The sequence below is a fragment of the Dermacentor variabilis genome, chromosome 8 (assembly GCF_050947875.1).
Source record: "Dermacentor variabilis isolate Ectoservices chromosome 8, ASM5094787v1, whole genome shotgun sequence".
Lineage (NCBI taxonomy): Eukaryota > Metazoa > Arthropoda > Arachnida > Ixodida > Ixodidae > Dermacentor > Dermacentor variabilis.
In genome coordinates, this window is record NC_134575.1 from 62,864,893 (window position 1) to 62,936,981 (window position 72,089).

General features: G+C 41.5%; 1 long non-coding RNA gene across 1 annotated transcript; it reads left to right on the forward strand.

Annotated features, from left to right (window-relative positions):
• Window positions 1-31,340: 31,340 nt before the first annotated feature.
• LOC142589512 (uncharacterized) lies at window positions 31,341-50,330 on the forward strand. The gene is made up of 5 exons (XR_012829862.1): window positions 31,341-31,372; window positions 35,797-35,829; window positions 39,199-39,222; window positions 42,055-42,084; window positions 50,309-50,330. It is a non-coding gene; the product is annotated as an uncharacterized LOC142589512 (long non-coding RNA).
• Window positions 50,331-72,089: the final 21,759 nt, after the last annotated feature.

Here is a 72,089-nt window from a genome sequence, read left to right on the forward strand (position 1 = left end):
TGTTTCATCTACATTAAATTCCAATTATTTATCGTTTCTTCATTTCATTTATTAAGCATAAGTAATTTCCCCTATGTTGTCCTTGGTGTCAGTGTTTGTTGGCTTCTATCCAAATATTGAAGTGTCTTACGTCCTTGAGTGTGCAGGATTCTCGGAAATATAAAAATTATCTTGTGCGAAAAAGCACAACCTGCAGATATGTACTTTATTAGGATTATATGCGTGGTTCTATGCATATTTGCAATGAATGGGCCAGCTTTGATAAAGATGATAGTCACCAAATTTTCTTTTAAGTGCGATTACCATTTTAAGACAATTTTTCCACTAAGCCTATTATGAAAACCCAAAATTCGCTTTCGCTCGCGAAAAGAAAAGGATCACATATGCACAAAGTCATACAATACAAAATAGAACTGCTGAACCTTGCTGCCGCTTTGACGTCCATCACGACTCTGTGAAAGCGGCTACGGAGCTTCCTATAAGGTTAAGATAGCCCCATAAAATGACCGTACCAGCTGCATAAGCACAAACTAAATCGACGTCCCGTTGAAGCGATTCGGCATTGCTATGTTGCCCAAGAAGAAGAATATATGCAACGGCACTTACAACAAATGTGAGACGCCGCATGAGAAAGGGTCGCAGACGATGCTATCATCGCGCAGCAAAGCGCTGAAGTAGAATGTCGTCAATACTACACCAAGCAAGGCAACGCCCGACCAAACCAAATAGAGCCGAAGTAACTGGTACTAGAAAAACGCATTGCCGCACAGGGCGTATTCATCTTCCAAACCATTGACGCCAATCGTCATACGGTGCCGGAGCACGGCTTGTCTGAAAAAAGGGGCTCGGTGGAAAAACTTCCTGAGTGATAAAGCATGTCTCGCTTCATTGCTTGAAGACCAATCGTATTCGCTTCAGCAGTCATTGTGAGGCAGGTTCTGCTGGAAGTTTTCAAAGACAAAAGCTTTCTGAGCGAGTCTATTTTGGAACTGCTAGAACTTGCAACGTTGTTTCAGAGTTCTCATGGCGAAAAGCAAATGATTCCGATAAATTTTGTGACATGCAACGGCTTGCAGAATTTGCAATACTAAAAAAAAAGACCAGCAAGCATAATGAATTTTCGTGCAGCCATGAGGCCGTTAAGATATAGTTCGATTTTGATGTACCTTTTATTACGGCAATGCTTTTATCGGTACCTCGTAAACCGGTACGTACATAAGCTCTGTTATTGACTCTTGTAGTGCCGAAAGAATACCCACCAATAAATAAAAATAATGGCAGATTCAACAAAATAGTCCGATGCAAGTAAGCGAAACTTTTTTAACAATTAAAGATAACTTTTCTGCCGGAAGGCATACGATTCCTGATTTTACATTTCATTTTAAAGTTATGGTATGATTTACACGTCCTCTTTCAATAACGAAATATGGCACTGATATATGCCTAAAATTTTCATTTCTTTTCTTAAAACAGAGCCGGCGCAGCCAGTCGACGGTAAGCACAAAAACTGTAATTCTCATAAATAATTGAGGCACAATTTCTACCATTTGAAAACCATAATGCTATTTGCATCCCGAGCATCTTGTTCATTAATAAACACTAGTAGCATGCCATTGTTGAAGAATCAGAGTCGCTTTGAGTGTCGTGTAAGGGTATGGGTAACTTAGCCAGAGATACAGCGAAAACAATAGGTGCTTTAAACGTTTGATAGGTATGGAATTGCTGAAATAGAACAAGGTTTTCAGAGAAAGCTTTGTTGTATAGAGTGAAAACAGGATGAAGCAATACAGAAAAGAAGGCCTATTGCGAGCCAGATTACACGGCCGGGACAAAATACTACTTTGTGTATAAATTGTGCAGTTTACAATTGTCGATGAATATTCGTAGTCTTAAGCAGGATCGGGTTTCTGTGTTCACGTTTCTTTCACACATGTTGATCGCCGTTTTCATGTAGGTTGGGGAGCATGTTGAATGTCCTTGTCCTCTGTACTACATATATGACATTCTGTGCCCATATTTCGTTGCTCCGATTAGTTTTCTCCTAAAAGTTTCATGGAATTGCTTTTAGACTTTTTACCTTTCCAAAGCAGTTTCGGTTCACGCGTGGGCTATAGGAAGAAAATAATGGTAGCATTACTCGATCTGCCAGTCTGCAATGCAAGCTGCACCCTCAGGGATCACTGTAAAGCGGAAAAGGGTACATTGCATGTGCAGGCTAAAAGAATTAAACAACGGTAGCATTCGAACCGTAGATTGGGTGATTTCGTGGTATTCCATAATGTTTAAAACAACGCTAAAAACGTACACAGGACAACAGAATGGAGGATGGACCGCCTGTCAGCGCTTTGTGCGTCTCATCCTGTATTCTGTTCACTTGTGTACACATTTAGTTCTGTTTTAAACACGATGGAAACATTCGCATGATCATTTGGTCTGAAATATAAACCATGCTCTGAAAGACCACTGTGAAACGCAAAATGGTATAGTAGGTTCAATAGAACGATAGCGTTGGTGAATCGACACACGCTACCGATCGAGTGTTCTGCCATACCGAACAGCGCATTTATTAGTTTGTATATGTAGTGCACTAGTTAAATCATTCAACTTGTTTATGCGGTATACATTAGTGAAGACTATATCGAAGCCCGTTGCCGAGTTAAAAATATACTTCTCTCATGGAAAGTAATAATGCACATGGATGGATGAACAAACTTTATTGTTGTCCAGTCGGTGACGCTAGTTTCCTAGCACATAATCGTTTTTTTATATGAACGCAAAGTACAGTGATGGTTGTCATGATCGACACAGAATTGGGATACTGTATCGCGCGCGGAAGAGATATCAAGCTGAGAGCTTATTGCGAGGATATGTGCGTCCCAGAAGATCACACTGGTATTTAAAAACCTATACAAATTACATGCAGGCTTGTTATGAGTAATGTATGCTATAATCTATATGGTATGCAGCGTCTTTGCATAATGCAAATTACCTGTCGAGGTATTTGAATGGAGCTCAAGTTGCTCATATGAGGTCTTGTATTCTGGACCGAAATATTGCTGAATTTTTTAATTGCGCAGCGCACGCGAAAGTAATGAAACATTCATTTCACAGCGCATGTTATTTATTTTAAATGGCCACAGACTCTAAAAATATCAGAACAGTACTAGTGCTCGCCAATGGAAGTGATGTAATTTCACTAACTGTTTCTTACGGGAAGCGCCGTGGAGCCTGCGCAATGTCGTTACAAGCCCTACACATTTTCGCAAATCTTTTATGGGGCCAGAAATTTTCGCACGCCCATTTCGTGGCTTTGCGGTTGTGGCATTGGGGTGCTAAGGACGTGTTGGTGGGATGAAAGCCGGGCCATGGCGGCCGCATTCGGTCTAGGAGCTAAATGCAAAAGCGTCCTTGAGCCGTTCATTGGGTGCACGGTAACAATCCCTATATGGTCAAAATAACTCGGAGACTCCGACCATCCCGTGCCTCACCATCAGATCGCGGTTCGCGCATGTAAAACGTACGAGTCTAGTGGAAAAATAATTTACCGTAGTTGAAAATGTCGCAGCGGCGCATAGTGGCACCCACGTATAGTTAGAACCCAGTCCCATGAGCTCAGGAGTGAGGCTAAACATTGCTATTGCAGTAAATGCTTCCCACGTCGCTCTCCGAATGAAAGTGCTAATTTATTCTCTTTGAAAGAGGGAATGACGTGCTAAAAATTATTTGGAATTATAGTGTTTCCCGTTTGTGCCCTTGTAGTTGCAAAAGAAAAATCGGTAGTTAGCGTACCTCCACCACAACGCTGTCAGGAGTCCATAAATATTGCTTGATAACATATATCGCATTTAGCTAAATCACAGCAACTATATGAACTTTCAGATGGAGCTGGTGCTAAAGATGAAACAAGTGGAGGTAAATTCAGTCGTGTGTACCTGTGCAGAAGTGTCAATTAGGAGAGTGTGACGGTGTGCGCGCAGTGGACATATATGGAGATATATATCACTGTTGTTGAAAGGTACAAGCGAACAAAGTCGATGACATGACTAGAACAACCCTTCTGTTGATATCGGAGCAAGTCCCACGTTGTACCACAATTCATTTTCGTACCATGCCCAGCTGGCACGGTTTTTAGTAACAGTTATGGTGTTGTTTGAGTATTGTGAAAAGCTACGGTATTTTTTTTATATTCTCTTTATTTATTTATACTCGCATGAACTTTTTCATTATTTGCAGTGTGTCGGTATTTTTATTTGCCTTCATTCAAAAGCAATTTAAGCACGAAGCGCATATCATTCTGACGGCGTAAAACGAATTGCACTGCTCAAGTTTCTCCCTGGTCAGGTAATTTGTTCTTCAATGTAGTGCCGTAAATTTCAAGGGAAAATGGGTGCCATTAAGAAGTCTTTATTACACAATAAACGGAGTCGTCGCCGATTAAAGCCACACTTCAGTATTCTTGAAGATTGCATTAATAAAGGAATGCATACAGACATAAAAACGAGTTTGGAATGCATAGCAGGCGCATCAAAGTTTAAGAACTGAAACATAAAGTAACAGACATAACGTCCCAGAAGATCATACTAACATATTTGGCATTTCACTAAATCATCGCAACTATATGTACTTTCAGGCGCAGCAGGCACAGGAGATGTAAATAAAGGTGAGTTCAGTCGTCTGTACCTGTGCAGAAGTTTAAACTAAGGGAGTGTGATGGTGTGCGCCGAGTGGACACCTTTTCCATACGAAGCATCTGTTAACTAAATTACGCATTTGCGCAACTGAAGCTTCCTGTTCGCACTTCACTTTCTTTACGCTCTCTTTTCGAAAGCATCACCAGCGCAAAAGCCAGCCAAAGTTGTTGAGGTCAGGGTTCTTTACTTAAACAATACTGGATCATTACCAACCAAAATTGCTGGTTTGTTTTCGTCGTAAGAAAAAAGAACGATGACAATACTCACTCTTTGATTTTGTAGCAAGTGAAGCATCAAACAGGAAAACAGCTTCTGACATGGAAAGAGCAACGATGCAACCATCGTCTTTTGACTAAGCAGGATCAAGCAAATAAAACTGCGTTTGTTTCCCTAGTATGAAGCATCCACTTAGGGTATTTGTAACTCCTTATGAGCTTTCGTGTCAGTAAAGAACACCAGATACTCTGTCACTATGCAGGTTTCCTTTGTTTCTTTTTTCGGTTAAAAACGCGAACAATGAACTAAAATTAGCACATTCTAAACGCACATCGATTGTGAAAAGCTAATGACACTGGAGATCATTATAATGTTTTTCTTACCAACAGGACCAGAAGAACCTTCAGCGTCAGGTATGAATAAACTTTCTATTTGTATAACAGATTCTGCGAGGTTCAAAGGCAATAAAAGACAAATAATATTCTCATTCGTAGCTATGTTGTACGTCAACACCAAATAAAAGTACTCTGATCAAATGAGGTCCTTTCTTTTGTACGAGAAACACAGGAATTAGAAGTGGAGCCTAACAATTACAATCTATTTCGTCAACACTACATAGTTTAACCTTACTCCATCCTAACTTGTATAATATTTTTGTGACCTGCAAACACTAGCAAAGTAGTTTGAGAGGCTTCATGACGAAAAGAGTTCCCTAAATAATGTGAAAAATGATGTGCCATGCAATTATAGTCTTGCAGAATTTGCAATATCAAAAAAAAGTCGAGCAACCAGAATGAACCATTGTGCACCCATCTGGCTGTTAAATTCTATCTTGATGTGTCTTATATTAAGGCAATTCTTTCATCCGTGTATCTTACACTGACAGTTTACTTGATATGTGACGCCACCTGCTGTAGTGCTGAGCATATTAACACCAGTAAATAGAAATAATGGCAGCTACAACAAAATTTTTCGTGCGAAGTAAAGTCAAACTTTTTTGAACAGTTGAAAATAACATTTTCTGCCATAAGCAACATGATGCATGAAATTACCTTTCATTCTTAAGTTATGTAATGATTGTCATCTTATCTTTAATTAAAACCACATGACACTGTCATATGCCTAAAATGCTAGATTTTTTTCTGAAGCAGAAGTGGTAGAATGGCAAAGAACAAACTTTCATTCTCACAGATTGATCAGAAAGAATTTATTACCAGGCTGCATCTTAAGACTATTTTCATCCTGAGCTCGTTTATCAGCAAAGACTAGCAATGCGCAATTGTTGAGAAATGTGAGTCGCTTTGAGTGTTGCTTAAGGTTATGGGTAATGAAGCAAGAGGTATAGTATAAACAGTGAGTATTTTAAATGCCCGATAGGTGTCAATTCGCTGAAACGCAAGAAGGTTTCCGGGGAAAAGTTTCGTGTATACAGCGAAAACAGGGCGGAGCAAAACAGATAAGAAAAATTGTTATGGGGAACAAATTACATGTCCGACACGAAATTTTTATCTTGCGTACATAGTCTGCAGTTCCCATAATTTGGCGAATATTAGCAGTTTTAAGGAAGATTGACTTCATGTGTTCACGTTCATTTTACACATTTCGATCCGGGTTTTTCTGTAGCTAGGAAAGCAATTTGAATGTTCTTGCTGAATATGCTGCATAGATGACATTCTCTGCACCTATTTTTTTCTTCAGTTTATATTTCCTGTCAAATCTTAATTCAGTTCAAGCGGAAGCAGAAGGGCAAAATAAAAATAGCGTTTACAATTTGTACCTTTCCAAGGCACTTTTGCAGCACACAGGGGTTATAATATTTAAAAAATTGTAACATTACTAGATTTACTGTTCTGACTTGTAAACCACACCCTAAATGATCACATTAACGCCCAAAAGGTTACAGTTATTGCAAGCCTAGGCTAAAAATTAAACGGTGGTAATATTGAGACGATCTCGATGATCATTGTAGATCGCAAAAGATTACAGTATATTCAGTACAACGTGCTGAAGATGATCACTATAGGACAATCGTTTAGGAGATGCCTAAAATTGTTGAGCTCCTTAAGAGGAACCTTTAGCTAGGGCCCAATTTCCATGCCACGTATTCAAATACATGTAAAACGCAGAACCACTTTCCTGAAATACCCACCCGGCCAATTTTCTTGAAGTTTGTTGCATGTGAGAGCTAATGTGAGATTCTTGTTGCTGTTGGAAGCTACATTTTTATTTACAGGCCAAAAAATCTTCAATAATTGATAACTGAAAGAAAGGGAGCACGAAATTTTCACATTCGTAGTTCTGAACTTAGAATAGATACGGCAGTTTAGTGATCTATATCCGCTAAAACATCCAAAGCGGACGAATTTGATTTATCAATTTACATTTTACGTAAAGTTGTTACATTGTTTGTTAAGGTTTCGCAAACATCGTACTCGAATATTAGTGGTCTAGTTCAGAGTCACATATAATACATCAATTTTGTCCACTTTAGATGAACTATTAGATAGAATTTACATAATTGCGATGTCGTTTTTTGTTGCAGAGTTACGAAGTTGGTACTTTATGGTTTCGTTTTCTGAAAGTTTGCACATTCACAAATTTTAACAAAAGAGTTGACCATGTAGATCGAAAATTTGCTAACAGTCACTAAATTTTAACATTTTCTTTCAAATGCAAAAAAACGTCGACAAATTTCGCACAGTGCTTGCCTAGAAAAAAAAGATTTATCTTTTCCCATGCATTTAGATAGGTGGTCCCCAGTTAATGCTTCCTCCTAGAGCTCTACCATGTTTACATTACTGTATAAATGTGGTGCGGTACTCATTCATTTGTTTTGGTTAGTCAGTATTCATTAGTAAAGTGTATTTCATAGCCCGTCACCAAGATTACACCTGTTTCTAGTATTATACGCGCACGTAGTCGCTTTTTTCATTAAGGTGTACGCAACGTACAGTTATGTTCTTTTATTACGAATGACAGGGAATGTAATTGCGTATGGCGTATGGTAGAGATAGCAAATTCAGAGACGGGCGGTTGTTGCAAAAAAAAAATTACATTCCAGAAGCACACATTCCTACTTATAGATTCATATTAATTGCATGCTGCGTGTTATACGTATTATATAGTATAAGCTATATGATATGCTGCGTTGTTACAAAACGTGAAATACATGTGGACGCATTTCTGTGGAGTCATAGTTGCTCAAGTCAGATTTTTCATTATTGGCTGAAATATTCCACGATTAGTTCTTTTTTAATTGCTCAGAGTAATCAAATGCAATGCAGTAATGAAGCATTTCATTCACAGTGCATGTCATTTATTTTAAGCCACCAGATACTTATAAAATACCAGAACAGCATTACCGCTCGCAAAAAAAGTGGTGTAATTTCAAATAGTCTGCTTCTTACGCGCAGCGCAGTGGCGGTTGCGCATTGCCATTACAGGCCCTACATGGTTTCGTAAATCTTTTAGGGTGCCAGAAATTGTGGCACGCGGCATCGGGGCTTTGTGACACTGGCTTCACGGTGCTAAGCACGTGATTGAGGGATTTCGACTGGGGCGAAATGTAGAAATGTCCGTGTGCCGGGCATCGGGTGCACTTTAAAGCTCCCCGTCTGGTCAGTATAGCCCAGTCTCCCACCGCGACGTGCCAGATAACCAGGTCGTGGTTTAGTTATGTGGAACCCAAGAATGTCCCACTTGTTCCATCGGCGTGTAGTTCATTCTGCTAATATATAGAACACAGTTCGACGATTTCAAGGACAACGCTAAGCTTTGCTATTACGGTGAACTCTTCGATCTTCGGGCAAAAGTACCAGTTTTATTATATGTGAAAGAGAACGCGGTCTGCAAAGCATGCATAAATGTTTTAGTGTTTCTACAACCTGCTCTTGCAGTTGCCATAAGGATGTCTGTAATTAGCGTGCATCCACCACAGTGCTGTCAGGAGTACAATAAATATTGCTCAGTAACATATTTCAGACTTCGCTAAATCATAGCAACTATGAACTTTCAGGCGGACCTGGCGCAGGAGATGCTGTAAATGAAGGTGGGTTTAGTCGTCTGTATCTGTGAAAAGTGTAAATTAAGGGAGTGTGATAGTGTGTGCCGAATAGACTCATGTGGAGATATATGTGGTTGCTGGTTAAGGAACAAAAGAACATAGGCGATGCCTCGGCAAATAGAACCTTTCTGCCGACATCTGTGCAAGTCCCACAATGTACCACAATATATTTTGTACCAGACCAGGCAGCACGTTTTTTTTCTTACCAGGTAGGGTGCTCCTTGAACATTTTTCGGACAGCTACGGTTGTTAGTTTTTTATTCTTTGTATTTATTTATAGTTGTGTAAACATGATTCTTCACTTTCGGTATTTCGCTATATTGAATTTTGTTCTTTAGCAAGCAGTTCAAGCGCGAACCGCATAAGCATCGCAACAGGGCGAAAAACAAATTGAACTGCTCAAGTTTCTGACAGGTCAATTATATTTTCTTTATCGTAGTGCCGTGGGCTCTATACAAAATTCGACGCTATTGCATATCATTCATTGTAGAATAAACGTAGTCCTGGCCAGTTAAAAGTCATGCTTCAGTAACGTAGATGTGTCGACTATATAAAGGACTGTCTGTAGACAAAAAAATTAACTTCAACTGCATAGCAGGCGCATGGAAGTTTACAAACCGTATGGCTGAAATATAACGTTCACAAGATCTGCGGAAAGTTTTCAAGCATAGGGATTGATGACTACTAGAGCCACCCTTCAGTTCAGACAATAACACTGGTGACCCTTATGACGAGACCATATTATTATTATTATTATTGTCTATATTATTCTTTTTGTCGGTTGAATGTTGGCACACTACAGCGTAATATGTATTCGAAAACCCGGAATTGGCCGCTATAAGAAACGAAGATTCACTTGTTCATATTGAACGAGAGATGCAGTGCCAAAAGAAGGTTAACACTTATCGACTTGGTAATGCATTTCTTACAAAAATTGAGAATGTAAATTTACAAAGAATGCAACAGTACGACATGAATCATTAGATCCGGTCTTCGAACAGCTAAAGCCCCCCCCCCCCTTAATCTGGTGTTCCTCCTTGTTCAACATATCATAGCAATCGTCAGAAACATCCGGACAGTATTCGTGCGACTCGAATTGCATTTATGTTTCCATCATGTTTTGAGCGTGCTTAGCATTGGTCAATGACCACCCATTTGTCGCAAGTTTATCCGTCGACTTCAGTGTCCTACAAGGAATTTTGTGTATCTGCTTTCAGTGTCCGTCAGTCTCGTAAATTAAGTAAAAAATACAAATGTGAAATATATGGTTTCGTTGGCAGACGTCTTTTGTACAAAGAAAACTGGCATCATTCTTATTGCTGCCTCAATCGGAATCAACAGAGAATACATAAACCGTTTTATTTACCGGAGACACTGAATAATGCAAAATCTCAGTGAGTTCTTGCGACCGAACATGAGTAGAGTGGGAAATCGCGCCTTGAAGGTGACTCGCGGAGTGGAATAGCGCCATGAAATTAAGATATTGTGCACACCAATGTTAACAACGGAAACACACAATTATCTGTTTTACAGAAACCACAATATTTTTATTTGCCTTCCTTAAATGCAAACAAGACTTGACACCCGGCTCACTTCTTGAAGTGTAGGTTTAGGGAAACATTATTTAATCGCTTCTCATAAATACTGTGCGAATGCGCTTATAATATATGCAAGTATAGCCTATATTATTCTTTTGTAAATACTTACGCTTTCTTCATCATAATGAGTCATTCGGTTTTAATATTGTGATTTTTTATTCCTGCTTTAACGTTTGAAAGTCTTGTTGCTGGCATGAATTTTCTCATTGTTAATTAAAGCTATGACATTGTACAAGGAATCTATGGCCTGCAAACCTGACATTGCTTTTGAGAAAAGGGGAAAGCTCAAGGATTAGCTTTTAGTTCGAAATATTTTTGTATGTGACACTTGACTTTATTTTGGTAGGCGAAGAAATGCTTCGTTGTTGCCTGCATTACCTCTTCATATTAAAAGATAATTGCACGACTTACCTCTGGGTAATAATGATTTAATTTTTTCCACAGAACCACCGCCGGAAGAAACTCCAACTGGAGGTAAAATGTTGCTTGCATTCGTTTACTCTTCTAAGGCCTAGTTAAGGTACGCAAGAAACCGTTCTTATCAGGAGAATTTTCAACACACTTTGAAACAACACCTCTGTGCATTAAGCACGTTAGTGGTTAATCCAGATTGCCAGCTTTAAAACAGCATTTATGAAATATCAGAGCTGTCAGCGTGTCCAATTTCGACATCGGCATAACTAAATGACGTCTAAAAATAAGAAATACGAATAATATGAAAGAAATAGATGAGAGACAGAGTACCTCTACAAGTGCAGAACCATGTACGCAGCCTACATGATTTATGTTTATGGCTAAAGCAGCGTTCCTGTCGTTCAAGACACTATACGCTAATACTGGGACCGGAAAGGTGCAGCAGCATTTTCGAGTCCGCATATTTAATGAGAACTGTACGAGATTCGCATAGAAAGTAAGACTGTCCTATTTGTCTTTATTAAGAATAGTTCCTGATAACCTTGAAAACCGAAAAAAATAATTGGAATGGTTGTGTTCAGTCATAGTCAGTGTCTTTCTTTTGAGTCACAAGATTTCTCTTTGTTTTTCACCGTTTAAAGCTAACAGCGGCAGGTAATGTTTTTTTGTCCTGTCGTGAATGAAGAATTTCTTCTAATGAAAAGCTTCACCCCCTCCCACTTGTTTCTCGCAGCTTTACTGTCCTTTAGTTGAGTCGACGCGTCATTTCTTAGAGTGCTAATAAACAATTCTCTTTTTGATATGGCCCATTCAGTGTCTGGACATGAGATGCTTTATGTCTACATGCCGGCATTTTTCGTTTCAGTATTTCGTATTACACATTTAAGTATCCTTTACCATTGAAACGTTGTTAAGGGAATCCAATTCCGCACATAAAACGAAGAAATTGTGTTTGTGTGCTCGGCTCATTATTTTCCCAAATCTGTTACTGTACGCACCATATATGGATAAAGTTACTGATATTTTTGAGAAGCAAGAAATTTTAAAATAGGCCCCGAGACTTATCAAAACCATGCCATTTCTGAGAGCTCCACATTGCTAGGCTTGCAAAATCATAATACTTTGTCAAGTGCATAACAAATATAGTACTTCATATCTATCCCGGTTGTGTAACACAGTGAAATGAGCAAAACTCAATATACTTACCAAATTGCGAAAATAGTTTTTCAATCACCGTTATTCCTAAAAACGTACAAGAAAATCATGGAGCAGTATTTTGCAGAACATTGGGCACAGAGGTTTGGGGACACAACTAATGAAATCGAAACTATAGAGTCCGGTTGACGAAGTGGCCTCCTGCAAACGTGCGCTGCGGAGCCTCAGGTTTTTTATTCGGATAGGTGTGCCGGTCTGTAGTACAAGAAAACATCACTGCCCTGCTCGTGGTGGAGCTTAATACCACCATATCTCCCTCACATCACTTTGAATTCATAGGTAGCTACACAAAGCATAGCTGTAACTTTTTATTGCGATAGCAATTGTATGGGCACTCCAGGCGCATTTTTCTGCCGTTGGCACCGGGTGTGCTGTGTAAAGTCGAAGGGCAATAAAAGTGTAGCCGCGTGCCGCATGCTACATGTGCGTATAGAAGCGTGCGACGTGTAGCGGGCGATCAAGGTTCAATCTAACGAACGAAAAATAGGAGTGCAAGGAGGAAGCACGCAAGGGTTGGACTGTCGGTAGGGAGGGGTGGCACATTCTGCTCCGGGCGGCCCGGCGCTGGCGCGCGTGCCCGGCTAGGCCGCTGTATCTTGAAAGCCACGTGCGACGGGCGCAGACTCAGCGCTGCGCCGTGTTTTCGTGGCTTATGTTGAATTCCAATGGCGGAGTCGGAGCAGCCGACGGACTCCGCGAACGAGCACTCGACTCTGGCGCAGAGCAACGCCTCCAGATCCGCGAGTGGAACACAACCTGCGCCGCCGGAGCAAAGCGGAAGCGGAAGTTCTATCACCGAGTTACCCAGGATACCTTGCGTGCTGTCATTTCATTCCGCTGTTTGCTCCCAGCACCGCTGCACCGGTCACTTGTCTCTTCAGCGCCGTTCACCTGTTGTTTATTTAAAAGCGCGGAATGCATATCTCGCCAAGCGTGCAGCAGCTTTTGCTTCCTCGCGAGTCGTGACCAGTGGCGCCTCCTAGCAGACAAACGTGGTAAAGGAAATACGTCACGCAGAGTTCCGGTCCACTCCGCCGATTTTGGCGGAGCATCTTTTTCTGCTCCACGGACTGACTCCCGCTCTGAATCCCCTCCGACTCTCTCATTGGAACACCTTACTCCCGCCCTCACTCTGCCATTGGAACAAACTTGCTCCAAAACGAGCACAAAAACTTGCTCCGACTCCGCCATTGGAATTCAACATTAGTTCGCATCGGGGGGGGGGGGGACGCGAGCGGCAGCACAAAGGCCAATTCGCTCGCTGCTGCTGCCCAGTTTCTGCTGTCAATGAGTAAGATATGTTGATGTTTGCTTGTGCGGGGGGGCGGGATACTGTGCTTGTTAATTTAGTTAGTATGCCTAATGCCTATGTTTACACGTTTGTACGGCCGATCATGGCAATATCATTACTTCGTATAGCTATCAAATAATTTGGTATCACCCGCCGTGGTTGCTCAGTGGCTATGGTTTTGGGCTGCTGAGCACGTGGTCGCGGGAGCGAATCCCGGCCATGGCGGCCGCATTTTGATGGGGGCGAAATGCGAAAACACCCGTGTGCTTAGATTTAGGTGCACATTAAAGAACCCCAGGTGGTCAAAATTTCCGGAGTCCTCCACTACCGCGTGCCTCATAATCAGAAAGTGGTTTTGGCACGTAAAACCCCAAATATTATATTATTATTAATTTGGTATCACAATCGATGCTTTACCTTTCGGGCGAAACTGCGACTTCTTTTAGCAAACGGACATTGCCGACTAGAAAGGCTGCTCGAATAATTTAATCTTGGTTCAGAATCTGTATTCTCTATATTGTGATTATTTTCGCTGAAGCGTGCACTGGTAGTGAACCATGCGGCATCGTTTCCTTAAGTGATTTCACTGCTCTACATACTACTTCAGCTTTATGCTAATTTACGTTTGTATACATGCGATGTAGTACAATTTCATCAAAGAAATTTAAATATAGACATTGCCAGAAGAGAATGAACTAACAGAAGAGACAGGTAGCAAAAATTTTATGGATCAAGATGACATTGAAGAAAAATCCATTGAGAAATTGAGGAATGAAGGATTCCGAACTTGGAAAAAAATCTATCTCGCTCGCGGACTTTTATGGGTGACTTTCGCCAGCGCAATAAATATTTTTACTATGCTTCTTAACGCTCCAATGTATCGCGAGAATCGCTTCGCTATACGCGAGTCTTCTTAAGTGCTTAACTCTGTCCTATCCATTTTCCTCTATCCTTACTATATACGTTAAAAATTGTGTGTGAAACTTCGAAACCCTCACCCAATAGTATCGATGCATTTCCACTAGATATGACACTGTCAAACTATCGCGCTTCTATAACGCTTCCCCGACAGTGTCAGGTAAATGCGCTCTTCTTTATTTTTGAGAAAATATCAACTCATTTTTATAAACATGAAACTTTGCTTTCAAAGGGTATTTGAATTCCTCATGGATGACCAGTTTTTACGTTTCTTGTTTCATTCTTTTATGGCGATGATATGAGTTTTCCGCATACATCTTTATCCCCACACAAACAGGCTGAAAAGCAGGAGGGCATTCATGGATTTCATGGATTCATGGATACATAGATTTTCATGCATTGAGCATTCTTAGTCTACCAGAGGCGCATCGTTTCTTTCTATCTATAACCTTTTCACGCCACTGTTTTGTTTAACAAAAAATATTCGACGCTTCTCCAGCGCTGTACGGATTCTTAACCCGCTTCGCAAGGGTATTCACGCACAGCCAACCCACACTTCCGCGCTGAGTCATGGATGCCCGCGAACCGCGGTGGATTATTTATCAGCTTTACCACGCACCAGCGCGCAAGTGCTGCAATCACAGAGACAACGGAAACTGAGGTGGACTTTGGGGGCCATCGCCAGATGGCGTAGCATGTCCAGAAAAAAGCACGAGAGATTAGCCTAGCGGCACTATGCGGCTCATTCATGAAGCGTGTTGACGGTGTTGCTACATTTCTTAACGGTAATCGCAATAATGCGTACAGTTAACTTGAAATTGGTTCGTTCGTAATTTTTATGTGCAATTTGCTGACTGAATATCACAAAACAGGCCCTGTAACTCTTCATCCTTATAACTTTGGGCTTAATTTAGTTGCACAGTCACTGAAAACCGGGGTTGCATATTTGTGACGTTGTAAGTCGTTCTAGAGTTGGTGAGTTCTAGAGAACATACTGAGTTTAGTGTACGCAACTATATTAGCATCCAGGAAGTCGATTGCAGATGCCAAATATGTATTAGTGAATCAGCTGTTAGCATGGACACCGCCGAGCATGAGCAATGAAGTTCAATAATTTTTCCATGTTATTGGACAAAACGAAAGTAGGTTCTCTACGAGACTTTCGTAATATATCAATTCTAGCATGCAGCTGTCAAGTAAATTTCTGATTCATATGGGCATGTAAAATTTGGCGTAAATAGAAGCAATGTTTATGTTCAATTCTGAATTATATAACTCCACAATATGAATATACGTGCATGTGTTCGTTATTACATATTAAAGCTTTACTTCTTTGAATTACTTCTTTGAGAAAGGTATCTCTAAAGAGGGAAAAATCAAGGAGGCGCACGCAGTTTTGTTAAAAAAATACTCTTGATGTGTACTATAATAAGAAACAACAAAATTGTATGTTTATAAGATGTCTAATTTCTGATTAAAACTTTTCGGCACGGACAATTGCAGAGTGCGAAATACGATAGCACTTTCTTTAGGAAACGCAGCATGGACGTTCCGATATTCGAGACTGCTTTATTTCAGTATAGCAAACACAATGCGCTACATTGTTGTCTCCTATAAAGGTCAAATTTACCTCTCAAACTACTTCAAGACAATGTCGCACCTTTCGTCACGAAACGTACTACTCATTACGGTGTCAGGACAATGCTTTGCTGCTTTAAAGAAGTTCAGCCCAATACATCTCAATAACAACTTCTTGAGCCAAGCCGCGCTATAGAATCACATTGCTTATTGCATGTTTGACGAATTAGCTTAAAAGTGCTTATTGCCTTTGTAATGTGAACATCAAATATTCTGCTATAACTAACCTGTTTCGCCCATAATCTTATTGTAAATTTGTTAACGAGGAAATAACTTATAGCAAAATATACGAAACGATGTTTCCAACAAATTGGTGAAGAAGTGTACAAGCTAACCTTCGTTTTGTAACGTTCATTGTGCGTATCGTTACAAACTTTATAGATTATTGTTTTCTGTGGTGCCGACCTAAAATTCTGCAAGAAGGCCAATATAAAGCTGTTGCATAATACGTAACTTTGTATGAAAGCCCTCAAGGCTCCTTCCATTTGTTTATTTATTTTTTGTATGAGAAGGTCTGGGGAATGCATTTGCAGCCACAGGTTAGAAAACGACATTGCGTACCTAGGTAGCATCCGTCAGATTGCGGAGAAATGACGTTTGGAAGAACATCTATATGTTAACGATGGTGAGTGATGGTTTCCGATGCAACATAGTGGCTTCCGTCGAAGGCGACCTGCAGTAGGTTCGCAAACTTTGCAGAAACTCTGCAGCCTTAAACATTCATAACTGAAAGGGCCACCCTGCAGTGTAATCAAAACCGCGGATGACCCTTAGGACGAGACCTTGTATTCAATGTCATTGCTTTCTACGCTTGTATGTTGGCACAGTACACCGTAACGTGTACTAGACAACCTTGAATTGGCCGCTATAACAAACTAACATACATAATTCCATATTGTTACGCTGCAGAAGTCACGTATAAAGCTGCATTTACAATATTTTTGAGAGAAGCGATGATGCATAAACAAGATGGCTGTCGAGACCGATTCCACCTCTACGCGTGAAATCGTCTTCTTCCGGCTGACACCACTCTTTGTTGCGCCGTAACATAAGCCCTGCCTGGAAAGGCAGGGCTTATGCGCTAACTATAAGGGAGGTGAATTCGCGGCAAAGTAAGGCTTCAGCCGGTGTACATGCACACCACCCGTTGGGACACACAAGTACAGCGAAGTGAACTCGTAGTTCGCATCACCGAGCTGACGCAATATCGTGTAGGGCCTTGTGTAGCACGGCAGCAGCTTTGCGGACAAGCCGATGCGGCGACATGGTGTCTATAGGTGGACAAATGAGACAGAAGGAAATCAAAGTCCCGATGTCGATTGTCGTACCGAATCTTCTGCGTGGCCTGATACATAGTGAGCCCGGAGCCGGCAATTTGGCATGCTGCGTGAGCCCGGGCGAAGTCTTGAGCATATTCTTAAGCATATATTTATTCGTCGAAGAAGGAAGCACTGTGTTCAAATGGCAAAGAAGGGTGGCGGCAAAACAGAAGGTAAAATGGGAAAAAGCCAGTGGTCTCGTGACGGGACAAATTATAGGCGAATGTGACGAGGGGTAACGTGCTGTACCAATCCCTGTGGTTGTCAGAAACGTACATAGGCATCATTTATGTAAACGTGGAATTTCTGTAGACGATTAATTCACTCAGTCATTCCTTTTTGTCTATGGGTGGTAGGCAGTTCAAAGCTTGTCTTCACCAGAACGGGAGCGAAGTAGGTCTTCAACTACTCGGGACTAGAACCTCCGGCGTTGATCTGTGAGGAGCTGCCGGGTTGCGCCATGATGGAGAATGACGTAGCTTAAAAGGAAATCTGCCACCTCAGGGGCACAGTGTGGGCACAGTCGCGACAACAATCCACTTATTGGTAGATTGCTTATTGTGAGCCCACTTATGATTGCTTATTGCCACGGCCGAGAAAATCGAGACCGACGCGAAAGAATGGTTCTGATGGTACATCGATGGGGCGAAGGCACCCAGCGGGCAGCACAGCAGGTTTCTTGCGGCGCTGACAGAGTGCACAGGCTGCAAGGTAGTGGTGCAGAGAGCAGTGCAGGCCAGTAGAAGCGGCGCCGTAAGGTGCGCCAAACATCGAGGTTGCCTGATGCCATCGACTACAATGTTCATCAAGTTCTGTTTGGTCGGAAAAGTGGTCAGAGGGTGTTGCGGTCGGCTGCATATAAGGGAGCTGCATCACTTAGTTTTCCAGAGACTGGCTTCGGGGCTGCATCAGGAACGGTGGGTGACGAGCCTGTGGCAATAGGGACTATGGTCGACGAGCTGGTGGCGAATGGAAGTGGTGACGTTGGAAGGACGACGAGGGATTGTTACAAGCCCAAAGAGCGTCAGTGCTTGGCTGATGCGGTTCCACTGTGGGCTGTTAAAGACGTGGGCTCTGCTCGGTGCGGTAATACATGGCCAATGGCGATCGCTGAGGGGAGGAGCCAGTACGGTTATTACATTGGCGAGCCACGCAACCGATACACCGAGATTGTCTGATCGTCTGCGGTTCGCCACTAGGCTGCATTTCCGAAGCAGGCAGGATGCAGCAGACCAGTGAATGGAGATGACACATTAGAGAGGTATAAAGCGGTGATGGCGCATACAGAATAAACTGCAAGACAAGCGAACTCTTCGCTGACTGCTGCCTGCTAATATGGTACTGCAGGCAAATTGTTTGGCTTGCCGGGGAGGGAAATATGTCGCAGGAGCCATAGCTTAAAGCCCTCGCCGCACTATCTGCGTCAGGTCTTCTGATGATCATGGTCGCTGTATTCTTAGCCTGTCGTCACAAGAGGCTCATCATAGTCCGTAATGATGCCCAGTCCAAGGTTCGGACCACTGCAGAGCGTTGTTTTCTCTCGGGAGTACGGCGCACCTCTCAGCAACTTGGTATGTTGGCCAATTTGCATATAAAGATGTATTTACAATATGTATACGATACCCTTGCACATGGCGTATCTTTCGTGTTTGCAAACGCAAAAATACCACCTGCTACGTATGCTACTAGTACGCAACGTATGCATACGCAGCATACTACGTATTGTACGTATACTACTTAGCAGTGGTTTAGAACCACCAGTATAGTAAATAGCTTCTGACGTTTTCGAGAACAAGTTATGTTAAATACTAACTACTATGGGTAGTGCACTTTAATATCCCCTCGTTGCACAGGCGCATGAAGCTCGTTCCTATTCGTATTCAGGAATATGCGTAGAAATATGACAACCCCAGAATCTCAGGGGCATTTGCTCCTATAAGTGTAATATATACCTTTTGGTTACACATCTAGGAAAAATGCATCCCTGCTTTTTATTCAGAGAACGAAAGAGGCCGGAATGGAAAGCTAGCAGTAACTTCATCTTCTGCACTATTTCAGCTCACATGGGTACAGTGAGATGCAAAATATAAAGTCTGGTAGTTTTAATAAATTTATCCATTGTGTTTACTGGTTAAATAATATCACCGACTAAATATTATCTGAGCAGTCAGACTAAAACAGAGGTGTTAGAAATGTTGTACAAGAGTATTTTAGTGATTTAAAATACAGACGAATGTTCCTAAGAGAGTGACAACCATTCGTCTAAAATAGTATGCTACCGAGTATATTAAGAGTATGAAGAAGCAAATATGAGAATACAATGCTATGACAGTATCCCTCATTGCAACCAAGTGTTTTTGATATAGATAGCATTCTAAACTAATGAACCAAACGTTAATGGAAAGATATTTATTTACTGACTTTCGTATGGGAATTCAAGCCACTGAAAACACAAATATACTATCAAAAAAGATGTAGATATTTCGAGAAGTGGTGTACCGTAGGGCATGTACTAGTTGAACAGCAGTATCCAGTAATGAAGAATTTCCCATAACAGCGCCTCAAGCAAACACGTCTCCCTGTTTGTTTTGTGTACAGCGTGCGCAAATTGAAGCTGTGCGCCCAAGCAGACCATTAGCCCCTCCCCCTTCCCCCGACACACTCTAGTATATCCCCAAGCGCTCAATACCTTAAACATTAGCCATCAAAATCCGAGCCAATTATCATCCACAGGCAATACAAGAAGCTTGGCTTACCCTGATTCTACAAGTGCCTGTAATTTGCACATTTTTTCGCATACTCATACATTAAAAATATTGTAATACGTTTCAAATAATTTTTTCTGATTTTTGAAAAAATACCTACTTGAAAATTTAGGGGATATCAATTTCATTTTTTGAAGGTTCGGAGCCAAAACCACCTGCAGATGACGGTAAGTTAATGTTTATTTCATGTTCTCTCATAACCAGGTAAAACAATTACCTATGTCAAAGCAACCGCATATTTAGGTGCGATTTATTGAATTTAAAAAGGGATTCCAATTTTTATAGTATATGTTTTGGATGTATTTGTATATTATTTATGGTCAATCAGTATTTAACTAAATAACATTGGCTTAGAATGTACGACTAGTGTCAGGTTGCGTAAAATGAGCTATAATTTTGAGACAGCTGGTTTATGCTATATTTTTAAAAGGTTTGCAGAAAATATTTTCACAATCCGAGAAACAGCTTGCTCTTAGACATTTTGTAGGCATTACTTGACAAACAAAACACTTACTGTGCCTAAGGAAAGTTTAAATTTATTAACTATTTATTTTATTACATCACTGCATCAAGCAATTTCACGTATTTCAGTATCGCATATAAAATAGCTTATCACATAAATTGAGGATCTCGACCTTTCAAGCTTTTGTTTCGAACGTGGCATAGAGGAGGCCGGAAACAACGAAGGTAAAGGTGAGTGGAGAATTTTTTTTAGGGTTCCTAATTGTATATGTACAAAGCAAGAATGAACCTGCCAGTTTTATACAAGGAGGAGCGTGTGTATTTTATTCATGCTTGCTGAAATGATGTAAATAAAAAAAATTGAGCCTTATCTTGGGTACGTTGCCTGCATTCTACCTATTTCTCTGTTTCAGATCCATGTTCGCAAATCAGCTTTCGGCAACATCAATTGCGCGATTATGGGAAAAATTAGCTAACCAAAATAAACCTAAGCAATAGACAGAACAACGAAAGTTTTTAAGAATTTATCACGAGTATATTAACATCGCATGTGCGCCCAATACCTTATTTCCAACCGATATCACTTAAACAGTCCTTCATTTATCCATATAGAATAGTAGTCGTGCTGCCGGTTCCAGAGCGGCTCATTACATCTCATTTCATTTTGGGGCTTAAATAAATTGTAGTGTTTACCGTCTTAAAACTACACCTGGGATAAGAGACATGCCGTGGTGGATCGCTTTGGATTGATTTTCAAATCGTATACCTCTTTAAAGTGCAGCAAAGGTAGGGTAGAGGATTATTTTTTGCATGCCATCTTCATTGGAATCTCGCAGCCACGGCTCAGAATTGAAACTCCAACATTGTAGTTAGCAGAGTAACGCTATAGCCACATAGCTGCCACAACGGCTCATTTGACGGCGAGCATTACAGAATAAGCAGAACGAACTTTTCAGAAATGAAAGCAAGCCTCTACCGAAGTATGACATCGCCTGAATACTACAAGGTGTCCACTTCGATTGAATCGACTCATTATTATTAAAATGGGCTATCACGTCATTCCACCATTGAACACGTAACATATAGCGCTTAACGTTTTTGGTCACTAGAAAATTCTCTATTACCCCTAAGTGTAACTAATGGGGGCGTTTCTACGTTCTGTTGTCGGAATATATGCGTGACTCACTGCACTGCCACGTGCATTAGAGATTTTAGCATACCATAATATTTGCCCGGCTGCTGAAATGGTTCTAAAGAGTATCTAGATAACTGTATACCTCATAATTGTGTGCCGATGACGTGCTGTCATATATAGGTGGCAAACAGCAGCTGAGCATTGCGCAGGGAGTAGTAACAATGGTAGTGACACCTGGTCCAATGTTATCAGTGGTTGTAAAGATTTTCACAATTTCGAAGTTCTGAAGTGAAAAATGCCAAATATAATTAGTGCTGTCATTCCACTACCCATTTCAACCATTCCTAGACAATTCTGAGTGCTTAAGGTCTATACATTATTCAAATAATGGTTTAAAACCGTCCCACAACAGCAATCGAAATCGGCGATCTCACATTATGTGTCGTACATTGGTATTATATTACTAATTATTACAACTGTACCACTTTCCTTTAGCAGCGGAAGCCCCAGAACCCGACGACACTAACGGTAGGTGCAACACTAACTGTTGCTCATGCTTATCACTTGAATGCACATAGCAAATCATAGTAGTCGAAGGCTTCATGTAAATTTATTACAGTTATGCTTTATGATATAAATTCTCATTTGGATGTGAAAACATTTTTAGGAAGATAAATTTTGTGAATTCTTTATTTAACAGCAATAACAGTAACCAGACATAACTAAACATTAAGACAGACATACAAGCGCTGAATGTATTACCAACTAACTCACCAATTCGTCCTGGCGTATTTCATATAAACTTTTTCCATTTCGAAATAAAATGATCATTTTCTTTCAAAACAGATTTATAAAGAAGTGATGTTTTACGTTAGTAAGGTGGTCATACAGTATGCACTTTCCATTTCCGCAGACTTTTCTGTTCACTCGTGCCATGACAATTTTCACAAGCAAAATCAACGTTTGCGAATCTGCAATCGCATCGTCTAGTACCATCTCTTCTTGAGATGCCATGGCCTAATGTGCATAATAATAATTCAGAACGTAAGAGCAAAAAAATTGGCAGCACTGCCACCACAAGGATAAGCACTGCAAGCGATAGCATTGTTTTAGACTTACCCTTGATTTCCTCGGAAGGTATTTTAACTATTGTTCTAATCATGCATCGACGCTCTCCGGTTGCGCGACGAAGCCCACGCGACAATGGCTGTTGATATGGACTGATACCGTCTAAGATAAACTTTCTGGGCGGCTGAGGCTAAACACTGCAAACCATGGTTCGTAAGAAGTAGCACGTAACTCTCGCGATATGTTTATGCATTTGACCTGCATGTACTGACAAGATCCATCGTTTACACTCGATTTTGGGGCCAGCACCCTTGAATCGACGCAGGAATCAGAAAACGCTATTGCAATAACGCAACTAATTCTGACTGCTTCAGCTAATCAAAGTAAGCAACTAAAACACCAGCGTATCGAATTCCTGAAGCGGAGGTATGTTAACATATGATTTCACATTACGTCAACATAGTAATTGTTGAGATAGCGAAAAATGGGTACAGTTGTAGTTTGAACTCCTCTGAGAAGCAATGGCGCGTTACATCTTGCCGTCGCGTGCTTTGTGCATTTTAGCATGCTGTAGAAATCCCGCTTCAAACTGAACTGTATCTGTCAATGGATGTGCTTTACTTGTGCTTGGCCGCTTGTTAAATGACATTATTTTATTCAGGGGGAACCTCATCTGGAGGAGAAGGTCGTAAGTGAAATATTTAGTACGTTTATTTCAGACAGTAGCAGAAATAGTATGAAAGTGATTATCTAATGGGTGGTAGAGTTATGTGTGCCATTTGTACTTACAAATTTAATTTGTAGCTGTACCCGGTATCACCCGCTTGATAAACAAAAATAAGACTTTGCTAATATTCTCTACAGTACATAGTCACATGAAAATTGGCTTATAATAACGGAATGCGGTATATATGCTCCGTGTTTTTTTAATATGAGAAATGAAGTAGTATTCTTATTTACGACATTGTACAACCCATAAGTTAGTAGTTCAGGTTCCACTTATTTCTGCCATCGCCATTTCCGCAGATGTGCGTGTACATTTGCGCCTTAAACATTTTTAACCAGATAGTCAAAATTTAGGCCGCCCCACTTGCATAGTCAGGGACACATCTTAAGTTTTGTCTTATTCGTGGTTTTGCTACTAATAAATGTAATGCAACTAAATTCAACATACGAAGGACGAAATTTTAACAGCAATGATAAAATAATTAACCGAGGAAAGTTTTATGGAGGCTCTCATTGCTGCACTAGACTTTTTCGTGATAGTAACCTTTAGATGTGAATTATAGGTAAGTTATAAGCGATAGGTCAATATTTTTCATGGTGGAAATAACAGCGCCGTCCCAGGAACTAACGTAACACGAAGAACCAAACGGGCCTCCCTATATCCTATTCACGCAAGGTCACCACAATATCTAGCGCGCACAAGGAAGGCACGACTGAGCGTGTCTCGAGTTGCACTCTCGAGTTCTGGGCAGTATTTACCATTATTTCTTTCAATGTCCTGCTCTTAATAAGGAAGGCAAAGAAATAATAGAATGACTAATGCATGTAATGACCCCGCATACATTAGGCACACGGTACATTTGGTTACCATGGAGACAACGGATAACTAGCAGAGAGGTGTTCCTGCTCTTTCTAAAAGCTTTTCTTTATAGAAAACTAGAGTGTGTTCAAAATGGAACTTCAGAAACAAGTGCGGACATTATCCTTCAGTGGCTTCAAGCTAATCGCGGCATTGTCAGCAACAATTTTGCTGATTAGATGGTCCGGTCTACCCGCCAAAAAAACCCGACATTTCCAATGTATACCTTCGATGGAAAGGGATGCTGCCTGAGAACTTCGTCTGCGTGCCCGCAAAAAGTGAAACGTTTCTTGGGGGGAATTTATACGTGGTCCTTAGATTACCGAACGCGTAAGCTGTACCCCTCGCCACGGCTACGAGAGTCATCCAGCCTTACCTGCTCTAAAACAACTTTGCTTCACCATTTATAGGAGGGACTGGCGTTTACGAACAGTTTCTTGAGCCAAGAGGCGCTATTGTACCAAATTTCTAATTACAAGTTTCACAAATCGCGAATGAGAAGCCCGTTACCATGGCACCGCGATGTTCAAATACTGCGCCTATACAAACGGGTTTTGTGCATAATTTAAAGGTAAATTACTGAACGTGCAAATAATTTATAACAAAAGACATACCAAACAATGTTTCCAATAAATTGAAGGAGCCTATAAGCTTATTTCAGTTTTGAAAGGGCAAATATGCGTGTAATTACTAACTTTGTACGTTATTCTTTTGTATCAGGGTGGCAAAAAATTCTGCAAGTTTGCTACTATAATGCTGTTGTATTAGTCATAAATTCGTATGACGCTTGTCAGTACTTCTGAGGTTCACTTTTTGAATCAGAAGGGCTCGAGGAACATAAACGTAAGGATAGCCTTGGACTTTCTGTTTTAATATTTCATTGCTTAGTACCAAGTAATAGAATCCCTCATTATGACTAATAAGTAATAGAATATAACTCATTATGACTTACTTCTCCAACAATCAGCATCTAATGAGCCTGGGTCAGCAGGTGAGATTACGTTTTCTTCCTCTACTAGCAAATGTGAAAGTTCAAAAAAGGACAATTGAGTTTATCTCGTTTAGTAGGAATGCTACTGTTTACCCTCCTTTATTTTTTCATTCACTTCATTTCTTTGGAACGCGCAGTGCCAGGAAAAAATTTTGCTGAAGGTAAAACGTCCTTTGTAACTTTTCTAATTCTGCATATTAGAATAAATAAAATGACGAATTTGTCATTATGTATGAAATATCAACTGTGCATGTCCATGTGTGTCTCGAGCCTTTCGCCGTACGCTCAATACTTATTCCAGCAACCGCAGCACCAGAACCAAATTATCTTCAAGGAAAGTACAATATATTCATCTTTTCGACAAGAGAATTTAGTGATGCTAAACGAATTGAACTGTAAAATGTGGTTATGTGTCGCGCATCGCAAAATATAAGCGCAAACATAACCCACAAGCATTTCACTTTGAGTCGGACATATAATATAACGATGCAATCGAGTGCTCTTTTAATGGCAAGAAAATGTGGCAACGAAGAAACTAGGATTGCCGCATGAATAAAAAAACAATGAATGTGTGAGTGAGAGGTGAGCGGTGTTTGTGCAGAAAATACTGTACCTTTAGTCGTTGTGGTTACTTTGCAGTCTGTAGCGTATGGTCCCGAGTAGAATGTACTAGCCCAATCAGGGCAGACAAAAAGTTCAAGACAAAAATATAATGAGCGTAACGAGTGATCATAAGGCTAGTGACACTAACGCTAAGAGAGTGGAAGACGACCGTATGTATGAGATAGTAAAGGTGGAGATTGGACAGTCTAGCTAAGGTAAAGATACTCAAATGGAGTGCGGAAAAAATTGTATTGCACACAGGCTGCAACCGCTGCAATGCAATCACTGCAACAGAGGCTTCAACCGCTACAATGTTCGCATTACGCGTGCTAGAGCATCGCACGGATAATGTGGAGACGTGGGATCGTTCCCCACCTGCAGGGGAAGTAATTTTTTATCCACTTTCATTGCCATCAATTTATCAATTCTTTAAAACAATTAGTAAGTACAATCAATTTTCCTACGTGGTCCTTGGTGTCTTTGTTTGTTGGCTTCTTGTGACATGATTTTCTCCCAGAAGGCATAGGATTCCTAAAATTAGATTTCAGTTTCAAGTTATGGTAAGATATTAACGTCCTGTTGCAATAACACAATCTGTCGCTATTATATGCTTAAAACTAGATTATTTTCGTAAAACAGGGCCGTCGGAACAGCCAGCCGAAGGTAAGCTCAAAAGTTGTCATTCTCATAAATTAAAGAGCCACATTATATTACCTGTCAAAAAGCATAATGCCATTTTTATCCCAAGCAGGTTGTTTATCAATGAAGACTAGTAGCACGCTATTGTTGAAGATTGAGAATATCTTTGAGTGTCGTGCAAGGGTATGGGTAATTGAGCCAGGGGTACAGTGAACACAATGGGTATTTTAAAGGCTTGGTAGGTATCGAATTCCTGAAATGTAACAAGTTTTCCAGAGAAATCTTTGCTGTATGGAGCGAGAACAGGACGAAGCAATGCAGAAAGAAAGGCGTAAAGCGAGTCAGATTACACGGCCGGAACAATATATTATTTTGTGTGTAAAATATGAAATTTACAGTTTTTGACGAATATTAGTAGTTTTAAGCACGATCGACTTTGTGTGTTCACGTTTCTTTTACACGTTTTGATCGGGGTTTTCCTGTTGCTTGGTGAGCATGCTAAGTGTTCTTGTCACTGCTACATATATGACATTCTGTGCGCATATTTTGTTGCTCGGGTTACATTTCCCTTAAAATTTTCATCTAAGTGTATTTACACGTTTACCTTTTCAAAAGCATTTTGGGCCATGCGTGGCCTATAACATCAAAAGAATGGAAACATTACTCGATCTTCTCGTGTGAAGTGCAGACTGCACCCTGAGTGATTACTGTAAAGCGCATATGGTTATATCGCAGACGTAGGCTAAGAGAACAAAACAGTAGTAATATTCGCACGGCAGCTTGGTCGAGCTCAGTACAACAGAATAGAGGATGGGCCGGGTGTCAGCGCCATGTGCGCCCCATCCTCTATTCTGTTGTCCAGTGTACGTTCTTAGTGCAGTTTTTAAACATTATGGTAACATTCGCACGATCATTTGGTATGAAATCTACTGATTGATTGTTTGATTGATTGAAACCACGCTCTAAAAGACAACTGTGAATCGCAAATAGGTACAGTATAATAGATATAATGCGCAGGAGACGATCAATAAAAGATAGTGGCGTTAGTTAATGTTAAAAAAAACGTTGAAATCTTTAAAGCATCACCAAATTGTCACCCAGTAGAGTTGACACGCTCTCAATGGAGTGTTCTCCCATACGAAATGGTTAATTTATTACTTTATATATTTAGTTCATTATTTTATTCATTGAGCTTGTTTATGCGGTATTCATTACTGAAGCCTATTTATTAACCCGTTGCCGAGTAAAGAATATACTTCGCTCTTGTGGAGTATTAATGCACATGGATTGATGGACAAACTTTATTGTGGTAGTGTATTGCGCTAGTTTCCTAGCACATAGTCGTTGTTTTTTTTTTGCAGATGTGTGCAACGTACAGCGATGGTTGTCATTATGATTGACAGTGAACTGAATTTCTGAATCGCGCGCGGAAGAGATAGCAAGCTCAGAGCTTGTTGCGAAAAAATTTGCGTTCCAGAAGATTACACTGCTATTTGTACACTTACATAAATTGCGCCCACCTTTGTTATAAGTAACGTATGTTATAATCTATACGGTATGCAGTGCCATTACATAATGCAAATTACCTGTGGAGGTATCTGTAAGGAGGCAAAGTTGCTCATATGAGGTCTTATATTTTGGACGGAAATATTGCAGAATATTTTTTAATTGCGCCGCGCAAACAAAAGTACTGAAACATTTAATTCAGAGCGCATGTCATTTATTTAATATCACCAAATACTCTAAAATTTCAGAACAGTACCAGCGTTCGGAAATTGATGTGGTGTAATGTCACTGACAGTTTCTTACAGGAAGCGCAGTGGCGCCGGCTAAATGCCATTACAGGCTCTACAAGCTTTAGCAAATCTTTCAGGGTGACAGAAATTTTCGCACGTGCATTTTGTGGCTTTGTGGTTATGGAATCGCCATGCTGAGCACGTGGTCGCGGGATGAAAGCCGAACCATGGTGGCCGCATTCGGTCAGGAGACAAATGCAAAATTGTCCCTGAGCCGTTCATTGGGAGCACGGTAAAGATCCCCACGTGGTATGAATAACCCAGAATCTCCCACCACGACGTGCCTCACCATAAGATCGCGGTTCTCGCATGTAAAACCTGAGAGTCTGTGGAAAAAAGTGGGCCGTAGTCAGAAATGTCGCATTGGCGTATAGTCCCACCCATGTATAGTTAGAAATTGGTCCCATGAGCTTAAGAGCGAAGCTGAACATTACTATTGCTGTCAATGCTTCGCTCTTCGCTCTGCGATCAAAAGTGGCAATTTTATTCTATTTAAAAGAGAAGGCGCCTTGCGAAAAATTTATTCAAATTTTAGTGTTTCCCCTTCGTGCCCTTATAGTTGCAGCAGGAATATCAGTAATTGGTGTACATCCACAACAGCGCTGTAAGGAATCCAATAAATATTCCTTGATAACTTATCTCGCATTTCACTAAATCGCAGCAACTATATTTACATTCAGGCTGAGCAGGCCCGGGAGCTGCAGTAAATGAAGGTGATTACAGTAGTCTGTACCTGTGGAGAAGTTTAAACTAAGGGAGTGTGATGATGTGCGCCGAGTGGATACGGGTGGAGATTTATTTCATTGCTGGTTAACTGGACCAAGGAACAAAGGAGATGCCATGGCTATTAGAACCTTGATGCCGACATTTGGGAAGTCCCACAATGTGCCACAATGCGTTTTATACCACCACCAGTCTGCAGGCTTCTTTAGTAACAGTTATGGTGCTTTTGAACCTTGTCGTGACAAACTACGTCATTATTTTTATTCCTTCTATTTATTTATACTCGTGTGAACATGATTTTTCACTTGCTGTATGTCGCTACTTTTCATTTTGTTCTTTAACAATCAATTCATGCACAATCGCATAGCATCGTGACATGGCGTAAAAGCAATTGAAATGCTCAAGTGTCTGACTGATCAATTAGTATCATCTTTATTGTAGTTCCGTGGGCTCCATATGGAAATGGACTCAAAGAAATATCTTTATTGCACAATTAACCTAGTCGTCACCAGTTAAAACTCACGCTTCAGTAACTTAGAAGTTTCCTGTATTTAAAGGATTGCCTATAGACAAAAAAAAAATTAACTTTGAACGCATAGCAGGCCCATCGAAATTTGCAAACTCTATGTCTGAAATGTAAGGTAATACTAGTCCGTGAGATAAACACAAATCAACCTAAGGCATAACGCAATATGTTTGCGGTAAGGTATGCAATTTGTAACTACAGACCAGGCAGCAACATAGCATACTTGGGTATCATGTTCCAGATTACGAAGAAATTAAATTTTGAAGAACACGGACTGCTAACGGTGATGATTATTGATTTCAAATGCTACAGAGTGGCTTCCTTTGAAGACGGCGTGTCATCAGTTACCACCCTGCGTTGTAGACAATACCTATGACACTTATGACGAGACCTTGCCAATGTTATTGCTTTCGTCACTTGTATTTTCGCACACTACAGCGTAATAAGTGCTCGACAACTCTTAATTCGCCGCTATAAGAAAGGAATATACCCTTCTTCACATTCAAAGATAGATGCAGTGTGAAAGCAAGGCTAACATTAATCTGCTCGCTACTGCATTTCTTACAAAAATTGGCGATATAAATTTACATTGATACCGACAGTTCGACGTAAATCATTATATCTGATCTTCGAACAGCTAAATCCTTTCCCTGATGCGCTGCTCGTCCTTGTTCAACATATCATAGCAATCTTCACAAACACCAGGACAGCTTTTTGTGTGACTGGAACTGCATTTTTGTTTCCATCAGGTTTTGAGCGTGTCTAGCATTACTCAATGATGACACATTTGTCACAAGGATGTTCGCCGACTTAAGTCTCCTGCCAGAAATTTGGCGTACCTGCTTTCAGTGTACGGCAGTCTCATAATTTAAGTAAGTACGAAAAAGGTGCCACATAGGTTTTCATTGGCAGATGCATTTTGTACAAAGAAAACTGAGATCGTTCTCATTGCCGCCTTGATCAGAATCCACTGAGAACACGTAAACATATTCACTTGCCGGAGACACTGAATAATGCAAAAGCCAAGTGGTTTCTTGCAATCAAAGATGAATAGAATGGGAAATTAGGCCTTGAAGGTCCATCGTGGAGTGCAACAGCACGATAAATCAAGATGCCGTTCACACTAACGTTAACATTGCAAACTCACAATTTTCTCTGTGACAGAAACCAATATGTTATATCGGCCATTTTTACGTGCAGACAATACCTTGACACCCAACTGATTCTTGCAGTGTACGTTGAGTGAAACTTTATTCAATCGCTTCCCATACATATTGTGTGAATGGCCTTATATTACATGCAACTATAGTTTATACGAATCTTCTGTAAGTATTAACGCTTTGTTCATCACAACGAGAAGTTTGGTGTCAATGTTTTATTACATGGTTCCTGCTTTAACGCTTTAATATGTGGGTGATGAATTAACTTTTCTCATGGTTAAACAAATCTCTGACATGGTACAAAAAATATATAGCCTGCAAACCTGAATTTACGTTTGAGAAAAGTGGGAAGCTCAAGGACGATCTTTTAGTTCTAAATATTTTTGCATTTGACACTAAATTTCAACAGTATTAGTTTGGTAGGCATAGAAATACCTTGTCAAAGCCTGCAATACGTCTTCATATTAGAAGAAAGCATACTTACATGAGGTACTTCTGCATAATTATGATTTAATTTTTTCCACAGAACCAAATGCGGAAGAACCTGCCACTGGAGGTAAAGTGTTGCTTCCGTTCTTTTCTCCTTCTATGGCCTGGTTAAATTACACAACAAACCATTTTTATCTGCAAAAGTTGCAACACACTGAGAAACAGCACCAATGTATATTAACCACATTAGTGCGTTCATAAACATTGTCAGCCATAAATCAGCATCTATAATCAAATCAGGGCTATCAACGTGTCCAATTTCGACATAGGTAGGACTAAATGACGTTTAAAGTCAAGAATGTACGAATTACATGAAAAAATAGGTCAAAGATAGAGTACCTCCACAAGTGCAGAATCAGACACGCAGCGTACATAATGTGTTTTGATGGCTAAAGCAACGTTTCTGTATTTCATGACACTACTATGCAAATACTGGGACCAGAAAAAATGCAATACTGTCGAGTTCGCATTTTTAATCAGAATTGTAGGGGCTTAGCGTAGGAAGTAACACTGTCCTACTTGTCTTTCTTTAAGAATAGCTCCGAACAACCTTGACAATCAAGTAAAAGAAATTGAGTGGTTTTGCTCAGTCATAGTGAGTGTGTTCTTTTTCTAGGCACTAGGTTTCTCTCATTTTTTCATCCTTCTATATCGCTGCAGCAGGTAATGTTCTTGTCCTGAAGTGAAGGAAGAATTTCTTCTAACGAGAAGCCTCATCCCAACTCCCCCTATTTTTCACAGTTTTAATGTTCTTTTGTAGTTTCCACATGCCATTCGTTAGACAACGAATAAATAATTATCTTCTTTTAGCGTGTGGACAAGATATAATTTATGTCTACATGTCAGCATTTTTTATTTCTATATTTTATATTACACATTTAAATTTTGTTTACCATTAAAACGTTGTTCAGGGAATCCAATTCCGGATATGCATGAAAAATGTATTTAGGTTCTCTACTCATTATTTTCCCAAATCTGTTAGTCTAAACACCATTGCTGGAAACAGACATTATTGATAAGCAAGAACTTTTGAAATAGGCTCCAATATATATCAAAAAGCATGCCATTACTGAGAGCTCCATACTGTTAGGCTTGCACAATCAAACTACTTCGCTAAGGGTACAGAAAATATGGCACTTAATATCCATCGCGGTTGAGTAACACAGTAAAACGAAGAAAAGTCAAAATGTCTACCAAACTGCGAAAATAATGATTCATCCACCGTTATTCCTGAAAATGTGCAACACAATCATGCAGTAGTATTTTTCGAACATTGGACACAGAGGTTTTTAAGACACGGCTAATGAAATGGAAATGATAGCATCTAGTTGAGGGAGTGGCCTGCGATAAACAATAAATACGGAGTCTCAAGTATTTTATTCGGAGAGGTGGGCCAGTCTTAGCACAAGAGACCATCCCTGCACTTCTTGTGGTGGAACTTGATACGATCATATGTGCCTCACGTGGCTGGGAATTCGTAGCTAGCTTAACAATGCATAGCTGCCAATTTTTTCTGGCAATAATAGCAATAATATGGATACCCTAGGCGCATTTCTGCCATTTGTATCGTCGTCGCCGTGAGGCTAAGGGCAATAAAGTCATCGCCACGAGCCGTAGGCCACATGTCTATTTAAAAGTGCGTGAAGTTGAGCCGGCGACCACGGGTCAATCTAGCGCACGAAAGCGAGGAAAATGGGGAGAAAGCTTGCCGCCTTTCGTCGCGCACAAGGCTTCGGCGGAGGGTAGCAGGTGTGGCGCATTCTACTGCGGACGGCCCGGGCAGCCGCGCGCGCCTGGCCGGACCACTGTACCTTGAAAGCCATCTGCGACGGCTGCAGAGTCCGCGCTGCGCTGTGTTATCGCAGCTTAGTTCACCTTGATGCGTGAGGCAACGCGAAGGTCTATTAGCTGGTTGCCGCTGCCGGGTTTCCTCACCGGAGTGTTTTGACAGCGAGTTCTCGCGGTAATCGAGGGTGATGTGTGCTTGTTTTTGATCCTGTGCGCGGGACACCATACTTGTTCATTTATTTAGTATGCCTATGTTTAATATTTTATACGGCCGATATTACTAATATTGTTACTTCGCAAAGCTGTCAACTAATTTGCTATCATAATCGATGCTTGGCCTTTTGGGTGAAACTGCGAATTTTTGAGCATTTCTTTTGCTAACTGACATTGCCGACTAGGAAAGCTGCTTGCATAATTTCTCCTTGGTGCGGGATCTACCTTCCCCATATTGTGACGATTTTCGCTGACAGGGTGCGCTGGTAGTGAACGATGCGTCATCAGTTCCTTAAGCAATTCCACTGCTTTATATCTAACTTTATGTTTATCCTAATTAACTTTTTATACGTGCAATATAGAGCAAATTGATGAGACAACTTGAATTATAAATAATATGAGAAGAGAATGAACTGATCAGAACAAACAGGTCGCAGATATTTTGTAGATGAAGACGACGTTGAAGAAAAATCAGGGAAATTGAGAAATCAAGGGCACGGAACTTGGCAAAGAATCCATCTCGATCCTTACCATTTAGGGATTTCTTTCGCCAATGCACGAAATATTTTCGCTATGGTTCCTAATGCCCCAATATAACCGGATGATTCCTTTGTAATGCCCTAGTCTTTTTAAGTGCTAAACTTTGTCCCATCCATTTCCCTCTATGCTTAGAATATGTTGAGGATCTTGTACGAAACTTCGAAACCCTTACCCAATGGTAATGATGCATATCCACTTGATATGGCTCTGCGAAACTATCGTGCTTCTATAACACTTTACTGGCACTGTCAGGTAAATGTGCAGTTCTTTATTTTTTTGGAAAATATCAAACAATCTTTATAAACATGACGCTCTCGTGTCAAAGTTCGCTTGAGTGCGCCATGGATGATCACTTTTTAGGTTTCTTGTCTCATTCTGTTATGGGGGTGATATCAATTTTGAGCGCACATCTTTCTCCGGACCCAAGGATCCCGAAAAGCAGGAGCGCAATTTTTACAGAAGATTTTAATGCGCTGAGCATTCTTAGTCTACCAGAGCCGCATCGTTATTTTCTATCTATATGCTCTTTACGCCACTATTCAGTTAAAAAAACTATTTGATACTTTTTTAGTGCTGCACTGATTTTTAACCGGCATCGCCAGGTAATTTACGCACAGCCAACCCACGCTTCAGCGCTGTGCCACGCATGCCCGCAAATAGCGGGGATTATTTGTAAGCTTAAGCACGCACCAGCGTGCATGTGCTGCGATCTCGGAGACAACGGTAACGGAGGTTGACTTCGGCGGGCATCGCTAGGTGGCGTAGTATGTCCAGAAAGAAGCGCCAGGGAGGAATCCGGCTGCAGTACGCAGTACGTTGCAATACGCTGCGTTGCTACATTTGTTAATTGCTAATCGCAATAATGTCTAGAGACAATTTGAGACGGGTTTCGTCGTAATTCTTGAGGACAATTTGCTGATTGAATATCACAGAGCAGGTCTCGAAACTCCGGAATTTAAAGATGTAAACCAAAGTTTATTTACGAATTCGCTAAATACAGAAGGAGCATACCTGCGATCATAGGCTGAGTATCATTTACTTTGATGGGGGAGGGGGCTGCTGGGGCCCGACCAGCTTGCCGAAACCCTCCCCCTCGAACACACACATAACACACACACACACACACACACACACACACACACACACACACACACACACACACACACACGCACACATATATATATATTTATATATATATATCAAATATCTTCCTAGCTTCTCTTACTTTACATATATGTATATAAAGTAGGAGGAGCTAGGAAGATATCTGATTGATTGCATAGTTTCCGCAGCTCAAGCCAGCTGGGAAGGACCAAGGTAGCTGTGTATAAACTATATTGACACGCAGTTTGAGGAAGTCCGCAGTGTTATACGTTATAGAAGTAAGCGCGAAGTGACACAGTGAATTTTTAACACAAATATCTTACCGGTGTAATACTTCGAAGTATCAAAAATTTTGTTTCGGCTATACTTTGGTACAATCTTACAAATAATTACCAATAATTATTTTAGGAAAATGCATAGACGCGGCTGGTATACGTTCTCGGAATCCTCAACTCTTTGAAATTCCTATTATTAGGTTAGTGTCAACGGCAGGAATGGTTACGTGACGTTAACTGTTATGTAGGAAATAAAAGTTCTGGTACAAAACGCGGCCTTCTTCCTGATTCATCGACGTGCGATTTTTTGTCATAGGCTTTTTGTTGAAGTAATTGTTTTTAAGATTTAATGGAATTATTGCTTGATATTTCATTCTCTGTTAAAAAAGAACACATGGTATATCAAGTCATTAGTGCGTACCCGCTTTTTTTCTATTTTTGGCGTTGCTATTTAAAATTCATTTAAGTAGTAGCACAATAATTTTCACGTGGAATGCAAGTATGTTTCTTTTTAGCTCTAGGAAATCTATATTTTTGCATTTCCTAAAATTATATTAAACAATATTTTCAGGAAACGGAGCCCCTGTCATTGAAGGCGGTGAACGTAAGTGTTACTTCTGTATATGTTCGAGAGTATTCATTAGGGGAGAATGCTTAAACTTTTCTCATTAAGTGAAACTTTGAAATTATAACCTAATTGGACAATATAATTTGTTCACTTGATGTGCCTATTTTCTGGAATTAAATTTTTGTACGACTGCAGGCTTTCGTGCTGCCAAGTGTATGAGATGCGTATGTCGAGTAATGGGTTCATCGGTCGGGAAAGGAAAACATTGTCACAATCTTACTGCCCACGTACTATGAAGGACGTCGGCATACGGACAAACTTGTGTTGTACAAAAATTACAAGAACAACAAATATTGAAAAGATTGTTGATTCATATCTAAAGGAAAGTGTAGAGTCATAGAATTTATGTTTTCTTAACTCGAGCTATGACACTAAACGTACGAAGATACCAGGAAGCTCGTGAGGACACCAGGGAGAGCGAAAAGAGCTATTGACACTAAAATGCCGTAGCTGTATCCATAACAATCGCTAGGAATACAGCATGAGTTAGAGAGCAAGGGGGAGTAGTAAACACCTTACTTAAGACAAAGAGAGGTAGAGACACTGAAAGAGAAAGATAAACGAAAGACAGATCCATTAACCAGGACTGAGCGCGGTTTGCTACCTTCTATTGGGAGAAGGGGAAAGGGGTGAAAAGTTTTAGGATAATAAGAGAAAGTCTAGTGTTTGTTACCGATGTGTTGAAAGCTTTCGGCTCTTGAATGGAGACGGCCGCTCGGTCTGGTAGCCCTTAAACAAATGAAATGTTGCTTTTATGTCCTTCTGCAGTTGTGATTTCCAAGAACATGACCCCTAAATATTGTCTAACAAGAACGGTCTCTGGTCTAGTCGGTTTAGAGTTGATCGGAGGTGAAGCCTTTCAAATTCAAAGAAAACACAGCAGCCAAGAGGTGATATTTAAGATTAAAATTAACAAGTATAGGAGGTCGTAGGGTACGTGCAGGAGATAACAGGTATCAATTAGGCCTTTATGAATGACTTGGAAGGGAAAAGAAAAGTAGCCGAAAGAGGTATTTGGGCACCGGTAAATACAATTTCACCGGACAGAGGATAGAGTCGCCTGGTGCTACGGTAACTAGAGGTCAGTAGGAGTCACCTTTTTCCTTCACTTACCGCACTATAACCTGATCGTAATGTAAAATTCTTCAAACGTGCGCCTGGCAGAATTCTCCGTTATGATGTAGTGCTTCTCAAAAACATCTCTAGGATTTATGTTTTGCGCGCCTCGTCTGTAAAGGGAACTTAACTAAAGCATCGATAAATTTGGTGGCTTGCTGGGCGAGTTGGCTTGCTGGGGAGTTGGAGAGTATAGAAATTCAATCGATACTCACGTATTTAGGGTTACCTAAATGTCTTTCCAACAGGAGCAATATTTGCCATCGCGAGGAGCGATCTGATCCAGAACCACGTAGCTCTTAACTCTCGCAGAACGCTCAATCACTATGTGCCAAGGATTACTGACAATCACATAGCGTCCCCTTCAGTAGAGGTAACCGAACCGGCATTTTCCCGAGGTTTTAGCGCTAATGAAGCGTGCTTATCCACATATTGTACACCTGCGTAGGAACCTCCATCACCGCTTTAGTACCTCCTATATATATATCTGGAAATAGAAAGATCAATTATGGGCCTCTGGCTCTGATGCAACTTCCACTGCTGTTACTGCACCAGACTTACCGAAATGACGTTGGAATATCTAGCGACGGTGCGACATCGCGTACCAGATAAGCAGCCACGTTCGTGGTTCTAGCGTAGCAGATAGCAGTTAGTGAACACAAAGTATAACACCTAACATTATGGTGGCAAAACTTGCAGCCCTAGATGCGCTTTCAACTAAGTTACCAACACGCCTGAAAGGAAGTGGGGGGTTTCTGGTTACTTAAAGGTAGCTCTTCCCACCCTGAAGTATGCTTTATATTTCTCAACGTACACGGTGGTAATATCCGACATTAGATGAATTAATAACCGTACTTCAGAAACAAGGCCGGCCGCCATCTTCCTGTGGATTTTGCCTAATCACGAAACCGTCGGCAACGGTTTTGCTGATTAGAGTGCCCCATCTATGCGGAAAGACAACCCGACAATTCCAGTGCTTTTGCTCAGAACGGATACTGCCAGGGAACTTTGTCTGCTTGAACTCCAAAAGACAGACGCTTTTTGGATTTACACGGAAGCCTCAGATTGCTTAATGCGTAAGCCGGACCCCTCACATATGGCTGCAAGAGCTATCCAGCCTTTCCAGCTGCAAAATAACTTTGCTCTACTGTTAAAACCAGGGACTGGCGTTTAGCGGCGCTTACTCCTTCCATATTTAGCCCTAAGCGAGACTCGAGTGGGTGCATGGAAACCTTTGAATACCTGTGGCGTATCACTCCTCGCCATTGCATCCGGTGCTTCTTTCTGCACAGCGTTAAAGCAAGTAGACTCCACACCCGTTTCTGGGACAAGTTACTTAGACCGTAGCCACATCTGTCGCTGGCTAAAGACGTTATTCGTGCACTTGTGTATTTTTTATGTGCACCGGCATCGGTCGCCAAATGCATTCCTGCTACTATCCTGCTGAGCGAGGGAGATGTTCACTCTCTCCCACTTTTCCTCCTTCTATACACTCCTTATTTTACCTCGTGTAGGAAAGCAAAGTGGATACAAGCCGGCCTCCCAAGCATCATTTTTTTGTTTCTCTCTCTTAACCCACCCCAATGCTGACAGATGCGCAAACTTGCCGCCTTCTCTTTCAACATAAGCTGAATTATGAATTTTACTGGCATCGCGCAATATCGTAAGCATGTCAATAACAGCTTCTTGAGCCACACAGCGCTATTCAATCAAATTGCTAATTGCATGTTTCACAAATCGACAAAAATTTCTTCTTACCTTTGTAACATGAACTTCTCACTTTCCGCTTTAATTAATGTGTTTCGCACATAATCCTAATCTATATTTGTTAAAGTAGAAATAATTTTTAACAAAAAATACCAAACGATGTTTCCAACAAATCTGTGAATAAGCTTGAAGCTAAACTTGGTTTTGTAACGTTCATTCTTCGTGTCGTTACAAACTTTATACATTATTGTTTGCTGTGGCGGCGACCAAAGATTCTCCAACAAGGCCAATATAAAGCCTTTGTATTATACGTAAATTTCTATGATACACATCCATACTTCTGACGTTTACTTTTTTTGGAATCAGAAGGGCTCGGGGAACTTCAACCTAAAATATTCTTTTGCTTTGTGTTAATATGTTGTTATTAAATATGAAATACGATATTGACGGATTCCTAATAGCAAAGTACCGGCATATTGTTCTGCTGCATCACTCACTTCGACTTACTTTTCCTTGAATCAGCTCCTACCGCTGCTGCCGCAGAAGGTAAGATTACGTTTTCTTCCTCTCCTAGAAATTGGAAGGCTCGAAACGCCACACTTGAGTTTATTTTGTTTAGTAGGAATGCAACTGTATACAGTCCTCATTTTTTTTCTTCAAACATTGCACACATTTCGAACGAGCAGAGCCAGGACAAATTGTTACATAAGGCAAGAAGTATTTTTTTATTCTTTTTACATAACTTAGCATGCTGGAATAAGTTATGTTGCGAACCTATCACTACACATGAAATATTATCTGCGCATTCCAATGTGTGTTACCAGCCTTTTGCCTAAAGGAAAATACGCCTTTTTCCAGCTACAGCACCAGAACCAGATGGTGTCGAAGGTACACAGATCCATTAGACAACAGCAATTTAATGATGGCAAATGAATTCAACTGGGAAAGATGCTTCGGTGTCGTGCATATCGCGCGATGTAAGGAAACACAGAGGCAAAGATATTTCTTTTTGTGTCACCAAAGTACTGTCATGGTAATATCGTGCGCCCTTGTTACGGCAAAAAAATATGGCGACGAAAAAAGTTGGATTGCCGCATGAATAAGAAACAATGAAGGTGTCAATGAGAGGTCAATGACGCTAATGCCGCAAAGTATATCAAATTGATCAGTGCGGTAACCGTTAACGTAGCGTACGTAGCGTCCCGCATTCGTACATTGGCCGAATCCAAAACCTTCATGAGCCGTGCATTGGTGCACGGTAAAGATCCCCATCTGGTCAAAATAACCCGGAGTATCCCACCACGACGTGCCTCACAATCATATCGCGGTTCTTGCACGTAAAACCTAAGAGTCTGGAGGAAAAAAAATTGCTGTAGTCGCAACAATTGTCGCATCGATATATAGTCGCCCCCACGTACAGTTAGAACCCAGTTCCTTACTGCACGGTCTGCTGGTGCAGACCGTGCAGTAAGTGCGGGTGAGCTCAGTCGCCTGTGACCTCACAGAAGTGTAAATTAATGGAGTGTGATGGTGTGCGCCGAGTGCACACATGTGGAGATATGTGTCCTTGCTTGTGAAATTAACACGCGAACGAAGGCGATGCCATGGCTAGTAGAACCTAGGTGCCGAAATCTTGGAAGGTTCCGCAATTTACTGTGCCGCCTCGTACATAACAAGGCGGTACGTTTCTTTATTAACGGTTATGGTGCATTTGAACCATATCATGAGAAGCTATCGTAGTTAGTTTTTATTCCTTGTTTATTTAAACTTGTGTGAACATGATTCTTTTATTTGATGTATATCACTATCTTTAGTTTCTTTCTCTAAAAAGCAATTCATGCACGAACCGTATTGCATCGTGACAGGGCGTAAAACCAATCGGACTGCGCAAGTGTCTGACTGGTCAAGTAATAGCTTCTTTGTAGTAGTTCCATGAGCTGCATATGGAAATAGATGCTATTAACTATTCTTTGCTGTACAACAAGCGGTGTCTTCGCCAGCTAAAATCACGCTTGAGTGACCTAGAGGTTTCCACTACATAAAAGAGTGCCTACAGACAACAAAAAATAATTTAGAATGCATAGCAGGCGCATCAAAGTTTAGAAGCTTTATGGCTTAAGTATAAGGTAATAAAAGTCCATGAGGTAAACACAACTCAACCAGAGGCATAACGAAATATTGCTGCGGTAAGGTATGAAATTTTTGACCACAAGTTTGACCACAAGTATGAGAAGAATCAATATATCCGGTATTCGAACAGCTAAATCCCGTCCATTATGTGGCCTTCCTCCTTGTTCCAGATATCATAGCAATCGTCACAAACAGGGCGACTTGTGAGACTAGAATTGCATCTGTGTGCTCATCGGGTTTTGAGCGTGTCTAGCATTGGTCAATGACCGCCCATTTGTCACAAGTATATTCGCCGACTTAAGCTTCCTGCCATAGATTTGGCGTGCCTGCTTTCAGAGTGCGTCAATTATCGCAATTTGAGCATAGAAATAAAAAGGTGCCACATTTCTTTTCGTTGGCAGATGTCTTTTCTAGAAGGAAAACTGCTATAATTTTTATTGCCGCCTCGATCAGAATGCGCTGAGAATAAGTAAACGATCTTACTTGCCGGAGACACTGAATAGTGCAAAAGCTCTGTGATTTCGAGCAATCAAAGATGAATAGAATGGGAAATTATGCCTTGAAAGTCACTCGCGGAGTACAACCTAATGACGAAGTAAAGTCCGTGTTCACACTAATGTTAACAATGCGAACTCACAATGTTCTGTTTCACAGAAACCAATATATTTTATCTGCCTTTTTTACGTGCAAACAATACTTTGCGCCCAACTCATTTTTTGAAGTGTACCTTGAGCGTATCTTTATTCGATCGCTTCTCATAAATACTGTGCAAATTGGCCTTTATTATATGCAACTATAGTTTTATGAATATTGTGCAAATATTTACGCAATGAGAAGTTTCGTTTTAATATTTTAATCTTTGGTTCCTGCTTTAACGCTGTTTTAATGTTTTAATGTTTGGTTCATGCAATAACAATCAGAAGTTTCGTTTTAATGTTTTAATGTTTGGTTCCTGCTTTAACGCTTTGAAATTTGGCTGCTGAATTAAATATTCTCATTGTTAAATAAGGCTATGACATTGTGCAAAGAATCTATGGCCTGCAAACCTGAGTTTGCGTTAAGAAAAGGGGGAAGCTCAAGGACTAACATTTACTTCGAAATATTTTTTATGTGGCACTAAACTTCAACAGTATTATTTTGGTAAGCCAAGAAGTATTAGATCGCCGCCTGCATTACCTCTTCATATTAGAAGAGAATATACCCACATGAAGTACTTCTCAGTAATGATGCCTTAATTTTTTCCCACAGTATCAAAGCAGGAAGAAACTACACCGGAAGGTAAAATGTTGTTTGCGTTCTTTGTCCTTCTAAGGCCTGGGTAAATTACACAACAAAGTGTTTTTTATCCGCAAAATGTTCAACCCATTGAAAAACAGCACCATTGCATAGTAAACAATACAGTGCTTTCATTAAAATTATCAGCCGTAAGACGGCATCTTTAATAAAATCAGGACTGTTAACGTGTCCAATTCTAATATCGGTGTTAATAAATGACGTCTAAAGGTAATCATATACCGATTATATGAAAAAGTAGGTGAATGATAGAGTATCTCTACAAATACAGAATCACGCGTGCAGCCTACATAATTTGTGTTTATGGCTAAAGCAACGTTTCTGTCGTTCAACACACTACACAAACTAAAATTGGGACCTTAAAAGACGTAGTAATACTTTCGAGTCAGCATTTTTCATCAGAACAGTAGGGGCTTTGCGTAGAAAGTAACACTGCCCTATTTGTCTTTATTAAGAATAACTCATGATACGTTTAAAATCAAATAAAACAATTCGAACGGCTGTGCCCAATCATAGTCAGTGTCTTCTTTTTTAGGCACAAGGTTTCTCCCATTGTTTTCCTCCTTTAAACCTCGCAGTTGCAGGTAATGCTTTTGTCTTGCAGTGAATGAAGAGTTTCTTACAAGGAAAAGCTTCATGCCTCTCCCTGCTTTTTCTCAGTGTTTTACTTTTTTTCTTTTGTTGAGTCGACACCATGTTTGTTAGACTACGAATAAATAATTATGTTATAGATAGGGCACATTCAATGTCTGGACAAGATATGATTTATGTCTACATGTACGCATTTTTATTTCAATATTTCATATTACATAGTCAAGTTTTCTTTATCTTTGAAACGTTGTTAATGGAATCCAATTCCGCATATACACTCAAGAAATTGTGTTTCTGTGCTCTGTTGATTATTTTCCAAATCTGTTAGTCTAAGCACCATTGCTGGAGAATGTTACATATATTATTAAGAAACAGGAACTTTCAGAATGCGTTCCGAAACATATCCCAACGCATACCATTGCTGAGGGCTCCGCCCTGCTAGGCTTGCAAAATCATAGTACTTCGCTAAGTGCACACTAAATATAGCATGTGATATGTCTCCCGGCTGTGTAACACAGTGTAACGAGCAAAATTCAAAATAGCTGCCAATTTCCGAAAATAGTGATCCATACAGCATTATTCCTTAAGAAAGAGAGAGAGCAAATGATAAGGAAAGGTAGGGAGGTTAACTAGGACTGAGCCCGGTTGGCTACCCTACACTGGGGAAAGAGAAAAGGGGACGGAAAGATTAAAAGAAGAAGAGAAAGTCCACCGGGGATATCGTTCAGTCACTCAGTCCGGATCATAGTCGCTGACTCAATCCAGTAGCCTTCAAATATCGCAGCAGAGCTTTTGTGGTCTTTTGTAGCTGCGATATGCGAGGCCATGGTCCCAAGATCTTTTTCAAGGTGAACGGTGTTCTATCGAGCTGATTGAGAGCTGTGCAGAGGTCATATCTTTCGTTTTGAAAAGACGGGCAGTAGCACAGTAGATGTTCTATAGTTTCCTCGGCCCCGCAGGCATTGCAGTCGGCGCTATCAGTCATTCCAATCAAAAACGTATATGCATTGGTGAATGCGACGCCCAAGCGTAAGCGGCACAGCATTGTTTCTTCATTTCGCAGAAGTCCTGGTAACAGCCGCAGTTGCATAGAGGGGTCGAGGGAATGCAATCGTTCTTGGGTGAATTCAGGTGTGTGTGCAGTAGTATTTCGCAGAACAGTGGACGCAGAGGTTTGAGGACACGGCTAAAGAAATCCATATGATAGCGCCTGCTAGGCGGAGCACCCTCTGGCAAACATTTGTTCAGGAGTCTCAAGTTTTTTATTCTCATAGGTGTGCCAGTCTTTAGTACAAGATATCACTGCGCTTCTCATGGTAGAGCTCGATACAATCATACCTGCCTCACAACGCTGGAATTTCATAGCTAGCTTCACAATGCATAGCTGCCACTTTTTTATTGCGATAGCAATTATATGGAAACAAGCAGGCGCATTTCTGCCAATGTTGTAGGCGCCGCTATGCAGCTCCACATAAAGGCTAAGGCTGATAAAATCGTTGGCACGCGCCATGTGCTACATGTGCGAGTAAAAGCGTGCGAGGTTGAGGCGGCAATCGTGGTTCATTCTAACGAACGAAGGACAGGAAAGCGGGGAGGGAGCGCGCCGCCTTTTTTCGTGCGTAAGGTGTCGGCGGTGGGTAGGGAGGGTGACGCGTTCTACTGCGGGCGGCCCGAGCCATCGGAGACGGGTACAGATTCCGCGCTGCCCTGTGTTTTCGTGGCTTAGTTCGCGTTAACGCGAGCATCCAGCAGGAAGGTCAATTTTCTCGCTGCTGCTGCCGAGTTTCCTCACTGCAGCGTTTTGAGAGCGAGCTTGCGCGGTCATCAAGGGAGATGTGTTGATGTTTGCTTATGTGCGCGTGACACCATGTTTGTATGCCGATGTTTAAAAGTTTGCACAGCCGTTAATACTACGTAATATCGTAACTTTGTACAGCTATCACCTAATTTGCTATTACAGTCGATTCTTCGCCATTGCGGTGAAACTGCGACTTTTGGTTATTTTAGCAAACTGACATTGCCGACCAAGAAGGCTGCTTCCATCATTTCTCCTTGATGCGGGATCTGTCTTCTCTATATTGTGATCGTTTTCGCTGAGAGCCTGAGCTTGTAGGGAAGCATGCGCCATCGTTTCCTTAAGCGATTTCACTGCTCTACATCTAACTTCAGGTTTATGCTAATTTTCGGGTATATACATGGCATGTAATACAATTTGATCAGATAACTTGAAATATAGACATTAGTATTATTGTCTGTAGTATGATGCGAAACAACAAAAAATGTTCCTTTATTATATGTCCCAGCTTCCGATTTGAACTGCGTTAGGCGCAGGCTACTGTAGAGTGAAAAATATTGTCGCAACGTCAAAAAACAGGGGTCGTAGAGCGCTATGCAGGAGGTGCAGCGGCAGGGGTCGTCTTTTTAATACCGAGCGCAACTACGACTTCTTCCTCTTCATTGCGCCTTGACAAAAATGCTCATGTCTTCTCGCGTTGTGCTCTTCTTCATGGGTTACTGGCGCAGAATTTGCATCCCTCCGAAGGAAGCATCGTCCCAACGGGCAATTTAGGCAGGAAAACTGGACAATGGGACAGCGTACAACTGGGCATAGTGGCACACGCACAAAAATAAAAGGTAACAAAGAAAGTTAGTTCGACAGGTACGGCTTCTTGCGTACCGGTACCACTTCGAGTAAGTGCTTGCGGTGAGTGGAGCTACTGTTCCTGTCAGGAATAACCTCGTAATTCACGTCACTCTGGCGGAGGATCACTCAGCACACCCCAAAGTACCGTCTTAGGAGTTTTTCGGAGAGTCCACGATGGTGTATGGGCGTCCAGACCCATACTTTGTCGCCGAGAGGATAGAAAACGGACCTGTGTCGAAGATCGTACCGTTTCGCATCTTGGTCTTGCTGAATGCAGATACGTACGAGAGCAAGCTTTCTGGCCCCTTCGGCGCACTGACTAAATCCGTGAACGTCGGTAGGTAGGTCGTCACACTCTTGCGGCATCATGGCATCCAGCGTTATCGTTGTTTCGTGACCGCGGACCAAGTTGAAGAGTGCCACTCCATAGTTTCTTGTCGAGCGGTATTGTAGGCTAATGTTAGGTAAAGCACAATCTGATCCCAGTTAATATGTTCTTAGCCGACATACATGCATAGCATTTTTGCGAGGATATTATTAAGCCGCTCGGTTAGTCCGTTCGTCTGGGGACGGTATGGGGTTGTTTTGCAGTGGCTTGTATCAAAGAGTCTGAGAAACGAGTCAAGAAGTTCGGTAGTGAAGGCAGTTCCCCTGTATGTGATGACTACGCTTGGGGCGCCGTACCTAAGGATGATGTTTTCAATGAAAAAATGAGCTGCTTCGGCTGCTGTACCCCGCTGTGTAGCGTTCGTGTCCGCGCAGCGCATGATATAATTGGTGGCAACAATGATCCATCTGTTTCCAGCTGTAGAATTTGGAAATGGGCCCAAGAAATTCATTCCAACTTGGGGGAAAGGCTGGCCTGGTACCTCGACTGGATCAAAGAGACCTGAGGCTTGCCGCGTTGTACTTGGCGTCTTTGGCAGACCTTATATGTTTGTACGTGATGTTTTACAGCGGCGGGTAGCTTCGGCCAGTCGTACTTTGGGCGGAGTCGAGACAATGTTTTCGTGTGGCCTAGATGACCTGCGATGGTGTCATCGTGGGATGCTTTTAGTAGTTCTTTTCGAAGTCATGCCGGTACGTGCTGCCACTGGCACAGGATTTCTTATATAGAACATTGTTCCGGAGACAAAACGACGGCATTCCCTTGGCATAGAGTCGCGAGACGTCTTTACTTCGGCCTTCCAAGAAAAAAAATGGATGGGAGCCGCTCTGGGTCGTGGAGCTGCTCCTGTGGAATGGTGACGGCGTCGACGACACCCAAAAATGCAGCGTCCATATCCACGTCATGGTTACCTGCTGACTCGATGGGTGACCGCGAGAGGCAGTCGATATCGATGTGCCTCATTCCTGATTTGTAAATGATGACCATGTCGAACTCCTGAATCCTAAGACTCCAGCCCGCCGTACGGCCAGATGGGTCAGCCAAAAAAGAGCATGATGATCTCTGACAAACTTGAATGAACGGCCGTACAAATACGGACAGGCGAAATTTGATAACCGCCTACACTACGGCGAGGCATTCCTTCTCGGTAGTTGAGTTGTTTTCCTCCGTACGACAGAGAGTTCGGCTAGCGTAGGCAATTACTTTTTCGGAGCTGTCTTTCCACTGCACCAATACGGCACCCGGCCTAACATTGTTAGCATCAGTGTAAATTGCTGTAGGGGCATCTTGGCCGAAGTGCGCAAGAACAGGACGCATTTGCAGTCGTTGGCGTTGTTTGCAAAATGCTACTTGCTCATTCTCTCCCCACAGAAAGGGAACATCGTCTCGTGGCAGGCACGGCAACGGCGCAGCAATACCCGAAAAGTTCGAAATAAAGGGTCAGTAATAGGTGCACAGCCCCAAGAAGCGTATCACTGCCTTCTTGTCGGATGGTGTAGCGAACTTTGTGACAGCGTCTATTTTGGCTGGATCAGGTCGTGCAGCCTCGTGACTGATGACGTGGCCGAGGAAGCAGAGTTCACTGAAACAAAAATGACGTTTCTTCGGCTTTACCAGCAAGCCAGCCGAGCGTATGGCTTGGAGAACACTGAGTAACCGGCTTAGGTGGTCCTTAACTGCAGCTGAGAACATATGACCTAGTCCAGATAGACCAACTATGTTTGCCACTTTACGCCTGATAGTACGGTATCCTGAAAAGTGGAAAGCACTGAGCACAAACAAAAAGGAAGGACCTAAAATTTGTAAAGACCGTCGGGCTTCACTAAGGCAATTTTCTTACGATCTCTCTCATCGACCTCGATCTGCCAATCCCAGCTTGATAGGACGACTGATGAAAAATAACGCGCTTGCCACAGCCTGTCCAGCGAATTATTGATGCGTGGCAGCGCGTATACTTTTTTTTCGTGACCTGGTTTATTTGGCGTAACGGATGCAGAATCCCAAACTGCCGCCGTCTTTTTTACTAAGACCACGGATGACGCCGAGTGACTTTTCGAAGGCTGTATCGCATCATTCTCGAGAATCTTGTCCACTTGCTTTTGAGTCTCTTCGCATTCCTTTGGAAGTACAGGGTAGGGATTTTATCGAATCAGCCGCGTAGCATCATCTGTGATGGTACGATGTTTGGTCAGTGTTGTTTGTTCGACTTCTGACATAGTCGAAAAGCAATCTTCGAACTTGAGTATCAGCTCCAATAGGCGCTGCCGCTGGGGAGGCGACAGGGTGGAGCTGACGTCGAGAGAAGAAGGTGTCGAAGGCGGTCGTTGCATGCAGAGCGAAAAAAATTTTTACTTGGGTGATGTTGTCACAGTACGAGATTGCAGTACAATTCTGGATTTGACGGCGTTGGTTGCTGAAGTTCGTGAGAAGGACTTCCGCATGCCCATGACTCATGTAGAGAACGCCTCTAGCAATGGAAGCGCCTCGCGTGAGTAAGAGTGCAACGATTTGCTCCGCGATAACGTCCCCCATGGTAGGGCTTCTTGCATAATACAAATACAAGGCGGCAGGATCGCGGCTGAATGGTCAATCTTCGCGATTCGCAAACGCTTATCTAGCCCATCATTCATTGTGTCACCATATGTGCTGGTAGAAAATGTCCCCACACGTTCCGGAATGTTTATGACTGCGCCGTGATCTCAAAGAAAATCTATCCCCTAGATGAGACCTTTGCAGCAGTCGGGAACAACGACGAAATAGGCGACAAAGCTGGAATTACCGATGTGGATTCGTGCGGTGCATGTTCCCATTGGTGCCCTGCCCACGGCGTCTTCACTTTCCTAATTCAGTCGGCCCGCTCTTGCCGCATAATCTAGAAGTCTGCGCAAGTGTCAACAAGTGCGGTTACGTGCTGTTTATCCGCCAGGATGCTGAGGTCGGCACGTGAAACGTCGTCTGCGTGAGTGTTCATCGTCGTCTTATCGTCTTCGTCGGCGTTAGTATGAAGTATGAAGCGACACAGGGAATTTCTTAGCACAAATCTCTTACCACTATGATACCACGATGCGTCAAAGTTTTGTTTCATTAGTATTCTGGTAGGATCTTACCAATAGCAACTACTTCTTGCATAGACGTAGTTCTGAATGCGCTTGTGAATAATCAATAACATAGAATAAGCGTTTGGCAATACACCTGAATCATATACATCGTACTTGTAAGCTGTCTTTTTATTACAGTAAAAGCTAAAAAAGACGATCAGCTTTGAAGAACTCCGTTAATGTGCATTTTCCATAGGAAACAAAGAACACAGTGCGCCTTTATCTAAGAACCAGCTAGATGTATACATAAAACAATTGAGGGCTACCCATGACGAAACACTAACTTGTTTACAAGTTTGTATTACTTGATTAGGAACGTTGTCACGCATTCGGTTTCTCAATATTCGTTTTTGGTGCCCAATATTAAAGCCCACACATCGTTAGAAGAATTGTTCTAGATGGGACAGAATTCAACGAGCACTTTTTAGAACACCTAGGCGCGTGAGGTTTAGCGATGCCGGCCTAAATTGTCGGCAGAGAAAGCAATGTTAAATAGGGAGGGGAGAGTGTTGTATTTCTGCTCTGGTAAAGGGACGACATTGAAGTAAGACGAGTTTATGTGTCTTGTGATTCGTTCCTGACTGCATCGTTATTTATTGCATCATACAAAGTATACACAATAATGTTCTACAGTTTTTCCTCTTGTCGGCGAAGTAGCATTGTGCTGTTTATCACTGAGTATTCTGAACTGCTTCATGCAAACCGAGTCCAAAATTTAAGTGTTATAAATTGCGCATCTGTTCAGCTGAAGTCTACTGAAATGGGTACTTCGGTAGAATCGATTTACATAGAAGCAGACGTGCCATTCTACAGAGTTCAAATTTTTCCTCTTCAACATCTTTGGTTTCATGATGCGGAAATACATTGCTAATAATATTATTATAATACTGAATATGAGAAAATATTGCCGCAAGCTTGAGCTTTCTGATAGGTGTAGGCAATATAGACACATGTGAGCTTCTAGTACGCGAAAGAAAGGGTGAAAAATAAAAAAAAAATTCCGTAACTTCATACTGCTAACGACGTGGCAGAACAAGCGCGTCAACGACACGATCGCCTAGAGATTAGCTAGAAAGAACAATTTTGCCAAAATGCATACACGTGAATATTGTATGTTCTCGGAAAGCTGTAGTCTGAAGTTGCTATTAATACTTTAGTCATGAACGGCGGCACCGTTTCGTGGCGTTAGCTGTAATCTAGAGAGTTAAAGTTCTCATACAAAGTACGGCCGGTTTCATGATTCACCGTGGTGGAATTTTTTTCCAAGCCTGATGATTCAAGTGGTTGTTCCCAAGTTTTTATAGAATTACAGCATTGTATTTCATTCCATGTTGAAAGAGAAAACATGCTCTAACTCACTAGTGCAATATTATAATTTTTTTTTTCATTTTTGTCGCTGCTAGGTAAAACTCCTTTCACTAGCAGCATAACACTTTTCATGCGAAATGCAAATGTTTCGTTTGGGCTAATAATAAACAATATTTTCAGGAAATGAAGCGCATACCACTGAAGGTGGTGAACGTAAGTGTATCTTCTGTATGTGTTCCAGTGTATTAATTTGTGAAGGTTAGAATGTTTAAACGTTTTGAATTAAATTGAAGTTTGAAAATATTATATAGTCAGAAAAATAATATTTTTTTGCTCAATATACGCTTTTCCCGGAATCAATTTTATGTATGACTGCAGGCTTTCGTGCAGAAAAGTGCAAGAGATGCGTATGTCGAATAAAGACTTCATGGGCCTTGAAGGGAAAATTTGTGACAGTTTTGCGGCCAACGTAACATAAAGGACATCGGCAGACGAACAAAATAGTTCCGGAAATTATAAAAACACCGAAGTTTTAAACGATGGTTTATTCATATCTAAAGAAAAGCCTATAGTCATGGAATCTAGGATGGGTCTTCACTGGAGCTGTGGCGACCAAATTACGAAGATAGCAAGAAGCTCGTGAGGACATCAGGGAGAGTTAAAGGTACGGTAGATGTAACAGTAAGAATTCGTGAGTTAGAAAGGAAGGCTTAGAGAGTATGACTTAGAGAGCAAGGGTGCGTAGTAAAGGTCTTACTTAAGACAGTTAAAGGGAGAGCGACGGAAAGAGAGAGGTAAATGAAAGACAGGGACACTAGCCAGGTCTGAGCGCTGTTGCCTACCTTCTATCGGGAGAAGGGGAAAGGGGAGGAAAATATCGGGATAATGAGATAAAGTTTAGCGTTTATGTCACCGTTGTGATGAAGGTTTCGGCTCTTTGTTAAGATGGTAGCTCAGTCTGGTAGCCCTCAAAAAATCAAACTGTGCTTTTATTTTCTTCTGTAGTGATTTGCAAGAACATGGCTCCTAGCTGTCGTCTAACATGAGTGGTCTCTCGTCTAGTCGGTTTAGAGTTGCACAGAAGTGAAGCTTTTCATATTTAAAGGAAACGCAGTAGTCAAGAGGTGATATTTAGGAATAAAATGAATAAGTATAGGATGCTGTGTGGTAGGTGGAGCAGATAAGAGGTATAACTTAGGCCGTTATGCATGGCTTGGAAGCGAAAAGAAAAGTAACCGAAGGAGGTATTTGGAGACCGGTAAATTGAATTTCACCAGACAGAGAATAGAATCGCCGGTTGCTACGGTAACTGGAGGTCACTAGTAGTCATCTTTTCCCTTCACTGAAGCTACTGTCACCTCATCGTAATGTAAAATGATTCAAACGTGCACCCGACCGTATTTTACCGTTATGGCGTAGCACTTCTCAGAACCATCTCACTAGAATGTATATTTTGCGCTGCTGATTTGAATAGCCTGCTCAACTGGAACATCGGTTAATTTGGTGGTTTGCTTGGCGACTTGATATTTCGTTGCTTAGGTGAACAGCGCGAAAATAAAACTTGCTGTGTTGGTCTTGTTACGTTCGTATGAAAGCTTATTTTTGTGCTGCTCGCCTGAAGAATGGTAATCTTGCTATTGACGACTAGACTGAGTCGAGAAGTAATTTTCGAGAAGTCGAGAAGAAGTGCAGAAGCTCCTTTTTGTATTTGGTTTAGCTGTTCTAAATGTCTTTATTGCTGAATGTAGCACATTAACTTCGCGTACGCTGCCGATTCAAGCACTAGACGAAACAATTACCGTGTACTGTGTGACACTTCTGCAGTGTGTGGCAAGTCCGAGAGTTTCTATTGTTGCCTAGTTCTGGATTGTGTTGCTCAGGTCTAAATAAGACGCAGAACCACTGTTGACTAAACTTTTTTACCCCTTCTTTCTTGCGGAAGAACGCAAGCTTCCGACAAACATGTTTTGATTGTTTCCTGCCAACTAGATTAGGTACCTTGAAGTACACGGCTTTTGGAAAACCGACATGTGCGTTCCTGGAGAGTATACAAATTCAATCCCTACTCACATGCTTAAGGCTACTTTGATACCCTACAACACCAGCAATATTTGCCATTACGATAGGCACTCTCATCCAGGCGCATTTAGCGGTCGACTCTCGCAGAGCGCACATTCACGATTTGCCAAAGATACCAGACAATCACATAGCCTCTTCTTCGGTAGAGATAACAGAAGGGGCATTTTCCAGAGTTATTAGGGCTAATGAAGCGTGCATATCGACAACTTGTACACCTTCGTAGAAACCTCCATCTTCCTTCTAGTGCCTCCTATCTATTTCCGGAAATACAAAGAAGGTCAATCATCCATCCCTCGCATTGAAGCAACTTACACTGGCGTTACTGCATGAGATCTACCGAAATGGCGTTGGAATATCTATCGACGGTCCGAAATCGCCTACCAGATCAGCAGCCGCTTTCGTGGTTCAAGCGTAGTCGATACCAGTTAGTAAACACAACTTGCAGCCCTTGATGCCGTTTCAACTAAGCCACCAATGCACCCTAAAGGAAGCGAGTTTACTTCAAAGTAGCTCTTCACACCCTGAAGAACGAGACGGTGGTATCTGACATTAGAGAAATTCGCCATCATGCATCAAAAGCAGGGCCGGACGCCATCTTTCAGTAGATTCTGGCTAATTGCAGCATTGTCGGTAACGGTTCTGCTGATTAGACGGCCCGTCTACACCAGAAGCACCATGATATCTGCAACACCTTTTTTGGGAACGGATGCTGTCAGCGAATTTTGTCTGCTTGCCCACGAAAAGACAGACGCTGTTTGGATTTACATTGGAGCCTTAGATTGCTCAATGTGTAAGTCGGACCCCTCACTACGGCTACAAGAGCCATCCATCCTTCTCGCTGCAAAACTTTTGTGTACCGCTTATAGCAGGGACAGGCATTTACGAATGATTGCTCCTATAGTGCTGGACTGCGCGATATCCCGAACTGATACTCGAGTGCATGAGCGCAAACCCTTGAGTACATGTTTTACATCACTCCTCGCCACTACGTCCAACGCTTCTGTGCGGGCAGCTTTAAAGCAAGTATGCTCGGGATCCATTTCTGAGCAAGATACTCAGACCGTAGCCACATCCGTCTCTGACGCAAAAAGCTATTCGTGCGTTGATGGATATTTTTGAAGACCGGCTTTGGTGACCGATTGCATTTATGCTATGCTACCTGCTTTGTGCGCGCGCTTTTCACTCTCTCCCACTTTTCCTTGTGTTATTACTTTGCGTTTACTTTACCTGGTGTAGGAAAGCGCAGCCGACGCTCAGTGGTCTCCCAGTCTTCCTATTTATTGTTCCTCTCTCTGTGTCTTTCTCGACTCACCCCGTTGATGACAGATGCGCAAACATGCCGTCTTCTATGTCAAGAGAAGCAGAATTACGAAGTTTAATGACATCGCACATTACTGTTAAGATTTCGATAACTGCTGCTTCAGTCAAGCAGCGCTATATAATCAAATTGGTAATTGCATATTTCCCAAATTAGCAATAAATTACCCGTTACATTTCTAACGTAAATTTCAAATATGCCGTTTTAACTAGCGGTTTTCCCTACAATTTGAATGCATACTAGTTAAGGTAAGAATAATTTATAACAAAAACATACCAAACGGTGCCTACAACAAATTGCTGATTTAGTGAGCAAGCTAAAATAGGTTTTCTAACGTGTATTATGCGTGTCGTTGCAAACTTTACACATTATTGTTTTTTTCTGGTGGCGACATATAGTTCAGCAGGACCGCCAATATAAAAATCTTGTGTTGATCGTAAATTTGTATGACGCGTCTCAATACTCTTGACGTTTGCTTTTTCAAATCAGAAGGGCTTGTTGACCATTAACCTACAGACACCTGTTTGCTTTATTTCAATATTTTTTTATTTATTACCAAATAACATGGCGCATTCGTAATTGCAAAATGAGAGCATAGTTATCTATATCAGTCATTATGACTTACTTTTGCGCTAATCAGCGAATAATGAAGTGCCGCACAAGGTAAGATTAGGTTTTGTTCGTTTCCTAGCAATATTGAAGGCTCAAAAGGCCACAATTGAGCTTATTTCGTTTAGTAGGAATGTAGCTGTTTACAGTACTTCTTTCTGTTTTTCAAACGTTCCATGTATTACGAACGAGCACAGCGAGTTCAATATATTGCAGAAATTATGAAGTACTTTATTTACTGTTTTAAATAATTTAACTTGATAGAGTAAAGAAAGTTGCGAATCTACCACTATATATGAGATATTATTTCTACATGCCCATGTGTGTTTCAAGCGTTTTGTCTTAAGCAAAATATGTCTTTCAGCTACAGTACCACCAGAACCAGTAGGGGTTGAAGGTAAGTACAATATACTTATCTATGCGACAATAGTAATTAAATGATATTAGACGAATTCAATTGCAAAGGCTGCTCGGGTGTCCCGCGTAGCACGGTGTAAACACAGAGAGGCACATGCATTTCGTATTGAGTCAGGAAAGTACTTTAATGGCGAAATCAAACGCTCTTGTTACGGATAGGAAATATGTCGACGAAGACGCTTGGATTGCAGCATGCATAAATAAAAACAACGAATTCCTAATTATTATTAGTATTTGTTTTGAGCACATATATACAATTAAGAAGAAAGGGAACACGAGGAGCAGGCTGGCAACTGCCACCGGAAGGGGCACCACGCCTGCCGACTATTCAGAAGGGAGATGACAGCAACACAAAAATAGAAGAAGAGGAGAAAACAGAAAAGGAAGAGCAACAAAACATATCTAAATAATAAAGTGGAACACACGGTACAGATCACACACAGTATGGCCGGTCACTGAAGGTCACGCTACTACAGAATGTTGAATAGAACAGTTTCGACGAGAAAACGTGAACCTAAGGTAGGTAACTCTAGAAAGGTATGTAGAGCGTGAAGAGCCTAATCACGTTTAGACGCCCGATCACTGGGGTACAAGCTTTCGTCGAGCATCGTACACCGCAGGCCAAGGAGATGTTAGTCTCTAACTAGCGACATGCGCTGCGCACTGAAAGCGAGACATTCAAATATAAGGTGCTAAAGTGTCTCGCAGCAGCCACAGGATGTACACGATGGACTGGCCACACATCCTTGTCTGTGTAAACGTTCGTGCACGTTCACGCAGCCAACCCTCAGCTTGAGTAGTGCGCCTAGCGCGACGAGGCAAGCCTCGACCGCGAACACGCCGCGGGAACGTTCCATTGACGATGCGCTGGCCTGGATGCTGCTTGAGTAGGTGGCGACGAATCAGCAGGCGAGCGTCATCAAGCTGCCACAAAACATTTGGGCAGTCAGAGTTGGTATGTGCGCAAGTTGAAGCCAGTCGATTTCGGGCGATTTCTACGTGTGAAGGTATCCATTCAGCAACGAGAGATACCCCACGTGATGAAATTTTGCTTGCGGAGTCAATAGTGCTGCTACCAACAGGGCAATCAATCTCAGTGCGTTGTAACCTGCTAAGGGCAGTGTGGGAGTCCGTAAAGATGGCAACTTTCGATTTAGTTAACTCCTCTTTCACGTATTTCAGTGCAACGTTAATCACTGTTAGCTCCGCAGTTGTTGACGAAGTTGGATGAGGTATTTGAAAGATACGAGGTACTTGAGTCGAAGGGCTGCAGAGAAAAAGGCTGCAGAGATCAGCGATAGCAATGCAGCAATACACTCTAAGAAGAAAAGGAGGAAATGGGGTACTGAGGTTACTCCTTTAGGGGAGCAACTGATCTGCCACAACCATTCCTCCCTTTAGGGGGTAAGTGCGAGGGGATGAACTGTTGCTCCCCATGCCGTTACTCCTCCGAGGACTAACAGTTGCTCTTTTCCGATGCGCCTCAAGGGAGTAACGGTCATTATTTCCGATGCTCCGCAAAGGTGGAATTAATGAAATTAGGCATTTATACCCTAATAAATAAGATTACTGAGCTGGAAAAAAAAGAAAATAGAAGGTGCCCGAAACTAGGATTCGAACTCACGTCCTTGCGCTCCCAAGTCAGGTACTCTTAACCACTGCACCACGGCGGATCGGTTAGCGGGATCAGGAAATTGAGACAAGTTAAGCATCAGAACGCAGATGTTGCAATGTAAAAGCGACTCGGCATTTTGTGTATGCTGTGCGGAGAGAGTGTAACGTTGAGTGTACTTGCAACCATAAGCGAGAGTGAAAAGAATCCTGCCCGAGTATTCTTAGGGTGCTTTAAACTGAGGCACTAGGCGATGTAAACGTGTAGCGAGCTCAAACGGGGCACCTAAGACAACAGAGACGGACAACTGCTCTGTCGCTTAGTGTCTCCCGTTTGAGCTACACATCGCTTCAGTTAAGTGCGTAATCTCCTTGGAACGGAAGCAATTTTGGTACTATTGACCAGCAAAACCTGACAGTCTGTCAATGACTTCCGCGTTTATTGTGTGTCGCTCACTTATGGTGTGCGCACGAAAGGCATGGCTCTTCACATTCCAACTTTAAATTTCACGCAATTTTCTCACGAAGAGGCAAAGTGCTGCTTTGCATGTAGTTCAATAGACAGTGCACGAACTTCGAACTATTCACGATTTATAGACAATACAGTTTTTGCCGCATCACTGCACGACATGGACGAAAACAGCAGAGCGCAGGGGGAGTAACTGTTGCCGTTCGTCCTCCCGTTGCTCTCTTTCCGACCAGGGACTAAACACTTACTCTCCAAAATTTGCACACGGCACGCACATCCATGCAGTTACTCCCTTGAGGGACGAAAGCGCCCTTTTTGGGACTAACTGCGCAGTTACTCCCGTTTTCCCCGGAATTCTTCTTAGAGTGTACATATAGTATTGGTAGGTGCGGCCATTGTTAACGCAGTGTATGGGGCCCCAGTAGATTGTACTAGCCCGATAAGGGCAGATAAATGGGATAGACGAATACAGAAAGAGCGCAACGAGTGATCAAAAGCCTAGCGAAAGTACAGTCGCCCTGATTTTTAATAATATAGCGCGAGCGTCGACTGAACTGCTGGTGAGCGCCTTATAACGGCGATAAGCGTGCAACAAGGCGAGAGTTCGCGCAAGAGCCTTGTTGCGTTGTTGCACTCGCCTTGTTGCACGCTCTTGTTGCACGCTTATCGCCGTTATAAGGCGCTCACCAGCAGTTCAGTCGACGCTCGCGCTATATTATTAAAAATCAGGGCGGCTGTACTAACGCTAAGAAAGGTGAAGAGGACCATATCCATGAGAAAGCATAGATGAATATTGGACTGTTTAAAGTAAAGATGATAAATTATAGTGTGAAAGAGCTTGTATTGCACAGACCAGCGCAGTGCTATATAATTTCTTTGAAGGAAAGGAAAACGAAGTGAGTGCTTAGCTTTTATAGTGTTGTGGAATACTAAAAATATAGCTTCATAATCATGCCAACAATGGTGATGAACGCCCAAATTGGCAATTTCAATGCGTTGGTTTTTTCATCTCTATTACGAATAGACGGTACTTGACACTTTTGCGGACTCCTACACTATACGGTTGGTAAATATATTATTTGAACGAAAAATGCTCTGTTATCATAGCGACTAATAAAGTCGGGCGAGGCTATTCACACTATATCGCAAACACCATAAACGAATGCAATCTATGAAAAACCTAAACCACAAGGTGGCGTTGTTCTTAAAGCATTTTTCATGCACTGTCGACACCCATTGATATTGTAAGCAGCGAAGGCCGAGCGTGCGCTGCTTAACATACACAAAGCATTCCCTGATGGAAAACTTGCAGGGCAATCTTGGCGGCGGTCTGTCGTGTTTTAAGTCAGTAACATTTAATATCGCCAAATCCGTCACGTCCTGGCAATATTTCTTAGCAGAAAACAGGATAATTGGTGGCGAGATGCTATGCCTTCTTTATTCATGTGCGATACGAGATAAAGAAAAATACTATCGAGCACGGTACTTACTACTCCAGTGATCGGACGCCTCTAAGCGTACATCCTCCGTTTGTATACCGGAGAAATTGAACGGTACTCAAGTCCGCTTGTATGCGCCTTCCATCTAAGCGGACCAGTGCGCACGATGTTGCGACGATGCCAAGTGGTGTAATGCTCCCAACTAAAAATTATAATTTTGAGCTTTCACGGCAACAGCAAAATTACGTTGCGCTGTCTTTCTCAAGGTTATGCATTAAATTATCAAACTTGGCCTACACGAAAATTGTTAGTTATATCTTCATAAAAGGACATATCTTATGTCCTTCTAGGCGGAAGATCCATCCGAAATAGAAAAATTGTCTTGTGTATAAGAGCACAACCTGCAGATACGTACTTTGTTACGATTATACGCGTGGTTCACAGCGTACTTGCGAAGAATCGGCCAGCTTTGATACAGCTAATATTCCTAAAATTTTGTTTTAAATGTCATTATCACTTTAGGCTACTTTTTGCACTACGCCTACTATGTAGGCCTTAAATTCGCTTCCGCTCGCGAAAAGGTGATATGATAGATGATAGATGATATGATAGATATGATGATATATGATATGATAGATATGATGATATGATATGATAGATGCACAAGGTGATATAATACAAAATGCAACAGCGGCACGTTGCTCCCGCTTTGACGTCAATCACGACTCTCTGTAAAAGCACCTACTAGGTTCCTACGAGGTTAGGACAGGCCCCGTAAAATGACCTTATCAGCTGCATTACGACAGCCTAAATCGACGCCCCGTTGAAGCCATTGGGCATTGCTATGATGCCCGACAAGAAGAATATATGCAACGGCGCTTACAACATACGCGAGACGCCACAAGCAAAAGGGTCGCAAACAGTGCTATTATGGCGCAGCAAAGCGCCGAAGTAGAACGTCGTTGATACTACACCAAGCAAGGAGACCGCGTACGCAACCTGATAGAGCAGACGCAACTGGTACTAGGAGAACGCATTGCAGCACAACGCAGCCGTGGTCGAACCCATTGATGCCAATTGTCATACGCTACCGGTGCACAGCGGGTTTGAGAAAGCAGCTCGGTGGAAAAAGTTCCTGAGAAATAAAGTATGTCTTGCTTCATTGCTTGAAGACCAATCGCATTCGCGTCGACACTAATTGTGAGGCAAGGTCTGTCGGTAGTTTGCAAATACATAGTCCTTCATAGCGAGATTATTTGTGAAGTGCAAGCACTAGCAATGTTGTTTCAGAGTTTTCATGGCTAAAAGGTATTTAACTGATTTTCATAAGTCATGTGGGATGTAATGCCTTGCGAAATTTGTAATACTGAAAAAAAAAGACCAGCAACCACAATGAACTTTCGTCCAGCCACGAGGCCGTCAAGATATACTTTGATTTTGATGTGCCTCTTAATGCGGCAATGCTTTTATCGGTGCCTCGTAAACCGGCACGTACTTAAGCTGCGACATTGACTCCTGTAGTGCCGAGCCAATTCACACCAGTAAATATGAAAATATTTCGTGTCGCTATTCTCCCTTTTTACGCACACTTGATTCCTTTGCCAAGTGACAAGGAGTAGCCGGTGCCACCATAAAGGCGCCAACCTCTCCTAATATTCATTTCAATAAAAAAATGAACATTGGCAGATACAACAAAATTGTCCGCGGCAGTTAAGCGAAGCTTTCTTCAAGAGTTTAAAAACACTTTTCTGCCTCAAGGCATACGATTGCTGAAAATACATTTCATTTTCAAGTAATGGTATGATTTGCACGTCCTCTTTCAATAACGCAATATGGCACTGTTACATGCCTAGAACTTGAAGCTTAAAAGTGTTTTTTTTTCTTAAAACAGAACCATCTGAAGGTAAGCACAAACATTGTCATGCTCATAAATTAATGGCACTGTTATATCTAAAACTTAAAGCTTTAAATTGTGCTTTTTTAAAACAGAGCCGGTGGTACAGCCACCCGAAGGTAAGCACAAAAATTGTCACTCATAAATTAATGAGCCAGAATTTATTACCACTGAAAAAGCCTAATGCCATTTCCATCTCGAGCATGTTGTTTATCAATAAAGACTAGTAGCACTGCATTGTTGAAGATTCAGCGTCGCGTTCAGTGTTGTCTACGGGCATGGGTAATTCAGCCAGAGATACAGCGAAAACAACAGATATTTTAAATGCTTGACAGGTATCAAATTGCTGAAATGTAACAAAGTTTCCGGAGAAAACTTTGCTGCATACAACGAAAGCAAGACGAAGCAATACAGAAAGAAAGGCGTAAAGCGAGCCAAATTACACGGCTAGTACTACATATCATTTTCTGTATAAATTGTACAGTTTACAATTTTTGATGCATATTAGTAGTTTTAAGCAGGATCGGCTTTGTGTGCTCACATTTCTTTTACACATTTTGATCGCGGGTTTCCTGTAGCTTGGAGAGCACGTTGAATATTGTTGTGGCATCTGCTGTATATATGACATTTTGTGCAAATATTGCGTTGCTCGGATTACATATCTCTTGAAATTTTCATTGAATTGTGTTTACACTTTTTGCCTTTCAAAAGCAGTTTTGCCGCACGCGCAGGCTCTAAGATAAAAAGAAGGCTAGTGTTACTGAATCTTCTGGTATGAAGGGCGAACTGCACTCTAGTCATCGCTGTAAAGCGCGAAAGGGTAGATCACACGCGTAGGCTAAAAGAAGGAAACAATGGTAACATTCGCATGATCATTTGGTCTGAGATGTAAACCATGCTCTGAAAGACCATTAAATTGCAAAAGGGTATAGTATATTCAATATCATGTGCACCGGATGATCACTATCGGACAATGACATTAGTGAATGTAAAGAAAAAAACTTTGAAATTCTTAGAGCCTCAACCAAGCATCATCCAGTAGAGTTGACAGGCTGTGAATCGAGTGTTACGCCATAGCAAAAGGGGTATTTCTTAGTGTATATATGTGGTGCACTATTTTCATCATTTAAATTGTATATGCGCTATTCATTAGTGAAACATATTTCTTAGCCCATCGACGATTGATTATACTTCTTTTTTGTAAGGCATTAATACGCACAACGTACAGTGATGATTAACAGGGAGTTGGTATTCTGTATGGCCGGGTCACGGTCGCCGCATTTCGATCGGGACCAAATGCAAATTCGTGTGCCATGCATTAGGTGCACGTTAAAGAACCGTATCTGGTAAACATAACCCGAAGCATCCTACTACGACGTGCCTGGTAATTAGATCGCGGTGTTCGCACACAAAACACAAGAACGCCATGAAAGAACAGCTGGCGTACCTGCGAATGTCGCATTCGCGCAAAGTCACATCTGCCAATAGCTAGAAGATAGTCCGAGTTATCAGGCGCAACACCTAACTTTGCTATTACGGTGAATGCTTCGCTCTTCTCTGTCCATGCGAAAGTGCCAGTTTTATTTTATTTGAAGAAGAAAGCGGTATACGAAGCATGGATCAATATTTGAATGTTTTAACCTCGTGCCCTCGAAGTTCAAACAGTAATATCTGTAATTGGCCTGCATGCACCACAAAGCTGTTAGAAGTTTAATAAATATTGCTTGATAACATAATTCGCAGTTCGCTCAATCAAAGCAACTGGACGTACTTTCAGGCGGAGATGACATAAAAGATGAAGGACCTGCAGGTAAATTCAGCCGTCTATACCAGCGCAGAAATATAAATTTAAAAAGCGTGATGGTTTGCGCGGTGTGTACATATGTGGAGATATATGTCACTGTTTGTGAAATGAACAAGCGAACAAAGGCGATACCATGGCAAGAAGAACCGTGCTTCGAATATCTGCCCAAGTCCCACAATGTAGCACAATACATTTAACACCATGTTCAGGTGCCACGCTTTTTTATTGAGTTATGTTGTTCTTTGAACCTTGTCGTGACAAGCTGCGGTAGTTCTTCCTTTTCTCTGTATCTATTTATACTTGTGTGAACTTGTTATTTGTGTGCCGTATTCTATATTGGTACTTAGAGCAGTTACGTTTTCTGACCAAACAGGTCAGAAAACCTAGCTCTTTGGTGTATTGCCGTGGTTTTCATGCGAAAATGGATACCTTTACCTTAATAATTTTTATTGCAGAATAAACGCACTTGTCCCCGGTTAGAAATCAAACTTCGCTTATCTATGAGCTTGCACAATTAAACAAATGCCTACAAAAAATAGTTTCGGTCCACTGGAGTTTATGAACGATATGGCTGAAACATAATATAATAGAAGACCATGACGTAAATACAACGCAATCAGATACAAAACGGAAAATTGTTGCGGCAAGAGGGTCTAGTGGGACACTTTATATAATTTCTCTCTGCAGATCAGAAAACAACACGGCGTACATGGGTAGCATCCATCAGACTAAGCAGAAATCAGATTAGGAAGAACACTGCGATGTTGACGACGGGAAGTAACAGTTTCCAATGCAAGAGAATGACTTCCATGATAAGCAGGGAGCCGTCGGTCCATAAATTTTTCGGAAACTTTGCAAGCATTAAGATGGGTGGCTGGAACGCCCACTCTGCGGTGTTAACAATAATGCTGATGACCCCTATGACGAGACCATGTGAGTGTCAGTGCTGCCGTCGCTTGCATGTTGGTACACTACAGTGTATTTTGTGAACGATTACCTTAAATTGGCCGCTTTAATAAACTAACGTGCACTTGTTCACATTGAGCGAGAGATGTAGTGTGAAACGAATTGCAAAGTTAATTTACTTGCTACTGCATTTCTTGCAAAAAATTGAAATTAACTTATTGCTAACATACCAATAGTACCACATGAATTATTAAAGCCAGTCTTAGAAACAGCGGAAGCTTTCCCTTGATGTGGTGTTCTTCCTTGTTTAATATTCCATAACACTCGCCACAAACCGCCCGACATTATTTTTGTGAATAGAATTGCATCTATGCTCTCAGCAGTTTTTGAGCGTGTGTAGCGTTGCTCATCGCGCAATGACCACCGATTTGTCACTAGTTTATTCCTCAATTTAAGTCTCCTACAGTAATTTTCGCCTACCTGTTATCACTGTACGTCTATCTAATAATTTAGGTAAGGACTGAAAAAGGTTCCTTTTGAGAGGCACCTTTTGCACGTTTAATTTGAGAAAAAACCGCACCGCAGTCACACAAGCGTTCGTAGATATATTTTCTACAAAGAAAACCAATATTATTTTTATTGCCGCCTCGATCACAATCCACTGACGATACGGAAAACTATTTTACTATATACTGGAGGCAATGAATAATGTCAAAGCTCAGTGAATTCTTGCAGTCGAAGATGAATAGAATGGAAAATCGTGCCTTGAAAAACACTTGCGGAGTACAACAGCTATAAAAGGTTAAGAAGTTACGCATGCTAAAGTTGTCGATGCAAACTCAGAATTTGCTGTTTGGCAGAACGGAACATATATTTTGACGCCTTCTTTAAGCGAAAATATTACTGCACACCCAACGTGTTTGTTTAAACGCACGTTCAGCGAACTTTTCTCCCATCAATTCGTACGAATACTGTGCATATAGGCTTATAATATATGCAACCACACTTTGTGGTAAGCTTCTGTAGAAAATTGCGCTTTTGTCATCTTACTCAGTGGTACGTGGGGCCTCGATGTTTCGAACGGGGACGTAGCGATTATTTCCGGCTAATTAAATGTAATATTGCCGACGAATGAAGCATTGTGAGCAGAGCAGTAAATATATATGCATATCCAAGAAAACGGCAGTTTTTTAGCGATTCATTACATCAATCAATCAATCAATCACCTCCACCACCGGAGCTGCACTTTCCACGTTACATCGGAGACATCGTCATAAGTGTAAGCGGGCTAGATTTTCTCTGCTTATTGTAAATGTCATCTCTCCATTATAAGTGTACTTAGAATTTTTACTCTATTTGCCAGTGCAGTGTGATAAACCCCTACTACGTCAACTCTGCGAGACGCCGAGGCTAACCGTTGAGGAACCGATAAAGAAGAAGTGCCTACGTGCTTCACGTATAGCATGTTGGCTTAGACTTTCCTATCGCTGCCAACAAATAAAGCTTCGCTTTAATGTTGGCCTGCTCAATTCGTGTTTCCCATGGGTAAATGAAACTTTGACTATTTGCCAACAATTCGCGGCCCTCAAACTTGAGCTTAGTTTTGAGAAGGGTGGAAACTCGAGAAATACCTTCTGAATCGAAATAATTACTAAATTTCAACGTACTAAATTTCAACGGTACCCTTTTGTAAGCGTAGAAATAATTCATAGCAGCCACATTACGGCTTCATATTAGAAGGAAACATAGTTGCACGAGGCACATATAAGTAATTGTGATTAAAATTTTTCCATAGGAGAAAAGCCGGAAGAACCTGCAGCGGAAGGTAAAATATTGCTTACTTTCTGGTATTTTTGTAAGGCCTCGTTAAACAACGCAACATCATTTTTATGCGGTGAATTTTCAACACACTAAAAACAATACCACTGTATATTAAAGAAATTAGTAACCTTATAAACACTCGCAGCAGTGAAACAGCATCTATATTACAGTCAGTGCTTCAAACGTGTCCGATTTCTACATCTGTATAGCTAAAGTACGTCTAGATATTAGGATACACGAATCATATGAAAAATAGGTCTCGGATGGAGTATCTCTACAAGTGCAGAACGACATGCGCATCTTACATAGTTAGTGTTTGTGGCTGAAGCAACGTTTCCGTCATTCAAGACACCACTACGGTCAAAGACTGATTGCATTCTTTTGTATGTAAGGAAAATGGGACCTGAAAAGACAGAGCAATAGTCTGGAGTCTCCATTTATCAAGAGAATTGTACGGGCTTCGCGTAGAAAGCAAGATTGTCCTATTTGACTTTAAGAAAAGAAATCCTCGTATTTTTCAACGCTTCGCACAGAACAGAACGCTTCGCAGAGTTCTGTTCAGTCAGAGGCAGTGCTATTATTTCGAAGCACAATATTTCTCTCATTGCTAGAACTGAACTGTATTATTCTTGTGCGCTGGACATATCCAGGCTTCTCGGAGCAGATAAAATTTCAAAAACTGAGGAGGAGTTATCTCGAAGAACATTGACATAACTGAGCTAGGTAAGCAAAGGGATGATTGATACTCCGAAGGATGAAACACAACCTGGCATTTAGGCCCTGAACTTCACGCAACAACTTATCCGTCATATATGCACAAGAAATCTGAGCGTTCTGTTGGAAAAGACTTCTCAAATGCAGAACAGAAGAAGGAAACATTTACTTTAGCATCATTTTCTACATCACAGGCCACGTGAGCCCTAGAAAACAACATAACGGCAGTAAACTGAGCTATTATTTACGCCATCGATAGAATTTTGTTTGTATCTCCAGTTAAGCAAGTACTATGTGAAGCAGTAAATTATAGAAGAAAAAGATGCAGACTGAAGTAGCACCATTTCCCTTTAGTTCGTTGTCATAGACAGCACCGCGTACTGTGTGAATTTTATATCACATTGCCGTATTGGGAATTCTCGTGGCACTCAAATTTTCTAATGCCTGCATTTTGTGCCTTCCTGAAAGCAGTATTTTAAAAACGGAAGAATACAAGTCAAAGACCTCTGCCGCAGCAACGCGACACCCAACTACAACGCCACCACACAAACTCTAAAGTACATATCAAACGAACCTCAACGGAAGGACCGTGAAAAAGCAATAAGATAAAGTAACTGGTCTAAAGTAAAAAAAAGTGATAATAAGTTTTTTTTAGTTTACTGTACAAGCGATAAAATGAAGGCACTCTTCGGACGAGGCAAGCGTTCATACATGGCCGTTCAATTAAAGTGAAACTTCGACTTTGACACTGTAAATATTTTTTATGCAGTAACAACTATGTCCCACGTTTTAAAGTCACTTAGAAAAATTGCGATATTTCTTTGTAATAAGTGAGTGGAATTTCCGAAATGCAGTGTGTTCCAACGCTGCAACTTTATCTCTAAGCAGCCGCAGTATTATTTGGCGTGGCTAATATTTACATGCTGTTTCGTTCCTCCCTAACAGAACCCACTATACGAAGACCTTCTAGTAGCCACCTTGGTAAGCATTATTGCTTTTTGAAAGGGTCATTCAGTTACCACAATGAAATTAAACATAATATTGTAATAAACCCTCGGTAACATAAACGCATTTTGATGTGCGTGCGACACATAGCTACAACAATTATTGAAACGTTGACTACAAAACTTTGGGCCTACGGACCGTTTTTTCAGGTTTCTGATAGGAACAAAGAACTGCACTTTCATTCGAACCATATATAATTTTTCGCATTAAAGTGTGCTGGCTCTCTCCGTCACGTGTAGCACAAGCCTCACATGCATTTTGTGGGCAACGACTTCACCTGTGTGTGGCTCAACAAGATATTCATTAGATAAAGTGTTAGGCCCAAAAAATTGTAGTGCATGGTGCAGCGGAGCGCCTATGCCTGTTTTTCTCACTTGAGCAGGACAAGCATGACTTCACTGTGAATGCAAAGCGCATTTTTGTATTGATGAACAAATGAAGTTGACTACAATTATTGAAGCGTTGTACTTACTGATAGATAAGAGACCAGTAATAAGTTTGCCAACGTGCCTGAAAAAGGCGAGCCCTGATGCTGATCGTGCAAGTTATCTACTCTCTGTTAACTTAGGCGCATCTGGCCCATGTTAACTTGTAGTACAAGCTTAAATACTATAGCAAAGTTGTTGAGTTTGTATCTTCAGTTAACTTGAACTTTTCCAAGCTAAAACATTTACCAATATAAATATTGTATCCCTCAAACTGCTTTATGGAGCAAATAATATTGTTTTCTTACACTTTTAGTAGGTTTCGATCCCACAAGTTTCAATTTCTCATAATAGCAATTCCCGGTACTTCGCTCACAGTCTCCTGATGGCCGTCAAAAGTTTTAAGAGCATCCTCTTCGGGATGAACACTACTCGATTCTGTCCTTTACGGCTCTTACCAATCAACTGAAGGAACAGCAGGTCATCCAGTTACTACAGTTTGCGCAAACAACATCGATTTTAGCAATGGCGTAAAGCAACTCCAGCTGAAATGAACTTCTGTTGGAAATGAGATGCATTTTATTGCGCCAGAGAAATGTGATCACGAGTACAAGCTCTTGCCCCTGCGCGCCGTTATATGGAGGGCAACGTCACTTGAAAAAAGCGTACTATTTAAACTAAACAACAATTCTATAGAAGTTGGCTGTTAGTATTTTAGAATCTCTTGAACTGTACGTGTATGAGAAATGAAATCCCAGCTGCTTCATTAACTGCATTACACATTAGCTTTCGCTAAGGCCGAGTACTACAAGGAAAACAACTTGTGCGTGTTTTTGTGGTAATCACCTATCTTTTTGTACAGTAAAGCATGTTACGAAAAGTTCCTTAGGTAATTTTTCTAACGAAGCGGTCATAGTACGGCTACCATCACATGCCAGTATAGGGGCAGTATTTGTGTGCGTGCGTATGTGTGTGTGTTTGCGTGTGTGTGAGTCTGTGGGTATTTATAAGCACTCTATCATTTGTCCTTTGGTGTTCACATGCAAATAGTACTTGATCCTTCTTGATCGTTATTTGTAAGGAGAAGTTTGATGTGACTCACTAGATTTACATTTGTTTTGAAGGAAGCAATGCAGCTTTTTTCCAGCTAATGACGCATAACTTCTTTGATACCAAGGCTAGAACAGTAAGGTTACTTACAATGCAGTCATCGACTAAATTTAGTCTACTAAACTGTATTGAGTCCATTGACAAAGAGAAATTCGAGAACATCATTGTTCAAGAAGGGAGGAGAGCGATACCCTCAGAACATTAAGATATGCTTGTGGGCTGCCTTCAGCAGAACACTTGTTCTGGTAGGAAAATAAATACTGTTGGTTTGAGAGAGCGCTCACAACAGGGAAACAGAACCAGGACAGCTTCCCATGCCGACAAAATGTCTTCAAGTCTTGAAATGAGGAAGCACATTCGAATTACTGCAACATACAGCATAATTGCCAGGACAGCATGTATCATCCATGGAGCTCCCTAGCCTTAAGTTGACGGTTACACGAACCGATATCCAAACAAAACAGTTTTCTTGTAAAATATGACTTCTGATGTCCGTATCTGTCACAGAGGAGCAAAAACAATAAAGAGGTGCCTATTCACTGTGGATAATGCAAGCGATATAGGATTGCAATGGAAACCTTCCAAAAACAACGCGAGGGCAGGACCATCACTGAAAACACAGTACCCTAGGCTTCAAGTAAACATCCTCCGTACCACAGATAAATCAAGTCAGCAGGAGTTCAGCGACTGTGTAGGATGCATGTCCTTGTCAGACCATCTACATTTTGCTGTTATAACGCACATGGAAAATAGAAAATTTCGCTTTTCGATAAAAGAATAGCAAATACAGCTGCTGTGTTTATGTAGTCACGCATAACTTGTTTCGACTACTAGCTAGTTTTACAGTAAACATTTGACGTCAAGGGAAGAAACTGCGCCGTGAATATCATGCGCATCCTTACAGGAAGAACCGTTTGTCACCGTAAGGAAACATTTTAAATTCTTCGATTATATGGAGAGGTGCTCTCGAACTTGTGTCATGCGATCTCCTTGAACTTCAATCAGACGGCCCCGTTCCTTTAAATGATTGCGTGAGCCTCATCATTCCTTGTGGTGTTGCTGCGTGTAATTTGATATACAGGCTATCACTGAAACACTAATAGATGAATAAGCTTATTTTGAAATTGCTTACAAAGGACATATTATCGGCACCATTAATTTAGTACAGGCTCAGACAATAGGTCACAAAACGAGCGCGCGTCTCTCTAGACCTAGTGGAATATAAAAATAGTGTGCTGTACGTAATTGCCAAAAACCCTAAGGCACCGTAAAAAGAGTTGCAGCGTCCATCGGGAGCGTCGGTTGAAGCAAGGGCGTTGATTTACTTTCGGCATTTCAAGGGACACAATGCGCAAGCGGTTCATGCCGAACTGGTGGCGAGCTGCAATGACGGTCAGCATATAGTGCTATCGGTTAGTGTCAAGTCTATTTGATGCTGCCTGCTTTTAAATGCATAAAGTGCATTGCTGCTTTTAGTTTTACCTACAATTGAACCTACCACTCTTATTTATATGCCCCATCAGTGTGGCGTGGTGCCATAGAACGCAATTTTCATATTCTAGCAAAGTTAAAAGATGTACTCAAGTTTTGGGCGTATCATGTACCCTCTTCAAACGTTACGATAACCATAATACAACGTTCTGAACGCACCATGTAAAACATTCCGTGATCTTACTTAGTCAGGTTGGATTTTTTAGACAGCCACCATACCGGTGTTCTATGTCAGATCACTACTTTGTCTTGAATGACATGTGTGACTCCAAACAGTTGTCTTTGTCAGCCAATGATGTTAGATTCATTTGTCAATAATTTTGTGAGTCTTTATTGCAACGACCTGGCATCGATATCTATCCTTCTGGTCACTAATATTTGCTCTATGTATAGTTCCTGCTTGTTCACCCAATGTGTCACATATCAGCGTTACATATACTACAAGTATGATGCTGCAGAATACTTACTGCCTAAACGTAGTGCATATTTCAAACTGAGCTGCATTTCCAGAGTGCCAGCCGTTGCTTCACCCGCCGTTGTCATGTAGTGGGTATGGTGTTGGGCTGCTAAGGGCGAAGTCAAATGCCGGCCACGGCGGCCACATTGCAATGATGGCGAAATGCGTAAAAACCCGTGTACATCGATTTACGGGCACATTAAAGAAGCCCACGTGGTCCAGAGTCCCCCACTACGGCGTGCCTCAAGATCAAATGGCGCTTTTGGCACGTGAAACCACATAGTACTATTGTGCTGTTGCCCCTAGGAGAGATTAGGTGTAGCGATCATTTTGTGTGTTTATGTTGTACGCAGTACCAGCCCGCAATAGATCCCGAGAGGGCAGGTTGCGCAATATTGTAGTGGCGCATCCGGTTTTCAGCTTCGTGTTGATCGATCCTCAGTTATGGGGCAAACACATATCTGTTATTTCTGATCTCCGTCATGACGCCCGTTCCGTGTTACTTCTACGTTACCGGAGCAGGATGTAATCCATTATGCGATAGTTCTATGCAACCATCCAGCATTATATGGTCTGGAAAAACCGTTGGAAGTAAGTAACACCATGTCTTAATCCTGGGGTGGTGTGTTAGACCTGCATTGAATTAGACCTACAATAATTTTTAGAGACCCTCTTATTTGAGTGGCATTAGGCAGTATGGCAACATAGTCAATAGCATATACTTCCATTATCGCACCCTCACAGCTATTTTTGATAGTAAGAAAGAGAAAATAGCGCACATAGAGGCATGAAGAGTAATGTAGGTGTGAGGGAAGACTAAACTATCGATTTATATCAGAGCGCATGCGTACATTGAATACAGCACCATTCGTGCTATTAGAATTTTATACTTCTATACTCACTAATGCAGTGAATGTAATTGGACGTGATACACCAAACATAATAAAAAATTCAGGGCCACATTACGCTATTGCGCGACAAAATACTTCTGAAATGTCATATGTACAGTAAATATTTTATACACAGGGAGAATTACTTTGGTAATAAGAAGTGTTCAGAAGAAGAATTTACATTTGGACAATTCGATACCAGTTGAACATCCTGAAGAGACAGGGCAAGACGAGTAAGACAAAAAGCAGGAAGGACAAAGGCCAGCGCTGAACACGTAACTAAGTTTATTGGAAAACACACGCATTTTGCTTAAGTTATGTCATCAATATGCACGTGATCCCGCATCGATGGCATTATTATCAGCACACTGGCAAGCAGCAAAACCCTGTAACTTAATGTTACACTATGTAGCGGTTAACAAATGAAAATTCACTGTCATGAAAAGATAATGAAGGCGTGTTGACACAAAGGGTTCCTTTGTTTTCCTGGTATGGTAGGCCTCAGATTTCGCGGTCGTAGTCTTATTGATATATGCGGAGAGAATTGGCTTATCTCTAAAGAATTAAACACACCAATGTTCAGAGCTATGCCGCGCGTCATATGAGTACGCATTGGTCACTAACGAGTGCCTATGCTCTGACAATCTAATATTAAGTTAGCCACCGGTCTGGCCAATATAGAAGTGGCCACAAGAAAGAGGAAGCTGGTAAACATCTCTCATTCTACAATGCATAGAAGGGAACGCGCGCTTAGCAGTGTAGCCTTTCTTATTGAAAGTGGAAGTAGCGTCTGCCAACTTTCTATAGACCTTACTAAAAATTTTGTTCATCTTGCTTGGGGTAGAAGAAAATGGTGCATTTCCGAGGCTGTGCGACAGTTCACCTACATGTGCAATTACAAATACTTTTTTTCGCTCGACTGCTCATTCTTGTTGGCGCTCCTAATTTTACACGCTTAACAAGCTTCTGCATGGTCACGCAGATAGCGCCCTCCTGAAAGCCTGCCGGTGTCAAACGATTCAGTAAGACTGCCAGAACGCAGGTGAAAACAACATTTAGAAAGTGCGGGAAGTCGGTACAATGATGCAACGAAAATTTTCACAACATTTAAATGTGCGGATTTAAAATTTAGAATTCCTTTCCTTACCTTGAGCAGCACACACACCATACGTGCTTATCGGTTAATCTATGCCTCGTATCTAAAATTATACCTCATTCTAAGCTGACACTACGTGCTTGAATTATATCCGTGAGCCACATCTTTAGCATATACATTAGCAACCGTCTGTTGGAACTTCGAATTCTTCACAAGGATTGAAAAATCATCAACATGCATTGGCGCTTTGATCGTTTGCTTATCTGGGTTATTTTATTTACTTCAACTAACCCGATCTAGGAAAATGTTAATAACGGAAGAACTTCAGAACCAATGAAAATGCCACAAGTTGGTATGCATGAATTTCCGTTTCATCCAAGAAAAGACGAAGTTAAGTAAAAAGAGA